The sequence below is a fragment of the Myotis daubentonii genome, chromosome 15 (assembly GCF_963259705.1).
Source record: "Myotis daubentonii chromosome 15, mMyoDau2.1, whole genome shotgun sequence".
NCBI lineage: Eukaryota > Metazoa > Chordata > Mammalia > Chiroptera > Vespertilionidae > Myotis > Myotis daubentonii.
In genome coordinates this window covers 40,694,539-40,763,871 of record NC_081854.1, presented here as the reverse complement: position 1 = coordinate 40,763,871, position 69,333 = coordinate 40,694,539, and the positions used below count along the sequence as shown (strand labels likewise).

Here is a 69,333-nt window from a genome sequence, read left to right as displayed (position 1 = left end):
AAGAGTACAAAGAGTCGTACATTGTAATCCACAGCAACCCCTGGGGAAGAAAAATCATGGAAGCCAATAGGTAAGTTAAAGTGGAACTCTAAAAATGTGTTTAACCCAAAAGAAGGCAAGAAAGGAGAGCGGAACAAGAAAAGGGGCGGGGGTGAGGGGTAGGGGGCAAACAGAAAACAAATAGTAAATGGTAGACCTAAAATTCAACCACATTCATCAAGGCAGAAATTGTCAAATGGTTATTTTTAAAAGGCAAGACCAAACTATATGCTCTGTAAGAATCTTTTTTTTTTTTTTTAAATATTTGTTTACTGATTCCAGAGAGGAAAAGAGATGGAGAGAGAGATAGAAACATAAATGATGACAGAGAATTGTAGATTGGCTGCCTCCTGCACATCCACACTGGGGATCGAGCCTGCAACCTGGGCATGTGCCCTGACTAGGAATCAAACCATGACCTCCCGGTTCATAGGTTGATGCTCAACCACTGAGCCACACCAGCCGGGCTGTAAGAATCTTTTTTAATATAAAGACACAGATGTGTGGAAACGAAAGTGGAAGGGAAAAGGACTACCTGTGACCAGTAAGCCTAAGGGCTTGGAGAGGCACTGTGGATACCAGATAAAGTAGACCTCAGGACAGTACTCCCCGAGAAAAGGGTGGTCGGGCCGATACAGGGGCCAGCGCAGAAAGGCCAACAGGTATGTGCTGAACAACAGTTTCAAAACAGACAAAGCAAAAATGGGCGATTTAAAGGAGGAAAAGCCCACAAGCACAGCTGGACATCCCAACACCTTCAGCAACGGACAGAACTGGACAGAAATTCAATACAGACAGAACCTGTGAACACACAGCTGCCACCTTCATCCAACTGATGGCACGGGTGGCCACCAGGACGCATTCCTCCCCAGTGTGCACAGCACATTCACGCAGACAGACATGCGGGCCACACGAGCCTAAATGGGTGTAAAGGTTTGGAATCCTACCGCATGTTCTCTGACCACAACAGGTTCCATTAGAAACCAGTGACAAGATGGCTGTAGTCTAGGCACCTGAGGGTGGGGTTTTTATTGTAACACGTGACTGACAATATTTTGAGACATCGACCTCCAATGCTATTTGGAATAAACACATTGCCGGCCACACAACTCAATAAAGAGCCGGCTCCTGTGCTTCCACCCTCCACAACTTCCCTTGGTTTTCGAGATCTCCGGATGACCATGTGACTGCTTATTTCCCCTTAACATGCTATAATTCCTGCTTAAAAAAAAAAGTTTTTATTGCTTTTTAGACCGGAAGGGGGAGGGAGAGAGAAACACCCATCGGCTGCCTCCTCCATGCCCCCTACTGGGGACCGAAGCCTGGGTATGCGCCCTGGGCAGGAATTGAACCGGCCACCTCTTGGTGCATGGGACGATGCCCAACCAACTGAGCCACACCGGCCAGGGCTAGTCCTGCTCATTTTAAAATCACCAGTAAAGAGTGAGCTCTCAAAACACTAGGCCTCCACCCTAACAACAGCAGAATCCCAGGGCCACAATCTCCCCCCACAAACTCGCCTGTGGCCGCAGACCTGCAGTGTACCCGCCAGAACCTCTGATTAATAAACCTTGTGTGTGTGTGTGTTTTCCTTCAAAGTTTCCCGATGTTATTGCTGAGGGCATCTTGCAATTATAATACGAACCACAAGCGCCAGTCCAGCCTCAATGTTGGTTCTGAAATATCGGGGCAGCAGCAGGAGGGGGTGGATGCAGCGGGGAGGGAAGGGGGGTGAGTGCCCCCAAGCATTTCTAGCCAATGGCATCACTCTGGATGGCACAACACAATTGGTGCAGCTGCAACCGGTCCTGCCTGGCAGCCCTGTGGGAGCCCCGGGGAGGGAGCATTGCGCGGGTCCTGCCCTGCGGCTGTGCTCCGTCACGCATCGCCTCTGCCCCGTGCTGCCTGGTGTCTGTCCCCAGATGTCACTGCACCAAGAGCAGCGTGATCAAGGCCATATGGTCTCACGCGATATTAGACCACTGATTGGAAAGGCCTTAACTGACAGGTACGTGCGGGTCCTCCGTGCTCAAGGCCAGGAGGAAAGGACCCCCACCAGTGAGGAGAATCAGAGACCTCCACCTGCAACCAGTCAAGAGGGGGTGGGGCTCGTGCCTGGACTACATGCTCCAACCCAGGGAAATAGCCTTGGGACAGGAACCAGTGGCACCAGGAAAAGAAGCGCAGCAGAGGCCCGTAGTCTCTGTGTCGCCGCCTCCCTCGCTGGTGTGGCTCTTCCTTCCCTGACTGATAGGATTATCGTGGGCCCAATCCCTGGTGCGATGTTGCTAAAAATTCATGGACTCCTCAGCCGGTGTTGCTCAGTGGTTGAGCGTTGACCCATGTCCCGGTTTGATTTCTAGTCAGGGCACATGCCTGGGTTGCAAGCTCGATCCCCAGTAGGGGGCGTGCAGGAGGCAGCCAATCAATGATTCTCCTCATTGATGTTTCTACCTCTCTCTCCCTCTCTGAAATCAATACAAATATATTTTAAAACAAAACAAAACCCATCACCTCCTTAAAGATACATCCAGGCTACTGCCTGTTTTCCTCTGAGATTCCACAGCTCTGGGCCTCCTCGGCTGTCCTGAATGGCCAGAATCAAGAAACATGCTTCATGAGGTGTCCCTGCCACAGGCAGTCGTTGAGGCCTCTAGTGACCAGGGAGAGGGAGGATAGCGCTCCGCAGTGGCTGGGTGCGTGTCCATCCTTCCCTCACGGTGATCTCAGCCAAGACTCACAGTGAATGGAAAACACCGACAAGGCCCAGCCGCTGTGCACAGTCCGCGAGGTCAACAGTGCGTATTCACCCAGTTCCACGCGTATGTGGGGTGGGGGTGCGAGTCCCCACACCAGCAGGCAATTCCGGGACACGGGCAGGGTGTCCAAACCACCCAATTCTGACCCTATCTACCTGGAGATACAGCAGGTTTCACGGTTCAAGGATCCGTCCTCCAAGGGCCGTTACAGGCCTAGGTTGCTACCTGTGCTTCTGATTGACTGTAAGTCAGAAGTTCTATGTGCCACAGCAGCTCAGACTCAGGAAACCATTTACTGACTAGACTGCCAGTTTATTATAAAGTGATACTGCCCGGGAAGAGCAGGTGGGAGAGATGCGTAGGGCAGGGTACACGGAAGGGCCCAGGACTTCCATGCCCTCCCCAGGGGCACCCCTCCCCAGGGGCACCCCGGCCTCGCCTGAGTCTCCCCATGCTCACCAACCTGGGAGCTCTGAACCCTGTCCTTTCGGATTTTGTGGAGGTTTTGTGACATGAGCACGATTGATTATTAAATCATCAGCCATTGGGCCGGCCCCACCCCTCCCTGGAGGAGGTGAGCGGTTAGGATTGAAAGTCCCAACTCTAAGGGACCCCATGAGGCTTACAACCAGGGCAGCCATGGGCAGCAGCAGTTCCTCCCTGACTATCCCCAAGGCCCCCTTTTCTCTGATGGCTTAGCCAAGCAGACCAGCCTCGGCTCATTTCCCCAGCCCTTTGTTTCACTGTCCCAACTTTAATGAACATCCTCTAAAATTCACATGGACTCATATTGTGACATTTTTTCCTTCACAAAGTAAAGAACCCACACACTGTTGGCTGGCCCCAGGCAGACCCGTCCAGGGCCAGGCCCCCTTTCCGGTAACATTATATACACAATCACACCACGTCGGCCACCTCCCATTGGGGCAAAGCCCACAGTACACTTTGGAAGTTGCCCCACAGGCCATCTAGCAAGCCTTACCTTGATAACCCCTGGCCTCGCATTCCAAGGTGATCCCTTGGCCACATCTGACTACATTTTCTGGAGTCTCTGGACCAAACTTGAGTCTACCTGGCTTTCCCTGTGGTTTTGGACTAAGCACCGACCCCTTGAGAACCAGCTCTCAGCGTTCTATTGGGCTTGCCAATGCCCCCAAATATCCCAAAATGGCATCCTGCTTACTCTGATTTGAAGCTATTTAAGACTTGAAACAATAAATTACCTAGAAGAAAACGTGGGTACTAAACTTAGAGACTTTGGTCTTAGAGAGGATTTTATGAATTTGACTTCAATGGCAAGATAATTAAAAGCAAAAAATGAATGAACAAGACTACATCAAACTAAAAAGCTTCTGCAAAGCTAAAGAAACCCTCAACAAAACGAAAAGGTAAACCAACCGAATGGGAGAAGATATTTGCCAACAACAGCTTTGACAAGAGGTTAATATCCAAAATATATCAAGAACTCATGCAACTCAACAACAACAAAAACAATTAAAAAATGGCCGAGCCAGCATGGCTCAATGGTGGAGCAGGAGGTCACTGTTCAATTCCCGGTCAGAACGCATGCCTCGGATGTGGGCTTGATCCCTAGTAAGGGGCGTGCAGGAGGCAGCCAATCAATAATTCTCTCTCATTATTGATGTTTCTATCTCTCTCTTTCTCTCTGAAATCAATAAAAATATAAAAAATAAAAAATTCTCACTCATTTTTTTTTAAAAAATGAGCAGAGGACCTGAACAGACACTTCTCTCAAAAAGACATACAGCCCTGGCCAGTGTTGCTCAATGGTTGAGCATCGACTCGTGAACCAGGAGGTCATGGTTCAATCGCGGTCAGGGCACAGGCCCGGGTTGTGGGCTCAATCCTCAGTGGGGGGTATGAAGGCACAGCCAATCAATGATTCTCTCTCATCATTGATGTGATTATCCCTTCTCCCTCTCCCATCCTCTCTGAGATCAGTTTTTTAAAAAACACATAAATATGCCGAAACCGGTTTGGCTCAGTGGATAGAGCGTCGGCCTGCGGACTGAGGGGTCCCAGGTTCGATTCCGGTCAAGGGCATGTACCTGGGTTGCGGGCACGTCCCCAGTGGGAGATGTGCAGGGGGCAGCTGATCGATGTTTCTCTCTCATCGATGTTTCTAACTCTCTATCTCCCTTCCTCTCTGTGAAAAATCAATAAAATATATTAAAAAAAAACACAGATAAATAAAAAGATGCTCACCTTCACTAGGTATTAGGGAAATGCAAATCAAAACTATACCCTTGCCCTGGCCAGTGTGGCTTAGTCGTGCACTGCCAGAGGTTCTTTCAGTGACTAACAGGCAGCTGGCAGGAGGAGGCAGGCAAAGGCGGATCTTGGGGTGACTTGGGCCTTTTGCTGACCTGTTCTTGGGTTGGGTGCTGGTGGAAGCCAGCCTTGGTGTGCAGCTTGGTCCTTCCCATGCACACCCAGGCTCAGCAGAGGCAGCCACAAACTCTGGGTCGCTTTGTAACTCCAAACAGGTTGCCCAGGGCCAGTCACAGGCAGCATCTAACATTGACCTGCACTGGAGTCCCTCCCAAAAGGTCCCAATGGTGGGCTTCAGACAACATCAGAGCAGGACCCAGTTAGCTCTGCAAGCAGCATATCCAAAGGTATATCTCTACAGGCGCCAGACGCTGCTGAGGCAAATTCCGCTTCATGTGATCAGCACCTGCACACCAGCTTGTGCACTGAGGTCAGGGTTGATCCTCATAGTCAGCCAGCCTGAGGATTCACTCCGTGCACAGATGAGTCAACAGCAACCAAGACTCAACCACAACAGGAGGGCTCACACAACTCACACAAGAGACATTCCTTAAGCACCTAGCTCAGGTGGTCAGGGTCCCTCAGGACACCTACTACATAAGTCCACCACAGCAGATCTACCTAATATACAGAAACAAACGCAGAGAGGCAGCAAAAATGGGGATACAAAGAAACATGTCCCAAATGAAAGCACAGGGGAAAAAAAAAAAAAACTCCAGTAAAAGAACTCCAGAAATGAAGGCAAGCAATCATCCAGATATAGAGTTCAAAACAATGGTTATAAGGACGCTCAAGGAATTTAGTGAGAACTCCAGCAGCATCCAAAAGGACACAAACCAGGGGTATGGGCTGGATGGAGGGGGGCAAAAGAGGAGGAAGTGGGCGACATCTGTAGTACTTTCAACAATTAAAAAATATTTTTTAAAAGGACACAAATCATAAAAAAGAATCAGTCTGAAATGAAGAATGCACTAGAAGGAATCAACAGTGGGTTAGATGAAGCAGAAGACTGAATCAGTGATTTGGAAAACAAAGTAGCAAGAAACACCCAATCAGAGCAGCAAAAAAAAAAAAAAAAAAAAAAGAATTTTTAAAAAATTAGGATAGTTTAAGGAACTCTTGGGACAACATGAAGTGTAACAACATCTGCCTCATAAAGGTACCAGAAGGCGAAGAGAGAGAGCAAGGAATTGAGAACCTATTTGAAGAAAAAATGGCTGAAAACTTCCCTAACCTGGTGAAGGAAAAACATACACAAGTCTAGGAAGCACAGAGTCCCAAACAAGAAAACCCAAAAAGGCCCACCCCAAGATACATCATAAATAAAATGGTAAAGGTTTCCCTAGCCGATTTAGCTCACTGGTTAAAGTGTCAGCCCACAGACCAAAGGGTCTTGGGTCTGATTCCTGGCCAAGAGCAAGTACCTCAGTTGCAGGTTCGACCTCAGCCCCTGTTGGGGCGTGTGCAGGAGGCAACCAATCAATGTGTCTCTCCCACATCAGTCAATTTCAATCTCTCTCTCTCTCTCTATCTCTCTATCTCTATCTCTATCTCTCTCTCTATCTCTCTCTCTATCTCTATCTCTCTCTATCTCTCTCTATCTCTCTCTATCTCTCTCTATCTCTCTCTATCTCTCTCTCTCTATCTCTCTCTACCTCTCTCTACCTCTCTCTATCTCTCTCTATCTCTCTCTATCTCTCTCTATCTCTCTCTATCTCTCTCTATCTCTCTCTATCTCTCTCTATCTCTCTCTATCTCTCTCTCGCCCTCCCTCCCTCCCTTTCTCTCCCTCCCTTCCCCTCAATGAAAAAAATATTGTCAGGTGAGGAAAAGATTAAAGACAAAAAAGAGAATCTTTTTTGTTGTTAACCCTCACCTGGGGATTTTTTCCCCATTGATTTTTAGAGAGAGTAGAGGGGTGGGAGGGAGGGAGGGAGCGAGGGAGAGAGAGAGAGAAACAATGTGAGAGAGACACATCTTTCAGTTGCCTCCTGTATGCACCCCAACTGGGACCAGGGATGGAACTCACAACCCAGGTATGTGCCCTTGACTAGGAATTGAACCTGCGACCCTTCAGGGTGTGTACTGATGCTCTATCCACTCTCTTAGACAGAACTAAAGAGAGAATCTTTAAAGCAGCAAGAGAAATACAGCTACCAAAAAAGGAGCTCCCATATGACTATCAGATGATTTTTGAACAGAAAGGATTGACATGAAATATTCAAAATGATGAAAACTACTCTATCCAGCAAGGCTATCATTTAAAATTGAAGGAGAAATAAAGATCTTCCCAGACAATAAAACCAAAGGAGTTCATTACTACCAAACCAGTATTATAAGATGTTAAAGTGACTTCTTTAAAAAGGAACATAGTTATAAAGAATAAAATGGTAATAAATATGTACCTATCAATAATTACTTTAAGAATATTTCTTGATTTTTTTTTTTTAGGGAGAGAGAGGAAGGAAGAGGCAGAGCAAGAGAGCAATGTTGATAAGAGAGAGAAACATTGACTACTGCCTCCTGCATGCCTCTCACTGGAGACCAAGCCCAAAACCTGGCCATGTGACCTTACCGGGAACCAAACCAGCAACCTTTGGGTACATGGGATGACACTCAACCAATGGAGCCACACCAGCCAGGGCCAATAATTACTTTAAATGTAAATGGCTTGTATGCTCCACTCAAAAGGCATAGGGTAGCCCTGGTTAGATGGCTCAGTTAGTTGGAACATTGTCCCATACACCTAAAGGTCACGGGTATGATTCCCCGTCAAGGCACATACCTAGGTTGTGGGTTAGATAACCGGTCGGGGTGAGTGCAGGAGGCAACCGATTGATGTTTCTCTATCACATCAATGTCTTTCTGTGTGTGTGTCTCTTTCTCTTTCTCAAATAAAAACAAACATGTCATCGGGTGAGGATTAAAAAGACAGACATAGGGTAGCTGAATGAATAAGAAAACAAGACTCACATATATGCTGTCTACAAGAGACCCACCTCAGAAGAAAAGATACACAGAGACTGAAAGTAAAGTAATAGAAAAAGATGAAAATGAAAATGGAAAAATAAAAGCTGGGGTAGTAATACTTATATCAGACATAATAGACTTTCAAAGGCTATAAAAGAGACAAAGAAGGATACTAAATAATGATAAAGAGAGCAATCCAACAAGATGGTATTACCCCTTATAAACATTTATGCATCTAACATAGGAGCGTATATATATAGCAAATCTTGATGGACATAAAGGGAGAGAGTGACGGTAATACAGTCATAATAGGGGATTTTAACATCTCATTGACATCAGTGAATAGGTCTTCCAGACAGAAAACCAAATAATCTTAAATGACACACCAGCAAGATAAATTTAATTGATAATTTCAGAGCATTTCATTCCAAAGCAGCAGAATATACACTATTTTCAAGTGCACATGGAACATTTTCTAAGATAGACCACATGTTAGGACACAAAACAAGTCTTAATAAATTTAAGAAGATTGAAATCATATCAAGCATCTTCTCTGACCACCATGGTATGAAACGAGAAGTCAATTACAAGAAAAACCTGAAAATACACAAACGTATGGAGGCTAAATAACATGGTACTAAACAATGAATGGGTTAGCAATGAGATCAAGGAGGAAACTGAAACATACTTTGAGACAAATGAAAGTGGGAACACAACAACCCAAAATCTATGGGACATAATGAAAGCAGTCCTAGGAGGGACATTCATAACATTACAGGCCTAACTCAAGAAACAAGAAAAATATCAAATAAACCATTTAACCTTACACCTACAGGAACTAGAAAAATAACAAGCAAAGCCCAAAGTGAGTAGAAGAAAGGAAATAATAAAGATGAGAGCGGAAATAAACAAAATAGAGTCTAAAAAAAAAATACAAAGGTGAAAGCAAAAGCTGGTTCTCTGTAAAGATAAGGCCTAGCTCGGTGGCTCAGTGGTTGAGCATCCACCTATGAACCAGGAGGCCATGGTCAGATTCCGGGCCCGGGGTTGGGGCCCGGGTTGCAGGCTCAATCCCCAGCAGGAAACAAGCAGGAGGCAGCCCACCAATGATTCTCTCTCTCACTGATGTTTCTATCTCTTTCTCCCTCTCCCTTTCTCTCTGAAATCAATAAAAATATATTTTTTTAAAGAAAAGATAAACAAGATGGATAAACCTTTACCCAAACTCACCGAGGGAACAAAAAGAGATGACCCAAATAAGTAAAATCAGAAATGAAAGAAAAGTAAAACTGACACCACAGAAATACAAAGAATTAAGAAAATATTACAAACAACTACCAACAAATTGGACAATCTGGAAGAAATTGATACATTCCTAAAAACATGCAATCTTCCAAAACTGAATCAAGAAGAAACAGAAATATGAAAAGACCTATTACATATAATGAAATCAAAGCAGTAATAAAATTTTTTTCAACAAATAAAAAGTCCTGGACAAGATGGCTCCACAGGTGAATTTTATCAAACATCTAAAGAAGAACTAACACTTCTCCTCAAACTATTCCACAAATTCAAGAGGGGGGAAAACTCCCAAGTTTATTTTATGAGGCCAGTATTATCCTAATTCCAAAACCAGATAAAGACACTAAAAAGAAAGAAAATTATAAGCCAATAGCCCTGATGAACTTCAATGCAAAAATCCTTAACAAAATATTGGCAAACCAAATCCAACAATACAGTAAAATGATCATACACTATCAAGTGGGATTTATTCCTGGAATGCAAGTTTGGTACAAGATCTGCAAATCAATTAATGTGATACACCACAAACAAAAAAGAAGGATAAAAATGATATGGTCATATCAATAGATGCAGAAAAAGATTTGACACTATCCAGCACCCATATATGATAAAGACTCTCAGCAAAGTGGGAACTGAGGGGACATATCTCAACATAATCAAGGCCATGTATGACAAACCCACTACTAACACCAGACTCAATGGAGGAGAAGAAAACTGAAAGCATTTCCCTTTAAGTCAGGAACAAGACAGGATAGCCACTTCCACCACTCTTATTCAACATAGTGCTGGAATCAAGACAAGAAGAAATAAAAGGCATCCAAATTGGAAAGGAAGAAATAAATTCTCATTAGTTGCAGATGACATGATACTGTATATGGAAAACCCTAAAGATTCCACCAAAAAAATTACTAGAACTAAATAAATTTCATAAATAGCGGGAAACAAAATAGCTATTCAGAAATCAGTTGCATTTTTTATATATTTTATTGATTTTTTATAGAGAGGAGGGGAAAGGGATACAGAGTCAGAAACATCGATGAGAGAGAAACATCGATCAGCTGCCTCCTGTATGCCCCCTACTGGGGATGTGCCCACAACCAAGGTACATGCCCTTGACCAGAATCGAACCTGGGACCCTTGAGTCCACAGGCCAACGCTCTATCCGCTGAGCCAAACCAGTTAGGGCTCAGTTGCATTTTTATACACCAACAATGAACTATCAGAAATGGAAACTAAGAAAAAAATCCAATTTATAATTGCATAAAAAAATACCTAGGAATAAATTTAACCAAGGAGGTGAAAGACCTGTACTCATAAAATTGTAAGACACTGAAGAAAGTGAAGCTACAACTAAATGGAAGCACATAACAGACTCATAGATAATAATAATAATAATAACAATAACATTGTTAAAACATCCATACTACTCGATGCAATCTACAGATTTAACACATTTCTTATACAAATACAAATGCTGTATTTCACAGAACTAGAAGAAATAAAAAAATCTCTATGGAACCACAAAATACCCTGACAGCAATCTTGAGAAAGGAGAACGAAGTTGAAGGTATCATACTACCTGATAGCAAACTCTATTTCAAGGCTATAGTAATCAAAACATCATGGTACTAGCATAAAAACAGGCATAGAGCAATGACACAAAATAGAGAGCCCAGAAATAAACGCATGCCTATATGGTCAATTAATATTTGTCAAAGGAAGCAAGAAATACAATGAAGTAAAGACAATCTATTCAATAAGTGGTGTTGGAAAAATTGGACAGTTACATGCCAAATAAAATCAAACTAGACCACCTTCTTATACCATATACAAGAATAAACTCTAAATGGATTAAAGACTTAAATGTAACACTGAAACCATAAAACTCCAAGAAGAAAACATAGGCAGTAAAATCTGTTATTTTTCTTAGCAATATGTTTTCTGACATATTTCCTTGGGCAAGGGGAACAAAAGAAAAAAATCAACAAATGGGACTCCATCAAACTAAAGTTTTTGCACGGCAAAGGAAACCATCAACAAAACAAAAACACAACCTACTGAATGGGTGAAGATATTTGCTAATGACACATCTGGTAAGGAGTTAATATCCAAAATTTACAAAGGAATCGTTCAGCTCAACACCACAAAACCCAAAACAACCCAATTAAAAAATGGGCAAAGGGCCTGAACAAACACTTCTCCAAAGAGGATACACAGATGGCCAATAGACATAGGAAAGGATGCTCACCACGCTTAATCAGAGAAATGCAAATTAAAACCCAATGAAACCTCACACCTGTCAGATGGCTATCATCAATAAATCAACAAACAGCAAGTGCTGGGGTGGAGGTGGAGGTGGAGGTGGAGGTGGAGAAAAGGGAACCCTCATGCCCTGCTGGTGGGGATGCAGATCGGTGCAGCCACTCTGGAGAACAGTATGGAGTTAAAGATGGAACTGACTTATGATCCAACGATTCTACTTCTGGGTATATACACATGAAGAAACCCAAAACACCAATTCAAAAGAATACAATCACCCCTACGTTCATTGCAGCGTTGATCATAATAGCGAAGATATGGAAGCAGCCCAAGTGCCCATCAATAGATGAGTGGATAAAAAGTGGCGGTACATTTATACAATGGAATATTACTTGTCCATAAAACAGAATGAAATCTTGCCCTTTGCGACAGCATGCATAGACATAGGGGGTATTATGCTAAGTGAAACAAGTCAATCAGAGAACGACAAATACCATATAATTGCACTTATATGTATGGAATCTAAAGAACAATATAAAGGAACAAACAAAACAGAAACAGACCCAACTACAGAGGACAGACTGATGGTTGCCTGAGGGGAGGGGACTGGGGAACCGGGTAAAAAAGGTGAAGGGATTAAGGAGTACAAACTGGTGCTCGCTTCGGCAGCACATATACTAAGAAGTACAAACTGGTAGTTACAAAATAATTACAGGGAAGTAAAGTACTGCATCGCCGTCCCAGCCACCACTCCCCGCCCAGCCCTGCTGGTGGGACTTCAGCTGCTCACCCAGCCCCTAGGGCCCCTACACAGGGCCTCCCCTTTGCCACAGGTTCCTGGCTGTTCCTAGCAGCCTCGTGGTTTGGTCTGGCCAGTGGCCAAGGGCGAGCTTCCTCACACAAGGCGAGCCCCTCTGGGTTGGGAGGAATTAGAGGCCCCAGTTCCTGTCCCTGTTCCTGGTGGTGCCACACACACCGACGGCTCTGCACCTGGAGCCATTTTCAACAACATCGCTGAGCCCAGAGCAGCCCTTCCTGCCAGCGCCTGAAATGGGCCAATGCCACCTCAGGGATCTCACGCCTCAACAACCCGGGTGCAGCCAAGGTCCTGAGAGACAAGTACATTCTCTGCTCCCAAACCAGGCAATGGTGACTGCAGGCAGCCCAGTCCCTGGGGAGACCGGCCGTACTGCCCGCAGCTGACTTCCGTGGCCCGTGCCCCTTCTGCTGGAGCTTCCAGCTACACCTGCTCAATCAGACACCTGCCTGGGCGCCTCGGGGTTATTCCCACCCACATCCTCCTCTCAGCACAGTGACCCGCATTGCCTCTGGGTACCAGACATTAGGGAGTCTGACTGAGGCACCCACTTACCTCTCAGGAGATTCAATTAGCAGCTCTCTGACACAATGTTCTTTGGAACTTCTATCTAGGCCCCCCGCCCCCCCCCCCCCCCCCCCCCGCAACCCAGCAGCTGGCCTCACTGAGCCAGAACCACCTTTTTTCTTTTAGAGAGAGGGGAGGGAAGTGGGGAGAGAGAGATCAGCTGCCTTATGTACGTGCCCTGACTGGAATTGAACCTGCCACCTTCTGGTGCATGGGATGATGCTCCAACCTACAACTGGCCAGGGCAGAGAGCCACATATATATACTAGAGGCCTGGTGCATGAAATTCGTGCACTCTGGGGGGGGGGGTTCCCTCAGCCCGGCCTATGCCCTCTCGCAGTCCGGGACCCCTTGGGGGAGGTCCGCTTGCCAGCTTAGGCCCGACCCCCCTGGGCAGTCAGATATCCCTCGTGCAGTCCAGGGCCCTTCGCTCCTTACCGCCTGCCTGCAGCAGAGGCGGGAGAGGTTCCTGCCATGGCCACTGTGCTCACCAGCATGAGCCTGGCTTCTGGTTAAACATTGCTCCCCCTGTGGGAGCACACTGACCACCAGGGGGCAGCTCCTGTGTTGAGCGTCTTCTCCCTGGTGGTCAGTGCAGGTCATAGCGACTAGCTGTTCCATTGTTCTGTCTATTTGCATATTAGGGTTTCATTATACAGGACAGCGGTTCTCAACCTGTGGGTCGCGACCCCTTTGGGGGTCGAACAACCCTTTCACAGGGGTCGCCTAAGACCATCGGAAAATACATATATAATTACATCGTTTACAGTAGCAAAATTACAATTATGAAGTAGCAACGAAAATAATTTTATGGTTGGGCGTCACCACAACATGAGGAACTGTATTAAAGGATCATGGCATTAGGAAGGTTGAGAACCACTGATATAGGACATATATATGTATAATTTTTTTTTTTCAGAGAGGAAGGGAGAGGGAGAGAGAGATGGAAACATTAATGATGAGAGAGACTCATTGATCGGCTGCCTCCTGCATGCCCCACACTGGGGGTCGGGCCCACAACCCTGGTATATGCCCAGATCTGGAATCAAACCATGACCTCCTGGTTCATAGGTCAACACTCAACCATGCTGGCAGGGCAATATATATATATATATATATATACACACACATATATATATATATATACACACACACATATATATATATATACACACACACACACACACATTTTTAATTTCAGAGAGGCGGGAGATGGAGAGACAGAGAAACATCGATGGGCTGCCTCCTGCTTGCCTCCTACTGGGAATCCCAGGAGCGTGCCGTGGGCACAGCACCGGCTTCCACACCCGCGTGTGGCGCGCAGGAGGCCGCCCGGCCGCAGCTGAACTCCCGCACCTGCTTTGCATCGGCGCACGGGCAGCTGGAGCTCAGCTCAGCTCAGCCTGCGAGCACAGGCCGCCTCCGGCCTGGCCATGCAATCACTCCCTTCCTCGGGACGCCCTGGCCTCCCCGTGGCTGGAACGCTGTTCTCGGGTCTCAGATGATTTGGCTCGTTGTTTGCCGGTCGGCACAGCCACAGCCGTCTCCCCGGAGCGACCGCGCTCAGCGGCGGGTTCGCACACACAGCTCAGCGGCCAGGAGCCCAGCACACAACGGCGGTGCTGGCGGCTGCGGCTGTGCGCCTGGCTTTGCTCGGCCTGGGGCCAGGCACGGCTGCGGGGCCTCAGCTGCACACCGGGGGAGGCGGGGGGAGGCGGGGGCCCTGCCGGACAGGCTCGGCCCATGCGCTCTGAAGGGGTGGCTAGTGACACTTGCCCCGATTTCTGCACACCCACCATTGCTAATGCTAACTGGCCCCGTGACTGCCTCCCCTAAAACGCGCCTGGGGGCAGGGGCTGTGCTCCCGCCATGCCTCCCTTGCCCCTCCGTGGGTCCCAGGGATGCCCCGGAGCACCCAGCAGGCCTCCCGTAGCCTGGGGTGTCAGGTGCCCAGGATCGTGTTTTGGGAATGAAAGGCCGCTGCCTCGCCTGCTGACTGTGCCCGACCGTCCCTCTAGCAGCCGCAGCTCCGTCCTCAGGAGCCTCCACGCCACGCAGGGGCCTGGCCCAGCCCGTGACCAACACCCACCGGGGCCTGGTGACCATCATCCCAGAGGACACATCAGCCGTGGGAGACCTGGCCACTCGCCTGGATGGTCAAGATGTTAAACTATTCCCAGTGTTACCCTGATCTTAGGGGAGAGGCCAGCCCTCCTCCCAGATCACTGGCCCTTCACTTTTGGACAAGAGCTGAGGGCTAGAGAGATTGAAGACGGCTGCCTGTGTCATTATTACAGGATTTGCTACTACAAGTTTTAAAAATGTTTATTGATTTCAGAGAGAGAGAGAGGGAGAGAGAGAGAGACCCCTGCATGTGCCACACCCAGGCAGGTGCCCCAACTGGGAACCAAACCAAGACCCCCTGGCTTATAGGCTGATGCCCAACCACTGAACCACACCGGCAGGCGCCGCTACAATTTTACTTAGATGTGTACTTTCTCGGTTACAACGTGCCTCCCCTGACTTCTCACATATCTGCTGCCCAGGCTGTTAAACAGGGTGGGTTGTTTGTTAGCTGCGGCGGCATCCACTTTGCAGCCGGCTACCTCCAGCAGACACGGTGCCCCATGGAGAGGGAGAGCCAGGCCGTCCCCCACCCCCATCCCCTGTGAAGTTCCCCTTGTTTTAGAGATCTCAGGTGGCTCAGACACTAACTGGCCGCTGGTTTTTCCTTCCTGCGCTTTAATCCCCACACTGATGTTTTACATTCACCGATAAAGAGTGAACTGGCAAGGGAAGAGATCAACCGAAGGACTTGTATACATGTATATAAGCCAAACCAATGGACCTGGACAACAGGGGGATGGGATCGTGAGTGTGCGGGGTGGGGGGGGGGGGGTTGGGGGTTAATGGGGGGGATGAGGACACATTTGTAATACCTTAACTAATAATAAAAAAAAATTAAAAAAAAAAAGAGTGAACTGGCAAAACCCTGGGCCCCAGTAAAAGCAGAACCCCAGGCCGTGCACTGCTCACAAGTTCCCGGTGCTGCTGCTGGGCTGGGCACCCCACTCTGAGAACCCTGCTCAGAGGGCAACCCTCCTGCCCCCTAAAGCTCGAACTCTAGTTGATGGTCAAGGACACAGGTGAGTCCGATGGAGCACAATCACCGTCAACCGAGGGGCAGCTAACCGGCTGAGGCAAGAAAAACCACACAACCCGATGCCCGTCTGAGCTGCTGCCACGCCAGGGTGCTCACTGAGGCAGCTCAGCCTGCTGCCAGCCATCCTCCACTCTGCCCCAGGGTCCCCGGCATGTTCCCCACCGGCCGGCTCTGCAGGGCGGGACCCCAGCTGCCACTCATGATGGCAACTGCCGCCACCTGGGCCCCGTTATCTCAGGTGCCCAGCACACTGCACCTCAGCTCTGTGGTGCCTCCCGCCGACCGCCCTGCCCTGGTGTAGAGGGGGCCCCTCAGCTCCTAGCCACGCTGGGCCCCTCACAGCACAGGGCTCCCTGCCTGGGTGACCGGCGCCTCCACCAGGCCGCTGTGAGTCACGCCCTGGGCCGTCTGCCTTCCACAGCTCATCCCCGCTCCCACGCCCACTTCTCTGAGCCTCAGTCACACAGCCATTCTGCATCTCTACTTTGTCTCAAGTGGCCCAGGGCTGCTTATGTGACCCTGGCAACAGCTATCCCCTCCCCTGCAGGCCTGGCCAGGGTGTTAAGCCACATCCTGGGTGAGTGCACCCAGATCAAACTCTCCCGTGTCCACATATCCACGTTAGGGTCTGCCCCTCCCCGGATGGAGCAGCCTCAGGGCACAGCCCCACGAGCTCTGCCGCCCCGGGGTGGGCAGCTCCCTGGGCAGCGGTTCTCTCTCCCTTCCCCTCAGCCCAGGCCCCGCACATGGTTGTGGCCAGAGCAGAAGGGGGCTGATGCCAGGGTGCCCGCGTCCGGCGGGGCTGTAACCTCGACACAGCAGACCTGCCTGGGTAGAGGTTTAACCTGGGGGACTTGGCTGCTCGGTGATTAGACCCTGGGCCCAGGCCCCAGCTTCCTCCTGGAGGCGGGCAGGAGGGAGAGCCCTGCTGTGCGCCCTGGGAGGTTCCTGGTAGCTTGTAACTGCCTATAAATCACCCTCTGCCTTTTCTTTTCCTGAAGACCCCGTTGTGCTTAGTTAGCAACAGACACAGCGTTTCACCGACCGTAGAGTTTCCCCCTCCATTTTCCTCCAGCTCCTGACCTGAGCGCCACCCCAGGTCCTCAGCGGTCGTGTAACAATTTCACTGTTACCTTGTGCCGGCGGCGAAGGGGTCCTGATGGCCAGCCGGCAGCCGCTGCTCCGACGCCAGAATCCCATCCTAGCACCCGCCTGCTGTGACCCACCCGGTCCCAAGGGCCACAGCTCCAGCGCCCCAGGGAGCAGGTTCTGGATGCAGATTCGGATTCAGAAAGTCTGTCGGAGAGCACTCCCGGAATCAACGCCTTGGAAGGGACGGAAGGAGAGACAGTTTGGGGTCAGAGACTGGGCCTTTAAAAGCCCCATGGACCAATCAGGGACAAGGGCTGCCCAGCAAGGAGGCATGACCCTGGTCAAGATGATTCCCTTCAGCTGAGAATATTTACAGAGAAGATGGACAGCTGAGGGCTGGGAGTTATTCCTCGGGGCTCATCACAGCTGGTCCGTGGCTGGTCCGTGGCTGGTCTGTGGCTGGTCTGTGGCTGGTCTGTGGCTGGTCTGTGGCTGGTAGGTGACAGGTGACATTCTCCGGATGTGGATTGTGGATGGCTTCCTAATCAGTTCAGGTGTTTCAGTTAATTAGGAAGCAAGTCCGTGGGCAGACAGAGAGGCGGGGCAGCCTGGACCGGGCCTGTTATGTGGGCCCCGCCCTGGGGGATGTTTGTAAACTGACACAGACTCTCGACCAAACGTGGAACTTTTTGCTAAACTGTGCTTTTCAGAATAACACCGAATTCAAAAAAGTATATTTGGAACAACTCCGGTATGTTAGACTACTTTTCCAACTGTAATTTTTATGAATTTTACATGAAGATCAAGTATTCCTGATGAGAATGTAAAGTTTAATTGAGATGTGTTGTAAGTGCAAATTACACACTGAATTTCAAAGACTTGGTATGAGAAGACGAATGTAAAATGTATCATTAATAATTTTAAAATGTTTGATTCCATGTTGAAATGATAATATGTGGATATATTGAGTTAAATAAAATATGTCAATAAAATTAAATCACCTATTTCTTTTGACTTTTTAAGTAAGCACACGAGATGATTTAAAATAACTTATTTGGGCCAGGCTGGTGTGGCTCAGTGGCTGAGGGTCGACCTATGAACTAGGAGGTCACAGTTCGATTCCTGGTCAGGGTACATGCCCAGGTTGCAAACTCGATCCCCGGTGTGGGGCGTGCAGGGGGCAGCCAATCAATGATTCTCTCTCATCATTGAAGTGTCTATCTCTCTCTCCCTCTCCCTTCCTCTATGAAATCAATAAGATATATTTTAAAAAATAAAATAACTTATTTGGCTCATATTATTTCTTTGGTACAACGCTGGGTTAGAAGAAAGTCAGAGGCCAGACCATGCGATTTTCACATTGGCCACCAGGTGGCAGCCTTCTACCAGGACTGCGGTTTTCAGCAACCTGGAGGCCGCCCCTACAAGATCAAAAAATTTTTTTTCCGAGATCAATCTTCAAGGGACTTTAGAGAGAAACATCAAGATGGGGAGACAACTGGGGGAAGACCTGGGAGACGAGAGAATGATTTGGACCGGGATTGTGTGGTCATGGCTGTGGGCTCAGCTGGGGGAGGATAAAGTAGGAAACGAGCTGTCAGAATTCTGTCTGCTTCTCCAACTCCAGCGCACTGGTGCGGTGGTGCCTGCCCCAGCCCACCTGGGACAGCTAGTGCCGGTGCCCTCCGAATAAGTGGGAGGTGCAGGTGGTCTGTGCAGTGAGGAGCCAGGAGGACAGGGAGACCACCCCACAGCAGGGCCGCTGAGCGGGGAATGGAGCCCAGCGCAGTTTCTTGGTGGGACCAGCAGTAAGTAGTTGTGTCTTTCTGGCACCTAGAGCTCGTCCACTGTTGAGCGCAAGGGACTGACACCCGCTGGGGACTTTGGCCTCACTCCATGTTGCAGGCCCTAGTCTGCGGAAATGTGCCCTCACAGGCCAAATACAGAGAATTCTGAGGACCTCAGTTAAACTCAAAAACTAAAGCTTCAATAAAAAAAATTACAATAGCTCAAAACCCTCAAATATGTTTAAATCCGTGAGTACATAATTATCCTAAATAACAAAATTAATGGGGCCACTTTTTGGGGATGATAGAGAACAAATTCATTATCTTAAACATCCATAAAGGGGAAAAATGTAAAAAAAAAAAATCTGTAAAGGAAAAAGAAGTAGGCGTAGGCCCTGCATGAACAGTCCAACTGGATAACTGAGTGAAAGGGGGGAGCCAGCTCTCTGGGGGTCTTCTGGATGGTAAAGGAGAAAACGATGTTAGAGTTAAGTCCCACCACTGCGCAAGCCCCCAGAGAACTGACAGACTCGGGCACCGACCTCACAAAAAAGAAACAGGCAGTCCTGGCACTCCCTGATGAAGGAAGCCAGGCCCACCTGATCAAGCCTCTAGATTTAACTGCGGAATCTCATCAAGCAGAGGAACAAAGTGGGGGCAATGGCGCCAACCTCTGGCGTGGGATTGACATCTCCCGAGCTCCAGAGTCTAGTGAAGCGGTTCTCAACCTGTGGGTCGCGACCCCTTTGGGGGTCGAACGACCCTTTCACAGGGGTCGCCTAAGACCATCGGAAAACACATGTATAATTACATATTGTTTTTGTGATTAATCACTAGGCTTTAATTATGTTCAATTTGTAACAATGAAAATACATCCTTACGATCCATAACAGTAGCAAAATTACAGTTATGAAGTAGCAACGAAAATAATTTTATGGTTGGGGGTCACCACAACATGAGGAACTGCATTAAAGGGTCGCGGCGTTAGGAAGGTTGAGAACCACTGGCTAGTATGTGTGCCATGTGGGGGCCCCTGGGGTCTGAAGCACGAAGGGTGAGGACCAGATGCTTGTTCCGGGGCACTGGGTGTGGAGGGGGCTAAAGGCAGAGAAGGGAGCCTGGGGCATGTCATGTGGTGGAGGGAGAGGCCTTCCTGGGTGGGGTATCTTGGTCCCAATGCCCGCCCTCAGGGCTATGGACTGCATAGCCTGCCCCGGGACTCCTGCCTTCCGGGAAGCTCCATGGACTCCAGCAAGTAGGACCCGAATTCACCCCCAGGGAGGATGAGACACAACGACAGCTTCCTGAGAAGCGGGGGTGGGGTGGGTGTTGTAGGGATACCTGCACCCTGGACCGCGAGTGGTGATGCCGCCCCCTGGTGGGTCACAGGGAAACGGCAGCCCCACACCCCTCAGCCACACAGACACGCGGAGTCAGTGTTCCTGTACAGATGCTTTTATTGGGGACACTCAGGGCTGGGAGGGCAGGGGCCGCGGGTTCAGTTGTTGGCCAGGATCTCCTCAACCCAGGGCATGAGCTCCGTGACCCGGGCGTACACGGCAGGCGTGGAGGTGGAGCAGGTGCCGCTGCCCCAGGACACGATGCCCACCAGGGTCCAGGTGCCGTCCTTCTGGCAGACCAGGGGGCCACCAGAGTCGCCCTGCAGGAGGAGGAGAGGGCTTGGGTCCAAGCCTGAGAGGTTGCGGGGCCCTAGTGCGCCCTGACCTGGCTGAGCCCGGGCAGGGGGCTGCAGAGAAAGGACAGTGTGGGCCTGGCCGGCAGGGGATGCTGAGAGCCGGTCAAACCTGCCACCTACTCCTGGAGGCCACCCTCGGTACCACGGGCTGAGGACGTCCAGCTCACGGGATTGGGGGCGGGGGGGGGGGGGTATCGGTTGCCCCGGGGAAGCCCAGAGCGAGCCCTCCCGGGGCACCGGTGAGTGCTGGCCTGGCGTTGGTGGTCACAGGGCAAGGAGGGGGGTTAAGCAGACAGATCAAGGCGAGGTCGTGGGGGGCCGAGGCCCAGGCAGCCATACCATGCAGGAGGAGACGCCGCTGGCGCCGGCGCAGACCATCACGTCGGTGATCTTGTTGCCCCAGAACTTCTTGCACTCGGCGTTGGACAGGAGGGGCAGGGCCGCCTGCTGCAGCTTCTCAGGGGTCTTGTTGGCTGGAGGGGGAGGGGGGTCAGCGCTTCTCGCCCCGCAGCCGGCCCCGTCCTGCCCGCCCCGCAGGTCCTCATCCTTAGCACCACGATGGCCGATGGCCGTGGGCACAGAGCCCCCCTCCCTCAGGCCCCACCAGCGCCTGTGGGGCGCGGCTCCTCTGGTTCCACACAAACCCCCCACGGGGTGAGGGGCGGCGGGGCCTGCAGGGACCCCCTCCACCCCCTTCCTGCTGCCTCTGTCCTGTCCCAGGACCAGCCGGAGCCGTGGCCCGAGGAGAGCGGAGGAGGCTGCAGGGGAATCAGGCAGGGCCAGCAGCCGGGGAGGGGGACCAGGCCCCACTCTCAGAACCGGAACCAGACCTGGACCTCACCCCCAGCCCAGGTGGCAGCGAGCGGGCCGCTCCCTGCTCCTGGGTCTGGGGAGAAGCGAGGCAGGCCCTGCCTGCGGGTGCCCAGGTGTTTCTCAGCATCTAACTGTTCACGTTTATTTACTAAGCCACGCCTTTACCCTGTGTGGCAGGCGGCTAATTAACAGGGTTAAGAAATGGGAGATTTATGACTAATAATTTATGACTAATGGAATTTAGAACAAAAAAAACCAAGAGCCTTATGGGTCCCGCCTGGAGACCCCCTCGCAGGCAGCCCGACCCCACGGCGCAGGAGGCCCCGCTCTCATCGTTGTACTTGGTCTTGCCCACCCCCTCACCGTTGTACTTGGTCTTGCCCACCCCCCTCACCGTTGTACTTGGTCTTGCCCACCCCCCTCACCGTTGTACTTGGTCTTGCCCCGCGCCCCCTCACCGTTGTACTTGGTCTTGCCCCGCCCCCCTCACCGTTGTACTTGGTCTTGCCCCGCGCCCCCTCACCGTTGTACTTGGTCTTGCCCACCCCCTCACCCCCTCACCGTTGTACTTGGTCTTGCCCCGCGCCCCCTCACCGTTGTACTTGGTCTTGCCCACCCCCTCACCGTTGTACTTGGTCTTGCCCACCCCCTCACCGTTGTACTTGGTCTTGCCCCGCCCCCCTCACCGTTGTACTTGGTCTTGCCCCGCGCCCCCTCACCGTTGTACTTGGTCTTGCCCACCCCCTCACCGTTGTACTTGGTCTTGCCCACCCCCTCACCGTTGTACTTGGTCTTGCCCCAGCCGGTGGTGGCGCACAGGGTGCCGGCGGGGAAGTCGTCGTCGGCGCTGGGCAGGCACACGGCGGACACGGTCTGGGAGAAGCGGGCGGGCGTGGCCAGCTTCAGCAGGGTGATGTCGTTGCGGACGGTGAGCATGTTGAACTTGGGGTTCTTGAACACCTGTGGGCGGGGCAGGCCGCGAAGGCGAGGCCCTGGGGTAACTCCGCCGTCTGCGGCTTTCAAGGAGCCACCTCCTCTCTCCCGCTCCCCCCCGCCACCCAGAGCCGGGCGGAGCCGGGACCAGAGCTCCGGGCCCCCCTCACCCCCCCCACCGCCCTCACAGCCCCCGCCCGTCCGCGGCGGCTACCTTTTCGATCTTCAGGACCTGGATGTTCTCCTCATCCGAGCCCTGGTCAAACTCTCCGGCCACGACCACGTGGGAGGTCCTGGCGGGAGATGGGGGTTAGGGTCCAGCACACGCCTGCGCCCCGCCCGGCCCCCCGGAGCCGCCCGGGCCTCACCTGACGCCGCAGTGGGCGGCAGTCACCACCCAGTCCTCGCTGATGAGGGAGCCCCCGCAGAAGTGGAAGCCGGTTTTGTCCTGGAGGAGGACGGAGGTCAGCGCCGGCCGGACAGCGGCAGCCCCGCGGGCCCCCCACCCCCGCGTGACCCTCGCTCACCTGCAGGGACACCTGCCAGGGCCAGGAGCCGGGGACGGCGTCCTCCCCATTGACGATCCTGGACAGGCCGCTCAGCACGGGGTGGATGGCGGGGACCCCGCAGCCTGGGTGCGGCGACAGGAAGGGAGTGAGGAAGGGCTGGGCCTGGACCCGTCTGCAGAAATCTGGTTCCTTCCGCACCCACCCGGCGGCACAGGCCCCACTGCGCTCCCTCCCGCCCCCGCAACCTGTGGGCTCAGGACCCCTGCAGCCTGGGACCCGGCACCTTGCAGGATGCGGGGCGGGGAGCAGAGCAGGCGCTGAGGGGGCCGCCGGCCTGGCCGCCCCTCCTTGCTGAGCCCTCAGCCTTCAAAGCTCACGGTCCTCAGTCAACCGGGGAGCAAAGCACTAACCTCAGGGGCAAAGCTCTCGGATGAGGTGTGGGGGGCGGGGGGCGGGGGGGTTGGAGTTGGAATTACAGCCCAAGTGCAGGGGGCATGGGGAGCGCTGACCCGTTTGCCACAGCTGGGCCCACACTCCAGTCTCTATTCCAGAGTTTCAGAAACTACTCATTGTACAGAATTTTTGTTTCTTAATCCTATATAATAAAAGGGTAATATGCAAATCGACCCAACCGCAGAAGGACAGGTCGCTATGAGTGCACTGACCACTGGGGAGCAGACGCTCAACGCAGGCGCTGCCCCCTGGTGGTCAGTGCACGCTCACAGGGGGAGCGCCCCTCAGCCATAAGCCGGGCTGATTGCTGGCGAGCGCAGCGGCCGCCTCCAGGGCAGCACTAAGGCTGTCAGCGGACATCCCCAAAGGCTCCCGACTGCGACAGGGTGCAGGCCGGGCTGAGGGACCCTCCGCCCTCAGTGCACCGATGTCTGCACTGGGCCTCTAGTTAATAAAACAGAACTTTGAAAGGACACATTGAGGAAACAGAAACCCAAGGACTTAAATGGTCGCAGGAGAATGAGAAGAGACAGGTGCCCAATGTGCCCATGGCACACCTGGGGCAGGACCCGCACCTTCTCCCCTGGGTGCCGGTGCCGCAACCTGTGACCCCTACGGCCCGTGGATCAGGGAGGTGGACCAGCCCCTCACTGAGGGTCGTTCCCGCCCAAACGTGTGGTCGTAATCATCTAGTCCTTGTCACAGCAAACAGGATTAGCAGCACGCGGGGATGTGCTTACGCAGCTGAGCATTTCACGGGGTTAGAATGAGCGAGCCCCCTCCGTGCGGGCAAATGTACAACATTTCGTGGGGGGAGAGGCCTGTGGTGAAACCAGCGCAGGGGGTCCTGCCGCTTATGTACGTTTTCACGAAGGTTACACTTCGTGGATTTATAAATACGTAGTAATTTGGAAAAACCCGCACAGAACTGAGACACAGCAAGTGCAGGTGCGGCTTCACCGGCCAAGGGGAGGCGGGAGGAGGCAGAGGGGGCTCTCGCTGAATCTAGTGGGTGTTTTATAAGAAATACCTCAAACAAATCTGCTAATGGGGTAACTTTTGCTAAACCCTGATGGTGCAGGGTTGTCAGAATTTTCTGGATTTTTAATGATTTCTTGGTTTGTTAAAATAGAAAATAAAAGGTTAGCAAGTGCCTGAACATGAATAAAGAATTCGGGCCCCCGCCTTGGGGGGTGTCTGTGACCACACCTTACTCTGCCCACAGCACCAGCCTGGGCGCTTCTGGGGCCTCAGCCCTCCGTGCAGTCCCGGCTGGACTTTTCCTCCCGCCGGGTGCAGGGCTTGAGGGTGCAGGGCATGAGGCCGTGAGACTCAGAAAGCCCCAGAAGCCCTCTGCTCCCTACAGCCTCGGCCTGCCTCTCCCTGTCCAGGCCTGCAGGTGCAGGGAAGGGGACTCACAGCTCCCTGTTGGCCAGGCCCCAGGATTTGCTCCGGACAGAGACCCTCTGTCCCTGGGGTCACTGGGGACTTAGGGACCTCTCCCCCCTCCTCCCAGGCCTGGCTGCCCCCATACACACACTCACCGAGGGCGGCTTCCACGAGGGCGAAGCAGGAGAGGAGCCAGAGGAAAGCCATGTTGCTCCGTGTGGGAATGTGCAGTGCCTGGGCGAGGGCTCCCTTTTATGTCGCCTGGGGCTCCTCACCCCCCTGGCCCTGCCCAGTCAGAGAAGCCGGAGAGCCACCCGCCCTGTTCTCCGGGGACCTTGGCGATAAGTGGGGGCCAAGCCCCTCTGGCAGCCAGGCTGGCTCTCAGCCGGGGACACACCAGCCCCTGGGAAAGGGGCAGCTGCCCTGCCCAGCGTCACCCATTAGACTTGGCAACATCAGGCACCCCACGGCGCTGCGGGCAAGGCCAGCATCCCCCCAGGGATCAAAGAATTCACGCAAAGAGGCCCACCTGGTCGTTGCCAGGAGGCCTCCAGCCCCGTAAACGCAGGCTGCGGGTCCTCAGCAGAGTGCTCAGTGCATCCCTCCTCAGAGATCAAGTCTTAAGACCGATATTCTGGGTTACCCAGGGCCCCCTCGAAACCAGCCCAGCCAAGCAGCTTCAGGGCGGGTGTGAGGGTGTGCGGGGGCCCAAGGAGTCACCCCACGGTGGCCGCCAGCAGGTCACAGTTGCTGGCCATCCATGTCTACCACTGGGTTCCACGAATTCTCTTCTGTGATAATTCACAATATAAGGAACTATTCCTCACATAAAGCTTTTGTCTCATAAAATGAGGCTTTGGTTCCACACCTTTAAAGGATGTGCTGAGGAACAGAAGGTAAGTGATGTAATTGTCACAGAACGAGGGAAGGACAGGCGTGTGTGTGCATCGGCCATAAGTGGAGGCGGAATGGCTTCTGTAGGCTCCTCTCCCTGGGCCAGGCACCCACAGGAACAGAGCATGCGCCACCCTTGCCCTCCGGGGTCCCAGATCCCAGGGAGAGACAGGTACTAAGATAAGAATATAATGCTTTTTGTGGCATTTACAATAGCCAAGATATGAAAGCAACCCAAGTGCCCGTCAATAGATGGTGGATAAAAGAGCTGTGGTACATATATACAATGGAATATTACTTGGCCATAACAAAGAATAAAATCTCACCATTTGTGACAGCATGGATGGACCTCGGGGGTATTACGCTAAGTGAAATATGTCAGTCAGAGAAAGACTGATACCATATGCTCTCATTTACATGTGGAATCTAAAAACCAACCAACATAGAAACAGACTCATAGATACGGAGAACAGACTGATGGTGCCAGACAGGAAGGAGGTTAGGGGGCTGGGTGACAGAGGTGAAGGGATGAAGCAGTACAGATTGAGGGGTGGCGGGAGGAGGGGACTGGAAGAGATTAACGATAGAACATGTATGCATATATGCATAACCCATGGACACAGACAAGAGCACGGGGAAGACCTGGGGCAGGGTGGGGGTTGGGTGGAGGGGGGCAAAAAGAGAGAAAAGGGGAGACATCTGTAACACTGTTGACAATTTAAAAAAGTAGAGACTGGTTACAGAATAGCCATGGGGATGTAAAGTACAGCATAGGAAATACAGTCAATAATATTATAACTATGTATGGTGCCAGGTGAGTACTGGAAATATAGTGGGGAACACCATGTAAAGTAGATGACGGTCTAACCACTAAGCCGTATGTATACCTGAAACCATCCTATATAATAAAAGGCTAATATGCAAATCAACCAGATGGCAGAACGAGTGGTTGCTGTGACACTGACTGACCAACAGGGGGCAGATGGTCAATGCAGGAGCTGGCCCCTGGTGGTCAATGTGCTCCCACAGGGGGAGTGCCGCTCAGCCAGAAGCTGAACTCACAGCTGGTGAGTGCAGCGGGGGTGGCGGAGCCTCTCCCACCTCTGCAGCAGCGCTAAGGATGTCCTACTGACAGCTTAGGCCCACAGGGAGTGGGCACAGGCCGGGCTGAGGGACCCCCACCCCGAGTGCACGAATTTTGTGCACCAGGCCTCTAGTGCAAAATAAAATTGAAAGGAAAAATCATGTCCTGATGTCCGGTAACTGGGAAGAGGGACTGGGGACACTGCTGCTGGAGACAGTCCTGTGTGGGCCTCGCTGATGAGAAGCTTTGAAAAGACAAACTTGGCGGGTGGGCTCTCCCAGCACCTCTGGGGCCTGTGGTCACGGTCCGTGGTCCCCGGGGGAGAAGGCGGTCAGGGGAGCAGGAAGTGTCACCAGTCCAGATTTGAACTTGAGTGGCTTTGAAGTTTTTGATTTGTAAATTCGGGTTTTTTCAGGGTTGTGTGCTCACTGCAGGGGGATATTAAAAGTGTTTGTTTAACCACCAGTTGAGCAGATCTCTGACCATGAAAACTGGCCACAGCTCAGCTCGGATGGGCTCCTGAGGCCTGAGCCCGCTCTGTGCTAGGGGCTGACGCGGCCAAACTTCAGGGACATAGGGAGCCGGGCAGCCGCTGCCTAACGGGGTCTGAAGCTTTTTGGTGTTTTCACTGGCTGTGTGTGGCCACCCAGGGGTGTTCTGGCTGAGTGTTGGCCTGGGGTTGAGCATCAGGAATCCGTATTTAAATTCCAGGCCAGGGTAACTTATTGAAATAGTAGCATTTGCTGGAGCTTTTTCCCCCTTCACTCATTCCAAGCAGGTAGCCAAGACTCAGGGACTTTTCCAGAGCAGAAAGCAGATGCAGCCTGTCACCGGCTCTCAGGTCTGTTGCCCATAAACCCTCAGCCGAGGAGAATGGGAGGATGTGGCCTCAGAAGACCCCGCCCGCCCCGCAAAGAGATGTGTGTGTGTCTGGTGATGTGTTTTTCACTTTGAGCAATACCTTTGGCCCCCAGACCCTGCCCCATTCCAACCAAACGGTGAGGTGAGCACAGCCTGGGAGCAAGGCAGTCTTTTGTCAGAGTGACAGCCATTGTCAGGGCCTACAGCCATCCCCTCCTTTCTCTCCACACGGGGGTCCTGTGGAGGGTCACCCCTTCCAGCTCTCAGCGGGTAGAACTCTGATTGCTAGAAGCCAGTGGAAACGGGGGGGGGGGGGGTGAGGAGAAGCCAGCCCCGGCCCACTTTGGGGTGTGGGGCTTGGCACTTCGGCAGCCCTCTTGAGACCCGGAGAAGAAAGACAGAGACCCTGGCCCGGAGCGACCCCATCGCCGAGCTGCTGAGTGGAGGCTGGAAATTGCAGCCTCCAGATCTCTGCTCGTGTGCACTCATCTGAGCAAAGCAGGTCCCTCTTATTAGCCACTGTCAGCCATGTATTTGATTGCAAAAAGCAACCTTAATGATGCAAAATAATCATAAGAAGGTGCGGGATGTCTTTCATTTCCCCTTCTGGTCTGCTCTCCCCCTTCTCCACCTTGCTGGCCTCCAGCAGGCTGACCCTCAGGAGGAGACCGCAGCACGGCTCCCGCCCCGCCCCCGCCCCTACCTTCCTGCTGGGGTCAGCGGTGGGGGGGGGCTGGGGAGGCCCCAGCAGGGCAGGGCCCGTGAGGGTAGGAGAGAGAAGTGGGTTCCCAGGTGGCTTCCCTCTATGGGGGCGCAGCTCCTTCAGGCGGCCCTGTCTGCACAGCTGCCCTTTTGGGGTTCCATCACCGCTCGCCCCTTGTCCCTTCAGCTCTAGGTGTGTCCCCATTGTGGTCAGAAGCCTGTGCACTTTACTATCCTTTGTCGGTTCCCCTAAATCCTGCCCACATCTTTGTAAACACTCCCTCTGTTGAAACTCCTCGAGGAGCCCAGTGTGACTGCCGACAGGTTTTAGGCAGGACGGTGTCTGCTGCAGCCATTGTGGCCCCGGGACCTCGGAGCGTGGGATTCTGGGATTGGGTTGCTCACCCGGGAGGAGTCAGGATGGCCTCTTTGCCAGGAAGGGTGAGACCCTGGTCACGGCACAGAGTGGCATCACAAGTTCTCAAAATGACACTGGAGGCGGCAGAGGCTGAAGTGCAGGTGGGAACAGGTATTGGAGGCAGAGGCTGTGGCACCAAGTACCTGCAGCATCAGTGGCAACCATAAATATCGGGGAGTCATACAAACGGCCAATGAGCACAAGGAAAGATGATCAAAGCCACCAGTCATTTTGAAATGCACATCGACACCGCAGCAAGGTTTCACACCCATTAGGATGGCAAAGATAAACGAAAACCAAAAAAAAAAAAGAAGAAGAAGAAAAAGAATTGGCAAAGGTGTGGAGAAATCTGAATCCTGTGCACTGTTGGCGGGAATGGAAAATGGTACAGCCACTGTGGAAGCATATGGAGGGCCCTCAAAAAATTAAGCAGATCTACCATAGGATTCTGCAATTCCACTTCTGCATGAATGCCCCACGAATTAAAAGCAGGGTCTCTAAAAGATTGTACACCTGTGTTCCTAGCACTGGGAGGGCCGAGGGCCCCGCCCCGCAGCTGAAGAGGGACACCCGCAGCTGAGCTGGCTCCCAGGCCTCCGCACGTGTGCACGGGGACGGGGGTGCAGGGCCCCGGCCAGCTGTCTGCTCCCAAAGCCACTGCCAGGGCCACAGGTTGCCTCAGGCTACCGAGGCCCCTCCCCCATTTGCCCTGCCCTTCCCCCACTCGGGCCCCTGCCATGGGGGTGAGAGGGGAGGCGGACACACTTGGATGATCTGGGCCCCTGCTCAGCAGTGCCTCCACCGGGGCTCTCCTAGGTGCACCCCTTGGTCAGCCCAGCCCAGCCTCCTGCCCTGGCTCTTGGTGAGCCTAGGAGCGCTCCCCAGGCTTTGCCCTCGCTGTTCCCTCCGGGGTCGCTGCCTGGACACATACTATGAGAACCCCATCTTGCGTGTATGGAAATAGGGTCAGAGAGGGCCTGGTGCCGATACCTGTATGTGAACACCACGCTACGATCATCAATGCGACAGAAATTGGAGCCAGCCATGACATATTGTTTTCCCTGTGCGTTTTGGGGAGCAGCATCACCCTCAATTTCTCCCCAGTTTGCCAATTGCTAGGAAAGGGCCCCGCTCCTACCCTGTTGTCCAAGCCAGAACCAGGCCTCCCTGCTCCCATGATCCCGCCTGGTCCAGCCTGCATCAGCTTTCGGGGGGGGGGGGGGGGGCGATAGCAGGGGCCTCAAGGTGGCCCTGGACCCAGGTCTGTGTGACCGGCAGGGGGCGGCTTGCCTTTCCACGCCACCCCTCAAGCAGCCCGAGGGGCCACACAGACGTCGAAGCCTCACTGAGCCTTCTTGGACATCCACCCCTGAAACTCGGGGGAGCACTCAGCCCCTGGCCACCTGTGCCCTCACCTGCACCTCTCCACTCAACCACACTGCCCAGGGGTTTTTGAAGAACTTACAGACCAACTAAATTACTTGTCCGAGGCCCTCCAGCCCGTGAAAGACTAGGCTGTGGCTTGCCCAGGTCTGGCTGCTGCCACAGGGCCCCTCCCAAGGCAGGGCTTGGGGAGGAAGCCGAGTGCAGGGGAACGAAGAACAACCATGACATCTCATTTCCTCTTGGCTGTGAGTCAAGGTCCACCTAAACCAGTGCCCCTTTGCCTTGACCCTGGCCCCACGCACAGCCGTGGCTGCAGCTGCTGCTGTCCCAGGCGGGCCTGCTCGGGCACATCCTGCCCACTTGGCACCTGCCCAGGAAAAAGACGGTCACCTCAAGGTCCCCAGATAACAGCCCGGTCACAGGGATAAAAGGGGGAGCCTCCCAGGCCCCTGCCCTGCACCTCCCTGACAGTGACACCATGGCCTTCCTCTGGCTCCTCTCTTGCTTCGCCCTCCTGGGCACAGCCTTCGGTGAGCGCTGGGGCCGGCAGCGGCCGGGAAGGCTGTCCCCCAACCCTGGGCCCACTCCCAGTTCAATCACGCAAGGTGGTGAGCCCGAGCGTCTCCGCCCGAGCCTCAGCAGCCCCACCTCTAGAGCGGAGACGGTGGGAAGATTGGATCAGACCAGCCAGTGCGGCCCTGGGGAGGAGGCCTCACACCTGTGCAGGGGAACAGGGAGGACAAATCCAGAGGGACGGAAAGCTCTGGAGAGTTGGTGATTCCCAAACCGACTCAGAGAGTGAGCAGGAAGACAGCCCCTACCAGCCCTTTCGGGCCCTTTTAAATTCTTGTCTGCGGAGGGCTTACTATGTTCCCAGAACAACTTCGTGCTTTACCTGTTGACTCATCTCATATCCGTAAACCAGCTCTGCGAGGTTAGCAACGATATGGTCCCATTTTGTTGATGGGAACATAGACTCAGCAGCTAAGCGAGGCAATGATGGGGCTGCCCAGGCATTAGCCCTGCACCACCACACACTCAACCTGCCGGGCTTGTCTGGGCTGAAGCCCAGGGCGCCTTGAGCTCTCCCTGGGAATTCTTGGGGCGGTGGGACCTGGGTGGGGGGCCCAGAAGTGACCTTGGCCTCTGCCCCTCACCTCATACGTTCACCTCAGGCTGCGGGGTCCCCGCCATCCACCCCGTGCTGAGCGGCCTGTCCAGGATTGTCAATGGGGAGGACGCCGTCCCCGGCTCCTGGCCCTGGCAGGTGTCCCTGCAGGTGAGTGAGGGTCACGCGGGGGTGGGGGGCCCGCGGGGCTGCCGCTGTCTGGCCGGTGCTGACCTCCGTCCTCCTCCAGGACAAAACTGGCTTCCACTTCTGCGGGGGCTCCCTCATCAGCGAGGACTGGGTGGTGACTGCTGCCCACTGCGGGGTCAGGTGAGGCCTGGGGTCCCCAGGAAACCCATTGGGTGGGAGGAGGGCCTTCTGAGCTTCATTCCTCAGTTTCCTAATTGGAAATGTGTAGAAAACTCAAGTCTTGCTGGCCTCCCAGGGGTCACTGGGAAGGAAACACTCACAGGCTGTAGCACAGCTGTCCCAGGGCAGCTGTTGACATTCGGAGCTCCTGTCTCTGATCAGCACCACACACACACACACACACACACACACGCACGCACGCACGCACGCACGCACGCACTCACACTCACCACCTCATAGCAGGAACCCCCTCCTTTCTCTTCAGAACCTCCCACCTGGTTGTGGCCGGGGAGTTCGACCAGGGCTCAGACGCTGAGGACACCCAGGTGCTGAAGATCGCCAAGGTAAGGTGGCCCAGGCAGGGCAGGCTAACGGGGCTGGGCCAACATCCTGAGAAAGCCCTGGGCTGCGGGGAAGTAAAGGAAGCCAAGTTCCTCCCGTCACCCAATACTCCATCCAGATGGGCAAAAGCAGAAAGCAGGGGGTGAGGTTCCATGCAGGGAGGTCGGCACCTCCGTCCTGGGCCCATGAAAGAAGCCGCCGAGCTCAAGTGGCCCGTGGTCAGAGGGGACGGAGGCGATGAGGGTGACCCAGCCCTGGGTTGGTTTCTGCTCAGACCCCAACTGTGGCTGTCCGCCCCATCTCAGGTGTTCAAGAACCCCAAGTTCAGCATGTTCACCGTCAACAACGACATCACCCTGCTGAAGCTGGCCACGCCCGCCCGCTTCTCCCAGACCGTGTCCGCCGTGTGCCTGCCCGATGAGGCCGACGACTTCCCTGCCGGCACCCTGTGCGCCACCACCGGCTGGGGCAAGACCAAGTACAACAGTGAGTGACCCGGTGGGCGGGCGGGCGGCAGGTGGAGGCTGCGGGCAGGGGGGCTGCTGGTGCTGACCTCCACCGGCCCCTCCAGATGCCAACACCCCCGACAAGCTGCAGCAGGCGGCCCTGCCCCTCCTGTCCAACGCCAGCTGCAAGAAGTTCTGGGGCAACAAGATCACCGACCTCATGGTCTGCGCCGGCGCCAGCGGCGTCTCCTCCTGCATGGTATGGCTGCCTGGGCTCGCTCTGCACCCTTCCCTCCCCGCCTTGTAGCAGGAACCCCCTCCTTTCTCTTCAGAACCTCCCACCTGGTTGTGGCTGGGGTGGGTTCAGGCAAGAGCCCAGGCCAGGGGCGTGGGCAGAGGGAAGTGGGGAGCAGGCAGGCTCCTTCCTGGGTGCTCCTAGCCGAGGCTGGGAAGGACCTCCTGGCGGGCCACCACTGACTCGGTGAGGCTTGGGGCCACCACAGTGCAAGATTCCATGGATGTCGAGTTCTGAGCAAACAGCACCTCCTGGAGCTGTGCAGGGTGCCGCCAGGGCAAGGAACGGGCGCCCAGGGCTCCAGAAGCAGCCCTTGCTCCTCACCGTGGCCCCACAGCCCTTGCTTTCCTCCTATCAAACCAGCGTTGTGAGCCTCCCATCACAGAACCTCACCCTGGGGTGCCCCGACTTCCAGGGCATGAGCTAAAAGAGCTGCTCAGGTTCCCATAATCCTTCCAGGAGACAGGTGCTGGGTCTAGGGCTGCCAGGCCCTGGACTGGGCTCTGGGAACCATCCAGGGGCCTCTGGGCCAGGTGACCCTGGCTGCCAGACCCAAGCCCTCTCCTCCTCCTGCAGGGCGACTCTGGAGGCCCCCTGGTCTGCCAGAAGGATGGAGCCTGGACCCTGGTGGGCATCGTGTCCTGGGGCAGCGGCACCTGCTCCACCTCCAGCCCTGGTGTGTACGCCCGGGTCACAGAGCTCATGCCCTGGGTGCGGCAGATCCTGGCCGAGAACTGAGGCCCTGGCCCTGCCAACCCTGCTCCCACAAAGCTCAATAAACCCGTAAAAACATGTTGATGGCATCCGTCTCTTGTGTCAGGGCCTGTAAGGCCTCACTCTGCTCCTGAACTTGGGCCTTCACTCCACCTGGTGCAGGGGGTCCCGGGAGGGTCCCTCCTTCGACACCTCCCCAGAGTGGCCAGGCAGAGGACGGCCTACTGTTGGTCCCACACCTGTGGCTCCAGGAACCCTCCCGGGAGCTGCCCCCTGGCTGCCTCTCCCAGGCCTACTGCAGCCAGTGGTGGGGACCCACCACACCCAGTGGTTGACGAGGGAACCATTGCCCTTTCCCGGCAGCTCTGTCCTATTGAAGAGCCGCCAGTCAGTGCCCAGCCGGTGTGCTCAGTGGTCGAACATTGACCTATGAACCAGGTTGCAGACTCGATCCCCAGGAGGGGGTGTGCAGGAGGCAGCCCATCAATGATTCTCTCTCATCATTGATTTTCTATCTCTCCCTCTCCCTTTCTCTCTGAAATTAATAAAAACATTAATAACAAACAAAAAAACCAGCCAGGAGAGCCGTGGCCTAGGCAGAGCAGGCCTGACTCTCAGAACCTCCGAACCAGACCCGGACATCTGCCTCCCAGCCCAGACTTCATGGCGGGCTGGACGCACCCCCAGCTCCCAAGGCCTGGCCTCCATTAGCAAACCTGGCCCCACCTTGCAGGGGACACTGGCCTTGTCTCCGTGGCCCAGCCGTTTCCTGTGGCCTTGGCTTTCTTCTGCTGGGACCCTCCCCCTCCCCAAAGGACGTCCACAGCCTCACCACAGGTCTCCTCAACCCACTCCTACCCTGGGCATCACCGTGAGCACACCCCCACCTTCCCTCTAAGGGTCCTCCTGCCTCTCACACTTCAGGAGGCTGCTTTTCATTTTTAAAATTTTATTTAAATGTAGACTGTTAGTCAAATGATTGGAAAATCAATAATGAAAAATAGTTTTTTAGGGGTTTCTCTTGGTGCTGAGGAGCACATCTCAGTGGCACTGACCCCTGGGGGGACGCAGCACCCTCATGGGGCTGAGGTCAGCCCCCAGGGGTCTCCAAGGCCGTGTGGGCCAAGGGGCCTGCACGCTTGTGGCCTGGCTGCCGAGCTGGGACCTCCCCAGGCCTGCAGCGCCCTCAGGGAAGACCCCAGCCTGCTCCCTGGCCCGGGCTCTGGGGGCCTAGCTCTGCTTGGGCTCCTGAGCCCACACCCTGCCCTGTCATAAATATGTACAAATCCCTGACAGGCTGGGCACCAGGCCTGGGGAAGCTGAGGATGCCTGTCCCTAGGCCTGCAGCACTGAGACTCTCGGGGAGGTGCTCGGGGCAGCTCGGACCATCACTGCCCTCGTCCCCCAACCTCCATCCCTCAGGTCACTGTCCTCAGGCAGCTGCCAGCTGGCCCAGGACCCGGCGGAACTGCTGAGTGCTATGGCCCAGCTCCTTGACCCTATCCACCATGTCCTGGGCGGCGGTGGGCGATGGGTACTGCAGGGCAGCAGCCTTGGTGGTGGCCACGATGCCACGCAGGAGGTCGCAGAGCAGGTTGCTGTAGTGAGTCACCTGGCTGCGGACGTCAGCTGCCTTGGCCTGCCGCGACAGCGTGTCCCCGATGAACACCAGCTTATGGGCGCTGAGGATGACAAACTTGCTGTGCGCCACAAAGATCTTGGGTGGCTGGTTGGTGGCCACGGCGGTGAAGAAGGCGTCCACCGCGTTGGTGAGCGTGGTCAGGTTCGCCTCGCACTGCTCCAGGTAGAAGAGCAGCAGCTGCCGGTCCGAGGGCCCCAGGCTGCCTGTCCGCCCTGGGGCCAGGGACTGGGCCGACGTCCAGTTGGTCAGGTCGTGGTCGATGGGCCGGGACACCTCTTGCTCCAGCCGCTCAAACTGCTTCAGCTGGGGAAAGGGAAGGCAGAGTGAGACCGCAGCCACCGAGCATGAGGGCTCAAAGGGCGGCGCTCGGAGTCCGCAGCAGCGGGGACAGGCCTCCTGTCCTATTGGCAGAGCATGTTCTAGAGCAGTGGTTCTCAACCTTGGCTGCACATTGGAATCACCTGGGAATCTTTTTAAAATCCTGATTTCTGGGCCTCATCCTCCGGAAGTTCTGTTTCTTTGTTACTAATGTTGTGGCCTCACCCCATAACAAAGAATCAGAATTTCCGGAGGATGAGACCCAGAAATCAGGATTTTAAAGATTCCCAGGTGATTCCAATGTGCAGCCAAGGTTGAGAACCACTGATCTAGAGATTCTCCAAATAACTTTTGTCAATCTCCTTTATGATTCCATTTCTATCACATTTTAAAAATGGCACGAGAGACATGGAGAACTGAGTGGCTGTGAGGACGAGGGACATCACTCTTGTCTGGGTGCTGCTCTCTAATCAGTCAGAACATAATCGTGGGGAAACTCTTTGCAACTCCCTGTGAATTTATAAATATTTCAAAATGAAAAGTCAAAAAAAAAAATAATGTTCTTAACATATACAACATAAAAAGACTTAATTAATGCACCAAGCAGAGAACCTTATGGGTGATATTTCTGCGTTTATTTTGTGCTAGTCTTATGTTTTAATTTTTATTATCTTCATAATCAGAATAAAACTCCCTTAGTTTTTGTAAACTGTCTTTTTCAAGTGATCCAAAATATGAAGGAGATTCTATATTTGCAGATAAATGATTTATAAAGAAAACTGGGTACAATTTAAATGTTCGACAATAATGCTATATGACCTTAGAAAATAACTTATGAGGAATGTTTAATGCCATGGAAAAACGGGTGAGATAAAGGCAGATGTAACTGCTCACAATGTACCATGTTAAACACTCCTCCGGGTAACCGGCTTCTTTTCCTGCTTTCTTATACTTTTCTCTCTGTGTTCACTAAAAACGTCCACCATGCTTACTCTGCTAGTGTCAACCCAGCAAACGCAGGGGGACAGGAAGCAGGGGAGCGGGGCTGGGAGCTAGGGCCCGGGCTCAGCTCGGCAGGCTGGCTCTGACAGACGAGCAGCTTTTGCTGAAGCAGCGGGCGTCCCGCGTCCTCACCTGCTGCAGCTCCAGCTGGCCCTTCCCCTGCCGCATGATGTTGCCCTTTTCCAGCAGCTCCTTCTGAGTCTTCTCAAACTCTTCCTTCCCCTGGAGGGGAGACACAAGGACTGGGCTGAGCCAGGACCCCCCAGACCAGGAGGGGGCGCGGTGAGAAGAGTGGCCACCAGGTGGCGCTGCACACTGCACCAGGCTCGCCCGGAGGCCTCGGGGCCCAAGGTGGGTCAGCTTCCAGAGGAAGCAGCCCTCCTGGGCCTCCTCCATCTCTGGCCAGCACAGGGAGGGGTGGGCATACTCCATGTGGCCAAGGCCAGCCTCCCTGCCCTCGTTCCGGGGCCAGAAGTCACATTCATGCCCATCCCCTAGGCCAGTGGTCGGCAAACTGCGGCTCGCGAGCCACATGCGGCTCTTTAGACCCTTGAGTGTGGCCACGAAGTTTCAATCGCACTGTACATGCGTGCCCGCACGTGGTATTTTGTGGAAGAGCCACACTCAAGGGGCCAAAGAGCCGCATGTGGCTCGCGAGCCGCAGTTTGCCGACCACTGCTCCAGGCATACAGAGCCTGTGCCCACCTGCTCCTGACCTGTGCTGACCCCGTGCCAGATCTCAGCCTGGAATGCTGAGACCACCTGGCTGGCACCCCAGTCTCTGCTCAGAAGACCACCTTCCCATCACCTTGCTTGTTCCCCCTTGCCTGGAAGTGTCTATGTCTTTGCTTATATTTCAGGACCCACCTCCCCAAACAGAACAGCCACCTCTGCCCTGGTCACCTGCAGGACCCTGATGACAAGGATGCATTGGCCCAAAGGCCTGAGGTGGGGAGAGGAATGGGCTTCTGGGGGCCCTCTGGCCTAGAAGCTCAAAGTGAGAGGAGGACAAGGGACCCACCGAGGCCCTCATGGGGCCAAATCCTCCTTTGGCCACAAAAGCCCTCAGTGAGGGTGATAAGGGTCCCACGACAGGGTTGGAAAAATCAGAGCTCAAAGAGGACTGGGGAACTGGGCAGGGTGGGCACCCACCTGCAGGTGGACATAGTCGTAATCCTCCATCCAGCCCCCCTCACTGTTCTCGTACTGCCCATCCGGTGAGTCCTGGGAGGTGAACTTGGGGGGTGAGGGCAGGGGCCGGGACTGGATGCTGCTGGACTTGTCGGTGGGGATGGGATGCAGGCAGCCACCCCCCTCGGACCCTGAGACAGGGGCCTTGGTCCGTCTGAAGAGCAGTGAGGCATTGCCATGCAAGAAGGAAGCCAGCTGCTTGGCATCCTCGGGCACAGCCCGTGAGCAGGCCACCAGGCGGTCCAGGTCTTCAGAAGTGGCCCCAGGGCCTCCTCGGCTACTGTCAAAGGTCTGGCCATGGGCCACCAATGTCTGGTACACGTCCTCCATCTTCTGCAGTTGCCGGCTAAGCTTGGCATTCAGTGTACGGTCAGAAGTGTGGGCAGAGTTGCCCACGGCGCTGCGGGCAAACTCCAGCAGCTCATGGACGGCCCCCTGGACAGCGGCCACAGCAGCCCGCAGGTCCTGTGCTGGGGGCTCCTGAGGCTCCGTGGTGCTGCGCCAGCCCCCACACCGGCCAGCACTGCTTGCCACGTCCAAGAGGTGGGTGACGGTGGCGCTCACACCCTGCTGTAGCCGGGTCAGGGCCTCCACAGCCACCTCCAGCTCCAGGGGCTCGCGGCCCGGCACCGGCGCCTCCAGGGAGGAGGCCGACTGGCTGCTGCGAGTGCTGCCTGTGCTGGAGGCAGACAGGCGCTTGGCATCAGCTGGGGCCTCTCGCTCAGCAGAGGGGGGCACCACGTACACACCATCGTCGGCCACGCTGCTGTCAGCCACCTCGGGAGGAAGAACCCGCTCACGGGGCACGTCGTAGAGGGTGCTGGGGCCAGGCCGCCGCAAGCCAGGGGGCACGTCATAGATGTCGGGAGCAGGGGGCGGCACGTCGTACACATCCTCAGCGGGTGATGAGTCTGGGGGGGGTGCAGCGAGGACCAACGGGTGGCGGGTTGGGTCAAAGGGCTTGGCCTTGGCGAAGGCAGGGGGCACGTCATAGGTTTCTTCACGCAGTAGTGGGCCATCAGGGACGTCCTTGCTCACGGACGGAGGAACATCATACACCTGAGGGGCCAAAGGGTGGTCAAGGCTGCCTGCCCATCTGCCCACCTGGACCCAGCTCCAGACCGGTGCACATTCACCACCATTCTAGCCACAGGTATGGTTAAGAGCCCAACTCTGGGGCCAGACCTGAGCTCAGCATCCTGGCTCCACTGTGTGACCGAAGGCAGGTGACTGCTCACCTCTGAGACGGGAGATCTCCCCACAGGCTTGTTGTGAGGATTATATGGGTTAATTCACTGTGTGACTTCAAACACTCAGTGGGCGATCAGATATCACAACCCTACCACAACCACTGCCACCACCACCATCACCATTCACTACCACCACCACCACCACCGCCATCACCATCACCACCACCACCACCGTCATCACCATCACCATCACCATTCACTACCATCACCACCGCCATCACTATCATCACCACCACCACCGCCATCACCATCACCACCAATACCACCACCACCACCACCACCACCACCATTTACCACCACCACCACCACCGTCATCACCATCACCACCGCCATCACCATCACCACCACCACCACCGCCGCCGCCTGTGTATTCCCTGCCCTGTGGCAGGTACTTGGCTGAGCTATCTGTGTATTACAGTCAGGGTGACAACACCTTGGCTTGTGCCTGATGCCCCCGCATTATTATTGGACCCCCTTTTGCTCTCGGAAGTGTCGGGTTTGGGTGATAGGCCCGTCACGTGGCCCTTTTACAGCCAAAGACGCTGAGGCTCAGCAGCACCCATCGGAGAGTGAGTGAGGGCAAAGCTGGGGTCTGGAGTCAGGTCTCTTGATGCCCCGACCCCAGTTCACACTCACAGTCATACCCAGACCCGAGCTCAGTCAGGACGAGCCAGTGAGGCCCCAGCACCCCGACTGCTCACCGCGTGGTGGCTGGATGGCGGCAGGCTCTTCTCCACACTGGGGGGCACGTCGTACACGTCCAGCGATGGGTCCCAGCCATTGGGACCCTTGACAGCCATGGGAGGTGTGTCATATACCTGGGGTAGAAAAGGTGCAGTGATACAGGTGCCAGGGCCCCCTGAGGGGATGGAAAGAGCAGAAACTCCAGAGCCACCCACCCTGGCCCGGGCGGGGAAAGCCACTCCTCCCTCAGCAGGGCCAGCCAGGTCACCCCACCCAGGCAGGCAGGCACCTACCTCCTGGCCGTACTGGCTGGGAAGCCCTCGCACGGGGGGCACGTCGTAGATGTCCTGGGGCCCCGGGCCCAGCAAGTGGCGCGGGATGTCGTACTCGTCCTGCTCTGGCTGGGAGGCCTCGAACACATAGCCCTGCCCCACGCGGGTGGGCACCACCACCTGGGGGCAGACGGCCGACTGTCACCACCAGCCCTGGAAGCCAGCCTCCAGGGTCCACTCTCGGGTCCTCAGGGAGACTCCACTCCCTGTGAGTTGGCTGAGACACACAAAGGTGAGGGGCAGGGGTCCCCCAAGAGTGGGCTCAGAGGCCACTCAGAGACAAGGGCATTCTCATCCCCTTGCATTCTCTGCCCTTTCTTCAATGACGTGCTACGCCAGGAAACCAGGAAAAGGAAGTGGCCTCTACACCTGGATGACCAGGTTTCAGAAGAGGGGGCCTATGGGCTGGGGGAGGATGGGCCATCGTTGAGCGGGGTGCCTTTGCCGCAGGACACTTCCCAGCTGCACGCTCCTAGGAAAGTCTGCCCACGAGGGGCTGTCCTGACTGCGGGATCCAGTACAAATGGAAGTGTGGTGCCAGGCTGGGCCCAGAGAGGTGGCCTGCAAGAGATCCCAATAGTCAAAGCCTGGGGCCTCCTAGGAGGTGGTGGCCCGGCAGAGCAGCAAGCAGCCCCCAGCCCTCTACTCCCCCCACAGCACATCTTGGGGAGAGACTCCTGAGGACAGGCCCAGTAGGGACTCCCAGACCTCAGGGCCAGTTCTCAAGCAGATGGAGTGAGAGTAGCCAAGACTCCCACTCCCCACCCACAAGGCCCCGAGACCACCACTCACCCGAACAGGTAACATCGGCCCAGAGAGGAGGCCAGCCCCTTCCCCTCCCCGCTGCCTGACCCTGGGCCCCGGATCTGGAGCCGCAGACTGCCCACAGCCCTTCATGTCAGCACCCAGCCTGGCAGGCAGTGCTGGGCACACAGCCTTCTTCCCACAGGCACCCTGGGCCTGTGGGAGGGTCAGCTGTGTGGGAGGGTCAGCCTGAGGGACAGGCTGGCAGGTCTCGTAGGCCAGCTCAGGGCACGCCTCCTCAAGGCTGCTAGCCCTGATCTTCTCCTGACAGAAAGGCCTTTTGTTCCCTAATCAAAGGGGATGCCTGGGATGGGGTGACTCGGGCCCTCCCCACACACATCCCTGGGCAGTAGAGCTGAGGCAGGGCCAGCCCGCAGGCTCACGGCCCCCAGAATCCTGTGTCCACGCTGTGCCCAGCCCCCACGCATGGGCAGCCGCCAGTAGAACAGTGTCTCCCCCAGAAGTGCAGGCACCAGCACTCTTCTCATCAGCCCAGGGCCTGGCAGAGCCTCCAGCTCACGCATCCCCTGCCTGCCTCCCTCCTGGACAGGCTCCCGTTAGCTGCTGGGGCGTGCCTCCATGGGGTTTCCCCGCCCACTGCCCCCCACCCCGGCGTGTCTGGAAGTGGAGCTGGCGGCCCTCCCCAGACTCATCTCCCTCCTTGAGCCCCAGACTTGAGTCTCCTCCAGTGCTATTTTTAGACACTGGAACCTGCCAACAGCAGGGCAGGCAGGCGGGCGGGAGCTGGCGGGACGTGGCAGGTTGGCGGGGCCTGGAGGCGAAGCCTGAGGTGTCTCGAGGCCCTGCTGGCCTCCAAAAGGCAGGTAGGGACCGGGCCTCATGAAGAGGGGTGTGCACCTCCCCCTTTGCACCCCCACCTAGTCTCCGCAGATGACACAGGGCAGGCAGCGCAGGCAGAAGGGCTCTGGGGTCCAGACCCAGGCGCTGGGCAGCTTGCCACGCCTGCGGCTGAGCTGGTGACAGTAAGCAGCCATATTGGCCAGCTTAAGTTTTTCTGGGAGAAAAAAATAGTAAGGCAGCCGCCAGTGGGGAAAAGCTCATTAGGGAAACCAGCTCTCCAGAGAGCTGCTGAGCCACCTAATCACAGGCCCCCTGCTCTGCACCTGGGCCCCATTAGCAGGACCTGAGGCCCCCAGGGTGGGGTCACAGCCTGAGTCTGGGAGAAAACACAGACCCCAACCCAAGACCACGTGCTCTCACACACATCTCAACAGTGCAAGACAGACACACGCATACCCACTGCCAGATGCACACCGAAAGACAGACAACCGGGCAGGGCATCTGCAGGGCAGGAGTGAGACATGACACTAACGGGTTCAAAGACTCAGTGAGATGGGCTGGGTCACCTGCCCAGGCAGCTTGGCTGCCAGTCTCTCCCATCTGCAAACGGGTCATTGGCTCACGTGACCCAGGCTGACTGGCCTGGCAAACCCCCACTCCACCTGCATCTGGAAGCTCGGTTTCCTCCTCTGAGAAATGGAGCAATACTGGAATGCTGTGGGACAGAGTAGATGCCCACCTAACCTCTCATCGAGAGTGAGGGACAAACCTAGCATGGCACCCCCATGGCCTGGCACCAAGAGCCTGGGGGGATAAAGCTCCCATAAGGAACAGAACTGAACTCAGCTGTGTCTCCCCAGCGCCTGACCCAGAGCCACAGCTGTTCCCTTAGGCACAGCTGCGGCCCCTGACCCAGAGGCAGTCCCCCACAAAAACACCCCTCCCCCTGGGGGCCCTACCTACTTCTGCCCTCAGCCTCCTAAAGCCACGCCCCTGCCCAAATGGTGCTGACACCCTGGTGTGGCCCTGACCTCTCTCAAGCCACTCAGTCCCCCAACCAAAGTCAGCAGGGCTCCTCCAAGGCCCAGCCAACCTCTCCCCTGGGCCAGGAGCCTGTTTCCCAGACTTGTGAGGGGGAGGACGAGACTTATGAAAGCACAGCCCTGAAATGTGGACACAAATACGCGCGCACCAAGATGTCCACGCCTGGCTGTGTGTCAGAGACGTGTCATCATTAACTGCCTAGAGCCCACCCACGGAGGGGCGACAGAGCAAATCCAGGGCAGTAGTCACAATCATGTTTAGGGACTCAACAAAATGCTTCGATATCTATCTGATATTGGATTTACTACCTCAAAATGCAAAAGTATGTGTACAAAATCTGTGAAAGATGTATAGAGTATGCTAGACAAAACATGCCAAAATCTCCCAGTGATTACCTCGACTGGACATCTCCTGTCTAGACCTTTTCATACATTACGCATTTTTTATGACAAACAAGCTTCACTTTCATGATCATAAAATAAAAGCAGATGTAATCCAGGCTGCCCAGGTCAGGAACAATGAGGTTTCTTGAGGGAGGGCCACTGGGCCTCAGCCAGGTGAGCCCAGAGCAGACTGACAGCAAGTCTCACCAATGGGAGGGAAACCGAGGCAATGACCAACACCTGGTCTCACTGCTGCTGCCTGGCCCACAGGCCTCCTGCCTGCCTGCTCACAGATGCACCAGGGCAGGCCTGCCTGCAAAGACGAGGGAAGGGGGAAGGTATGCCTCCCTGGGGTGTGTGCAGAGCATGGAGAAGAGAGAGAGAGAGAGAGAGAGAGAGAGAGAGAGAGAGAGAGAGAGAGAGAGAGAGAGAGAGAGAGAATGTGTGTGTGTGTGTGTGTGTAGGGGGAAGAACTAGGGCCTGTCCCAAGGCTCACCAGCTGGGAACTGCTCTGTTACTACTTCCTGCTAAAGCTACCTGGGAGCAGCCTAGTCTAGGTCATCCCAGTCCAGCACCGCTCATCTCTGGCCAGAGAGCTGAAGGACCAGGAAGTGGGAGCCGGTGACCCAGGGTTCCCTGGTAGCCAGTGTCCATGGAGCCCCTTCGGCACCTGCCAGCCAATGACCCCAGGAAGGTCTCCTGACTGCTGAGCTCCATCCCGTGGGCAGGGGCAGGTCTCCCCCCTCACCCTGGGCTGGCTGAGGACAGGGGCTCAGTGCTGTGGAGTGAGCGTCCACTCGGCTGCTACCTCTCCAAACACAGGAGGCCCTGGGCCCAGGGAAGCTGATCCAGCAGAGCCTGCTTGCTATGCCCACTACCCATCCTCTCCCCAGGGCCTCCATCCTCTCCCCAGGGCCTCCGAGTCACACCCGCTGTGGTCTCCCGCTGAGGAGGGACAAGCTGAGGAGCTGGAGCTGGACAGACTGTAAGAACTTCCCTGCTGGTGAGGGCTCCACACCAGTTTCTCAGGGTCCTCCTGGGTGAGCTGTAAAGGGTGAACAACCATGGAGGAGACAGGAGAGCGGGGTGTGGCCACTTTGTCCCCCAAGTCCGTGGGACTTCCATATCCAGGCCTCAGGAAACTGCACTCCCCAATTCTTGAAGGGATGTGTGCATGAGAAGACACAGGCCAAAGGTGAGAAAATGTTGCTCCTGATTCAGCCCAAAGCAGCCAGTGGGGTCTGGCCTCCCTCTTCAGTGCTGTCTCCTTCTTTCAGGCAGACAGACTGGGGAGGGTGTGAGGCCTTGTCCCCTGGCCCAACATCCCACTGGCAACAGCTCACAAGAGGCTTGAACCAGATTCTCTCTCAGGACAACCCTGTACTGGCAATCCCATAGGCCAGTGGTCGGCAAACTCATTGGTCAACAGAGCCAAAATATCAACAGTACAACGATTGAAATTTCTTTTGAGAGCCAAATTTTTTAAACTTAAACTATGTAGGTAGGTACATTGTTATTAACTTAATTAGGGTACTCCTAAGGCTTAGGAAGAGCCACACTCAAGGGGCCAAAGAGCCGCATGTGGCTCGCGAGCTGCAGTTTGCCGACTACGGCCATAGGCAATATTCTCCCACTGTGCAGGAGTTACAAACAGGTCACTCGTAGGTGCCTGCAGGCCCACTAACATGCCCCAAAAGAGAAGGGTTGGGCGACTATGGAGCCAGGACGGCCAGAAGATGTGCTCTACCCCCGCCCAAGGGACTGACATCCCCGCCCCAGAACCTCCAGGCACAAGGTGACTGGCCTCTCCCCTTTGTCCCTTCTTCCTTTCCTGCTCGCCAGGATGTAGCCATGCTGGTTAGAGCTCACGAGGCACTACCCTGGCCCACGAGACTCAAGCCCTACATCGACAATGTCAGAGCTACAAGATGGAAGGAGCCATGGCCCCTGATAGGCACAGAGGTGTGTGTCAGGCCTGCGCTGCTCACTTCCCAACTGAGAGAAAAAAAAACCTCTCCTTTTGTTCAATTCATTCTTTAGGGTTTTCAGCCACACTCCCCTAACTGCTGCACTGTACTCCATGCTGGATTTCTCCCCCTTTAAGTGCCACCCTACACTCCCAACCCTCCTGCCCTTTCCTGGGTCCCCTGCCCCTGCCTGGGCCCCTCAATGCTCCCATACCCTCCACTCTCTGGGCAGAATGACTTACTAAAATATGGGTTGAGCAGGTCACTTCCACTCAAAACCCTCTATCTTCAGGAAAGCATCTGGGTCTTAGGTGGCACCAGGCCCCTGGGAGTCTGTCCCCAGCCTATTGCTCCTGCATCACCAGCCAAGCCCTAACTGCCAACCCAGAATATGGAGACTTTTCCACACCTCCAGGCCTCTGACAGGCTTCGTCCTCCCACTGGGGTTTGTCTCAGCTATCTCCTCTCTGGGCTGGCCCAGCCTGTTCACTCCCATCAGCAGCAGCAGAATGAACACATTCCCCAAACAATCACCTCCCACCTTAGCCCCAGATCAAATACACAGCCACTGCTGGAGCCCCAGAGAACCCAAGGGTGTTTAGCTGTGCCCTGCTGTGCCCAGAAACCGGGGTCTGGGCGAAACCCACCCGGAGGTCTGCCCAGCCATGCCAGGATGGCCTTACCTTTGGCGGTGGCTTCGTCCCTTCCCAGTTGCGTGCATCCATGGATGGGGGAACCTGGTAGATGTCAAGCCCCATCCCAGCAGAAGGTGGCACCTGGTAAATGTCCTGGGTGGAGTTGCCAGGCCCTGGAGGCACCTGGTAAAGGTCTGGGGCTGGGCTGGGGAAGGGGTGATGGGGCACCTGCTTCGAGAATGTGGCTGTCTGCTTGGCCGGGGGAGACTGGAACTGTGGACTGGGCCCAGGGGCTTGGTAGAGCCCCTGTTGGGTCTTGCTGGGGGTGGGCACCAGGTAGATACTGTCAGACTGTGGTGGGTAAGCGACAGGCAGCATAGGCGTGTACTGGGCAGCTGGGTTGTGGAGGCCAGGCTGGGGCGGGGTCAAGGGGGCAGGTGGGCCGGGGCCGGGCCCTGCAGGCTTCTTGTCGTGCATGCCCACGAGGATCTTGAGGCGGTTCCCGGGCACGATGCCTTGGCGCCCGTGCAGCGAGCAGAGCCACCAACCGTCCAGGCCCTGTGTGTCCCGCTCCAGCACCGTCATGATATCCCCCTTGCGGAAGGAGAGCTCATCTGGGGACTCGGCCACGTTGTCATAGAGGGCTTTGGCCAGCACATTCTGGGGAGAGAGGACACAGGTGGGCATGAGGATGTACATGGAGGGCTCAGTGGCTTGCCCAGCACCCACATATCTCCAGGTCAAGGGAAGCGTCTGGTTTTGGCACTGGGAAAGGAACGAAGTAAAGTTTGGCACAATCCCGGTGCCTCTGACCCCATGAACCCCAGCAGAAAGGCCCAGCTAATCCTGGCATTTTTTTCCAAATGGGCCTGGATAGTACCTCAAAATCCTCTCAACCGCAGCCACCACCTACACGCCAGGGATGGCACTCAAGATACTATTAAAAACCATTCCCAAAGTCATACTGCAACCTGGACAACAGTGGGAGAGCAGCGATAATGACAATAATGGCCACCACGTTCTGGTAAGAAAACAGGATGTACACCCTCCCTGCTCCAACTCAATAGTCCTGCTGCCCCACCAGTGCAATCAGCCAAGAGGGAAAAAACAAACACAGTGGAGAGGGGACACAGGGACAAAACTGTCATCATCTGTGTAAAAATCCCCACACACTAGAAGACTGTACCTGATGAGAATGAAAAGCCATAGAACAGATTTCACAGGATTAACAACAAAAGCTACAAGTTATCCAGGAATTGATCAAGCAAAGCCTGCAGGAGACCTAAGAGGCAGAAATGTTTACATTCTGTCAAAGGGCTCAAGAACTAACGTAAGGAGAAACATACACCAAGTTCACGAGGGGATGACTAAGCGCTATAAAAAAGCCAAACAGTCCAAGCTTACTAATGAATTATGATTACAATCACAGTGCCAGCAGAAACTTTTTAAAAATATATATATTTTTATTGATTTCAGAGAGGAAGGGAGAGGGACAGAGAGACAGAAACATCAATGATGAGAGAGAATCATTGATCGGCTGTCCTCCGCACACCTCCCCCTCCCCCACTGGGGATCCAGCCAGCAACCCCGGCATGTGCCCTTGACCGGAATCGAACCCAGGACCCTTCGGCCCACAGGCTGATGCTCTATCCACTGGGCCAAACCACCGAGGTCAGCAGAAACATTTTTTGTTGAGGCATCTAACCAAAGAAAAAGAATTCTTCTAGAATTAAAGGGAGGAAAAGAGGTCTACAAATAGGCAGATTAATTCTGAAAATAAAACACCAAGGGCACTGCCTTCCCAGCTGTGAGAGCCTGCCACAGCTCCAAACCAGGGAGCGGCCTGGGGGCCGGAGGGCTGGGACAGGACTCAGGAAAGAGGAGGCTGCTCCGTAAATGATATTAGGAGGAAAACTCCATGTGAACACTTGCCTCATGTTATAAATAAAGGGCAAGCAGAGACCTAAACGTGAAATGTGTAACTCTAGAACTAGTAAAAAAAAAAATTGTGGGAGAATATCTTTGTGATCTTGAGATGGGGGAAAAAAATAAAACAAAACCTCAAAAACAAAGACCCCAAAGGCACAAAATGTAAGGTGACAAAACCCAAAACAGACGGGGTGACAGGTCACCAAATGACAAGAGTGATTAACTGGAGGCGCTCCTACAAATCAGTAAGAAAAAAGATAAGAACACTCACAGAAAACCAACAATATATGAGGAGTGACTTTTCCAAAGGGGAAAACTGAATGGCCAAGACCCCCCAAAGAACGTTCAGGGTTCCAGCCAGCAAATCGGGACGCATCTGCATCTCTGCTGTGTGTCAGCAGGTGCCCAGGCGTCTGGTGAGGCCTGTCGGCCACACCCTCCTGAGGTAAGAGTAAGTCCTTTACTGTAAATGTCATAAACATCTACAAAACAACCCCATGTATTTTTCACAGATTCTTATCCAGGGAGATTCCAGACATATTACGTTAGCATGGGTGCTTCTGGAAGAGGGACAGGAATGAGACAGACATCAGGAATAAATGAGAAAAATAAAGCAAAACAAGGAACGGCAGCACCCTCCAACCATACTCTTTGCTGCTGTAATTCTCCTGTTAATTTGCACAGCCACCAAACACTGCTTCAGGGTTCCGCCAGTCAGCAAACCTTCCCAGAGCAGGAACATGCACTCCAGGGAGGGGCCCTGGGGGAATACTGTCGGGTCAGAGGCAGGCGGACCATAGCACTAGTGATACTGAGTGGCAGACCCAGAACCTCACTAGAGGCAGAGAATCTGGGGGTCAGGAGGCCCTGAGTTTTTAGCCCTTGGCCCCTGATGCCGCTGCTCCCTTGCACAGGTGCCAGGCTCAGGCTGGTCCCAGAGATATCACAGAAGGTCCCCCCACCCCTCCCCTGCTCCCCTACCCCCACTCCCTGCTGGAGGGCCAAGGTCATTTCCAAGGAGCTAAGGAGGTGCCTGGGGGAGAGAAGGCCAGGGTTGCGTTGGCTCTAGGGCAGCAGAGAGCTTGGCAGGTGCAGCACAGGCCAGGCCTCACACACAGGGGAAGCCAGGTCTGTGGAAAGGCCAGCATCAGGCCAGCTGGGCTCCAGCTTCACCAGTGAGGCCTCAGCTCTGGTTGCCCTACTCTGAGCCTCCTGGGATCTGAGGACACACAGCCTGGTCTAGACCCCTGTGACTTGGGAATGAAACCTGGGTGTGGCCACCCATTAACTGTGTGACCTTCCCCACCTGGGCCCAGTCTCCTCCCCAGGACTCCATCTGCAAGGAGTCAAGCAGGAGCAGAAATTCCAGGCAGAAGGAAGAGCCACACCCCCGCAGGCAGGAACAGGAAGTGGGAGCCCGGGCCCTGGGGCAGAGGAGAGTGAGGGTGAGGCCCCAGCCAAGTCCAGGGGGAGCCCCTCTCCTCACTCCATACCAGCATCTGGGGTCAGCAAGGGCCCTTCTGAGCTCCGTCTCCACTGCTGCCACACAGGATTAGGGACGAGGCCTGAGCATCACCAAGGTGACCACTGGGAAGGCCTGGGCCCCAGGACTGGATGCTCAGACCCCAGGAGCCCACTCCCTCAGAGCAGCTCATACGTTCCCGCCCCAGAAAGGGCCAGCGGCAGGAAAACTGGGAGCCAAGAGTGGCAAGACCCAGGGGAAAAGCCAGCCAAGGCAGGCAGCTCAGAGCTCAGGGAGGGCAGAGCCAGAGGAGTCAGCCAGCACCAAGATGAGCACCAGGGCAGAGGCCCCTGGAACTGCTGACGGCTGCAAGGTCCACACAGAGATTACAAATGCACGGAAGTGTAAATTATGCCTCAATAAACCATCACTCCAACTTAAATAATAGGGAGAGGGAAGAATAACAATGTTAATATCTGAGATGACTGGGAGATGTTTTCTCTTCCTGATTTTCAGAATTTTTCAATTTGTATTTAATGAGTATTTCTTGGCGCTGGGGTTAAAACAACACATATCCTGAAAAAGAAAACAGTGGACTACCTCCTAGGCTCCAAAGCAGGATAGGACAGAGGAGGCTGAAACAGGTCCAGAGGCCAGAACCCAGGGAGAAGGAGGCAGGGGCGAGGGCTGCCCTGCAGCCCACTGGGGCTCCAAGGCCCCATCCCCATGCTGCCTTTAAGAAAAGTAAGTTTCCCAAATATGGTCTGCAGCCTGCTTCAGGGAATCACATCCCTTCAGAGGGCGGGACACACAGTCCCCCTCCCCCAGTGACCCCAGAACACAGAGCCACCCCACTGGGTCCCCCCAGCCCCTGCCCTGGTGACCACAGGAAGTGCCAGCAGAGTGAGTCACAGGAAAATTCCCCTCTGGCCCAGTCAGAGGGGGCGGGGTACAGACAGAGGGGACGGCCCCTAAGAGGCCCCTCACCTCTAAGGAGAAGGGCAGCTCAGGGAAGGCTGGCAGATGGGCCTCCGCCAGGTCCCACAGGTAGGGCTGGGCACTCAGGGAAGCTGAAGGGCTCTGCTCAGGGCAAGGTCCAGTGGGGGAGGGAGAAGGGAAAGCAGAGAGTCCATCAGGGCCCAAGAAACTACTGGGGACCTCCTGTGCAAGGGTGGCCAGCCCCCACCCCTCAGAGTGAGGTCCCCAACTGCGGCTGTAACTGTATGTTCTGGGGCGGCTGGAGCCAGGCTAGGAAGCACCTCTTGGGCTGGGCACGTGGCACTGGGTGCCTGGCACCAGGAGCTCCTTGCCTACGTCAGCTGGTGCCTCTGCCCAGAGCCCCAGAGGCAGCCTTCTGTAGCCTGGGCACTGCTGGCGCTGGAGCAATCCAGCTGGCCAACGACTCGCCCCTTTGGGTTTCTAAACCTCCCCAGCAGCTCCTGACACAAGCTCCTCCTTCCTTCTCTCTCAGTCACTCAGACCAGACCTGGGTGACCTCAGGAAGTCCCGTAGTCTCTCTGAGCACTCAGATCCCTGTTCGGGGTGACATAGGCCTAGTCCTAGCTTGATCAGGTCTTTATCCACATGGGCTTTACATTCCAGTGGGGCAGGGGGCAAGAGTACGGTGCCCAAAATAATGTAGGACAAGGCTACTGCATCTAGGGTAATCAGAGAGGGCCTCCCCAAGGAGGTGACACTTCAGATGACTCATGAAGAATGAAAACTAGGCAACCGTGAAACCAGCTGGGGAAGAGCATACTGGCAGCGGAGGGGCATGAGCCAAGGTACTGGAGCTGGGAGAGGCCAGAGGGGAAAGGGTTGTGGCCCTGGAGTGGCAGGCAGGCCAGGGCCAGGCACACTGTAGGATGAGTTGGGATGGTGCATGGAGAGCTTAGTAAATGCTATCCACATGGTGGCATCCCACCCACGGCAGGACAAGCCTCGCCCGAGCTCTGGGCGTGTTCCCCAGGACCCAGGGTCTTGCCCAGCTTGTTCTTACAAGGAGCCGGCTCCCGCAGAGCCTAGCTTTCCAGCCTCCCCTGCTTCTGGGACAATCAGGTGCTTCACCCCCGAGCTCACAAGAGGACACAGCTGTGATCTCTTGGAGGGGCATCCTGCCAGAGCACTATCACAGTCCTGGCAGACACTGCTGGCCATCTGTCTGCCCTGCCCTGCGTCTCTGGCCACCTCGCTCCTGCCTCTAGGAAACCTCTCCCTGTGTCCTCCTTCTTCAGGACATGACTAGGGTGTAGCCCCTTCAGGAAGGGTCCTGTGCCCCTCATTGGGCACCTGCTCACGGTCACCCCCACCTGGAAGTATTAATACATCCTGTTATTGCCCACTTCATGCCCCCTAACCTGGACACCCTCAGCATGGACTCCCCTCCCCTGCAAGAGCACCAGGCCGAGGATGGGTGGGCTCCGGCAGAAATCCTCCTGGCATGGAGTGCCTGGCCCTTCCTGGGAGCAGTGTGGCTTCACCTGAGAAAGCCAGGAAAGCCCTCTGGAGCTCGCTTACCCAAGAGGGAGGAAGCAGAGGAGAACCCCAGCCAGGTTGGTCCTCTGCTGAGCCTTGGATGCTGGTAGTCAAGAGTCTGCGTGAACTGCAGCTACCTGATGGGTATTCATGTCTCCCCCAGGGCTCCACCAGCTGCCTCCGGGACCTTAGATGCGCTCTGGGTAGCCCCAAGCCCCAAACCCGGTGCTTGGAGTGGTGGAGAGACACAATTGATGGGTTCCCAGTGACTACAACAATGATGGCCAGTGCTGATTCTGGCAGAGGCAGGGCTCTTTTGTACACTTCAATCGCCTCTTTTAACCCTATGAGACACTATGATTAATTACCCCCGCCTTACAGACAGGGAAACTGAAACACAGAACAGTTACTCGACTTGCCAGGCTCAGTCAGGGAGCAACAGAAGCGGATCTGGGCTGTGACAATGTGGCGCTGGTGGCTCCTAGGGTAATGCTCAGGTTCATGGGAGCCAAGAGTGGAAATTTCACAGGCCTTTTACTCCCTCCTATTCCCCACCTCCAAAACACACAGACACACACTCTCCAGCCCCCAGTGCAGAGCCTTGCACACAGCAGTCACTTGAGAAACACTAGTTCCCTTCATACCCAGAACCATCTCAACGTGAGCCAAGTTTATTTCTGGGATATTCTGTTTGCTTGTCTCAAGGAGTCTCAATGGCCAATGGACACAGGCCCAGTGCGTGTACCGACTGCAGTCTGCGCCCACTGGTCAGTGCCTGACCATCCCCTTGTCCTGCTCCTGTAGCCCCAGGCTGTAACCGAGCTCTGAGAGCAGTGCCTCTTCCCTTCCCAGACATCCCCACGCTCACATCCTTGGTGGAACTCTGGGACCAGCAGCGTTAGCTTCACTCCCCTAATACTCCCAGGGACAACCGAGTGGCCAGAATCTGGGTTCAAGTCCTCAGTGCTCTGCCAGCAGGGAACAAATGTGGGTGCGCCCCCGTTCTAGAGCCATCCCAAGGGGAGCATGGTTCCTGCCCTGCCTACCTCAGGGGCCTGAGGCTCAGCTCTATGCCTAACACTCAGCAGCCAGAGGACAGGTCTGTAGAATGAAGGATAAAAATCCACTGTCAGCAGCTCCCAGTAACAAGCCACGCCTGGCCTCGGCTGCAGTGGCAATAGCAGATGCCTTTGTGTCTAGGGCCAGCTCTGGCCGGAAGCAGGACCCTCCCCCAACCCTTGCTAGGGTGTCCCAGGCACTATCTCTAGGAGGCTGGGCAGAGGAGAGGTGAAAAGGGGAGGCCCTCCTTGCTGCAGGTCATGGCCTCTGCAGCCCCCAACATACCATGGATGGTGGGAACAGGCAGGACTCAGGCCAAAGCACCAAGAAGCCTGTGGGGAGGTATAAGGGCATAGCCAGCATACACCCTCTAGCCCATTCCAACTGCTGGCAGCTTGGGAACGGTCCTCAGCCCCCTTAGAATCAGTGGCTCAGTGATTGTGCATTGACCTGTGAACCAGGAGGTCATGGTTCCATTCCTGGTCAGGGCATATGCCCGGGATTTGGGCTTGATCCCTAGTGGGGGGCGAGCAGGAGGCAGTCGATCAATGATTCTCTCTCATCATTGTTGTTTCTATTTCTCTCTCCCTCTCCCTTCTTCTCTGAAATCAATAGAAACATATTAAAAAAAAAAAGAATCCTCACCACTGCCACCTCTCCCAGAGACTCAACCCAGGCTGGCAGACCCTAGACCAGCCGTGGGCAAACTACGGCCCGCAGGCCGGATCCGGCCCGTTTGAAATGAATAAAACTATTGAAAGAAAAGACCGTACCCTTTTATGTAATGATGTTTACTTTGAATTTATATTAGTTCACACAAACACTCCATCCATGCTTTTGTTCCGGCCCTCCAGTCCAGTTTAAGAACCCATTGTGGCCCTCGAGTCAAAAAGTTTGCCCACCCCTGCCCTAGACCTATACACTTAACACCCTGCTGCTCTTTCCCAGTCACTGGGGCCTGATGGGAGGAATCACAGGTCTCTCAGCAGAGGGCTCAACAAGAGGCTGACCTTTACTCCAAGGGCAGCACCAGAGTAGGGTAACTACTCCCAACCCCAGATTTGTCATCATGGAAGGCAGAGGCAGAAGGGACAGCACGGATTTCACTCCTTACAAGGCCCTGGATTCTCCACCTTGACATTTAAAACCCTGAGGATCCCTAGACAGTTTGACTCAGTGGATAGACTAGAGTGTCAGCCTGCAGACTGAATGGTCTGGTGTTTGATTCCAGTCAAGGACACGCCCAGGTTGAGACTTGATCCCCAGTAGGGGGCGTGCAGGAGACAGTCAATCAATGATTCCCTGTCATGAATGATGTTTCTATCTCTCTCTCCCTCTCCATTCCTCTCTGAAATCAGTAAAAATATATTTTTTAAAAAATTAAAATAAAAAAAATAAAACCTCGAAGCTCTGCCGCCTCCAGTTCTGAAAGAGAACTTTCAGCAGCCCTTCAAGCAGCACCTCTGCCTGAGCTGAAATGGAGGGGGACACGATGGCACCAGAAGTGTGGTATTCTAGCTTAAAAACAGCACCAAACGCCTGATTTCTAGGATACACAGTGGAGATGGGAGGGGAGATGGAGCCCTGCCCCTCCATCCTTTGTTCTCCTTTCACTCCAGGTCAGTACTTCACCCTGCTCCTCACCTAGAGAGGGGAGGGAGTTAGGGCCCAGCCCCACCTCCTTGAAGGGAGAGCACCCTGCAGCCCCTTATTGGGGCCTAGATCCCTATCCTCCACCCCACCCTCCAAGTCTCCTGGGTACACACCTGGCTGGTTCTTGTTGTGGGCTCCTAGGAGGCAGGGATGGAAGTTCTCTGAGTCCAGGAGAAAAGGGTTGTGGGACCTCCTAAAAACACTGGGCCTTGGTCCATGTTGCTCAGTGGTTAGAGCATTAGCCCACATACTGAAGGGTCACAGGTTTAATTCCAGGTCAAGGGTATATACCTGGGTTACAGGTTCAATTCCCACCTGGTCTTTGTACTGTTGTCATGCTCTGCTGGGGCCGCCAACTTGGTGGGGTTCCCCTGGCCCAGGGCTGTGCCTTTGTGGCCCCTTCCTAGGACCCAATGTTTTCTTTTTGGTTAACCTTTTTTGTTTGTAATCCTCACTCAAGGATATTTTTCCATTGATTTTTATTTTATTTAATTTATATATACTTTTTTTATTGATTTCAGAGAGGAAAGGAGAGGGAAAGATAAAAACATCAATGATGAGAATCATTGATCAGCTGCCTCCTGTATGCCCTCCACTAGGGATCAAGCCCACAACCCGGGCATGTGCCCTGACCAGGAATTGAACAGTGACCTCCTGGTTCATAGCCACCATTGATTTTTAAAAAGAGTGGAAGTGAGGGAGAGAGAGAAAATGATACAGGGAGGGAGAGGGGGAGAGAGAGACATCCATGTGTCTCGCTCACATCAACTGGTTGCCTCCCACCTGTGCCCAACACACTCCTGCTCCTGCAGCACCAAGCACACACCTGCTCTTCTAGGTCTGTCAGCCCTGTCTCCCTGACCCCCAACATCAGTTCTCCACCTGGGAAAGGAAATGGGCACTGAGGGCATGCCTCCCACCCGGGGGGGATGAGGAACATCTCCCCGCCTGGCTGAAGCCTGCATGCAGGGAAGCCCGGAGAGTGCCTTCCAGCGAGACCCTTCCTCATGGTAGGGGTGTGGGAAAGGTAACTCCGTGTTCTCAAGACGGATGAAGCCCCAACATCTCCCCTAGCTCTAATCCGCCCACTCTCCCCGCCCATCTCCAGCCCTCAGCAAATCTGTTTCTCGGACTCCCTCAAACTGCAAGGAGAGGCTGAAAGCCTGGACTACTGACACTCAAAAAGCAGTCCGCCCTACGCCCTCAACCACGGAGGCTGGCACCCCCGGGTGGCAGTGCAGCCCACCACTAGGATCCGGTTTTTGCAATCAGGTAGGTAAAGGTCAGGAAGCGCCTGTCCCCAGTCCCGGAATCCAGCGCGGGCGGGCAGGCCGGGGTGAATCATTAACCGGCCCCAGCCTGGCGCTCCTGGCGGCACCCGACATCTCCGCAGACACCACGCACTTGCTAGCCCAAATCTCGATCCCTAACCTGGGGGAGGGACACTCCAAAACACACAGATGGACTGATGGACGGACGGACCCCCACCACCTCCTGGTCAAGCCTCCTGGAAGATCACGGTCTGAGGGACCTCGGCCCCCTCCTCATAGTCGAGGAAACTGAAGCCATGGTTCCAAGGCCCAAGGTCACCCAGAAGGCGGTGGCCGGCAGGGGGGTGGGGGTGGTGGGGGGGGGAGAGCGGGCCTCCCGCCAGCAACTTTCCCGGATCCAGGAACTTTCCTGCCGGCCAGCAGCCCCAGAGTCCAGGCCAGGGCTCCTTCCAACGCCCCCAGAGCGCGCAGGCTCTGGGATCCCCATTCATCGTCTCCAGGCGCTCGGGCCATGGTGTGAGGTGGGTCCGGACTTCGGAACACAGCCTGGTTGCGCCCCCGCGGAAGCTCCAGTGGCCGGCAGTTCCCAGGACTCGCAGATTCGGCAGGAAATGCCGCTCGCTTAACTCTCCCATCTGGGCCTGCCCCAGACAGGGCAGTCTCCTCTAAGAGTACGCGGACTCCAGCCGGACAGGGCGTGAGTACCCCACCCCGGCCGCCACACTCACCAGGTAATTCATTGTGTCCAGCTGGCCTGCCTGGGGCCCCAGCTCCCCGCAGGGACGCACACCGAGCTGCCCGCGCCACACGCCCCGCCCTGAACGTGCCACAGGCGCCCAGGTCCAGGTCCGGCCCAGGTCCAGGTCCGGCTGCCGCTGCCACCACGCCTGCTGCCGCTGCCGCCACCCAGAGCGGGGTCCCCTCTCGCTCCGCCCGCTGCGGGCCAGCCTAGCCCGGCTCCCGGCATTCCCAGCCGTGCACGCCCATTGGCCGCTGTGGCTCCCCATGCAAATGAACTGCCTGCCCACAGGGCGCGGGCACGAGCGGGAGTGCACGGGCACGCGCGCCGCCCAGTGAACCAACCCCCACCCTCTACCAGCGCCACGCTAAGCTCTAAGTGCTGCCGGCCAAATGCCAGGCTTTAAGCCTAGTACACCGATATTTCCTTTTCTCCATCCAAATGCACGTCCCCAACCTATACCTTTGGAGAGAATGCGTCCCTCCTCAAAGGCTTTAGTCTCAAAGCCAATGCCGCCTCTTCTGGGCAGACTACTGATTGCCCTTTTTCTCTTCTTGCTCCCCCCCCCCCTTTCTCCTTGTACTTCTGCAGCTTTTGAGGTTCCAGCCTCAAGTTGACTTATGCCTTCCCCGTGTACCAACCCGGGGGGCATCCCACGATGTCCTTCATGCCCTCATGCTCGGAGGTAATCTGAATCTGGAGGTAAAGGGGAGGGGGTCGCCCCAGCTGGCAGAAACTAATAACCACCATGGCAGGGACTCAGGTCATGCCTACCATGTAAGAGCCCAAGGAAATGAAGACTTAAGACAGGAAGGTTGGTAACTGAGAGGGTGTGGAGCCTGAGCTCATCCGGTTCTACCAGACTGTTCGAGGCTCCAGTCCATTCATGGACAAGGAGCTCACCATCTCTCACCTTCTCCACTTAACTGAATCCAGCCTCCCTGAAGCATGCTCCCCCTCCCCCAAGGTCTCAGGCCTGCCCTAGGAGCTCTGACCTCATCCCAATCCCTTTGTCAGCCCTGTCCAGGCCTAACACACTAGCCCAACAGCTCATCTGTTTCAGCAACATGGTAGGGGTCTGCAGGTAATGAGAGAGAAGGAAGAGCCACTACCATCACCAGTGGGAAACTAAGTGGAAAGCATCTTGGTTCTCCTGAGTCCCTACTCCCTAGGCTGCAGGTCACTGACTGTCACCTCACACAGCAGATCCAGGGTGTGCCCGTCCCTGAGCTTGGTTCAGGCTTGCACAGTGGCCTACAGGGAGATCTAGGATGGACCCTACTCCAGAACCGGTCAGTTTGGTGTCTTATTCCTGGATCCTCAGACAGGCAACATCCTGGGCCACTTACTAAGTATGCAGACACCATCAGGCAGCTCGCAGTGCCAGGGAAACAGTGGGGCAGACTCAGCTTTGCCCTGCAGAGAACCCTGAGGCATGGCCTATAAAATATATATAAAGACAATATATATCCACAGCTATCCCTCCACCCGACACACACACCTGACACCCAGGCCAGGTGTACCACTATGGGCAAGCCCTTTCCTATATGTAAAATGAAGAGGCTGAACTAAGGCAGCCCAAGTCTGGCTGGTCATGGGTCCCCTGCAGAGCTTGTTAAAAAACATATTCCCAGGTCACCCCTCCAGAAAAAACATGTGGGGGAACCTGAGCATCTGCATTTCCTCAAAGCTTCTTGGGGAACCACCAGACAGAACTCACAGCCTAAGGGGTGGGTAAGGAACAGTGGGATTTGGACACAATGGGACCCAGAGTCCTCCAGGAGCAAAACAAATGGGTACCACCCTATGCCCTCCCCAAGAAAGGCCCCCTCGCCACCCTCAAAACAGCCCACTTCCCCACAGAAGAAGAGCCAGCTCTCAGAGAAACACTGCCTAGAGCAGTGGTCGCCAACCAGTGGGTCTGTGAGGTCCAAAAGGTTGGCGACAGCTGGCCTAGGGCATCCTCTCCTGTGTATTCCCAATGGCTATGTCCCAAAGTCAGACAAGAAGCTGTGGCCTCCCCTAAGCCCTGACCCCATTCCCAGGTTCCAAGGGAGCAGATCGAAGCCAACTGGGTCATGCATTAACATTTGTCTGGAGGGAGTCCTTAGGTTTATCCCAGGTCACCAATCCTGTGGGGTGAGAGGTGGGGAGCAGGCCTCACAGCCAGGCCTGTCCTGCAGGCAGGAGGTCTCTGCAGGGATAGGCTGGGACACCAAAGTCCTGGCCCGCAGCTCTGTCCTAGATGGCTTAGGGAGAGAGGAGGTGGCTGGCTGGGAACAAGGGAACAGGAAAAAGAGACCCTCTAGTCTCTGGGGCTGGATTAAAGCAGCTCCGGGGGCGGGGTTGCTGGGGGGGGGGGTAGGTGGGGGAAGGGAACCCAGCTCAGGCTCAGGCATTTCAAAAATTTGCTCCTTTTCCACTTAAACTCCCTCCCCCCAGCCTGTGCCTCCCAGAATGGCATTTCCGCTTTGGAATCAAGGCCCTAGGATCCGTGCCGACTGTACAAGACGGAGGGGAAGAGGAATGCCCCTTCCCAGGCCTATGTGGGAGGGACATGGAGGACAGGACCCACTGGGCAGGCTATGATTGGGGTGTATCGTGTATAGGGGAGCAGACCCTCCTGGGCTGACAGCCTCCGTGGGGCCCTGAGCCAAGGTTCTATGATCACATGCTCATTTCATGCCCACAGCAATTCTGCAAAACAGGCTTCACAACTGGCCCCATTTTCCAGATGAAGAGGTTAAGACCCAGTTTACAGCCCCTTTGCCCCAGACCCTACCTAAGTGGGAAGAAGAACTTGGGACCCAGCTCCCATTCTCTGGGTTTTCCGGGTCTTATTCTGCAGGTCAGACCCACTGCACTATGAACAATTCTTGCTTTAGGCTCAACAATGTCTGTTGCAGCATTTATAACTGTAAACAAAGGGGTGGGGCATCACCTAAATGACCAACTATAGGGGACAGGTGAGGCAACCACAGCCTCAATGGAATATTGTGCAGCTACAGGATGGCCTCTTTCAAAGACCCAAAGCAAACAAGACCATGTTTATGACAATGGGAAGTGAAGAGCATGGACTCAAATGGCTTGCACGGTGATGCAGCAGCCCTTCCCCTCCTAAAGCTTTGGTCTTCCCAGCAGCACCGAAGGGAGGCTGGATGGATCAGCGGATGGCTGACTCTCAGAGCAACAGCAGGAAAGGATTTCCTGAGACCGGAGGTGAGTGCTGCCAGCCCCAGGGACAGGAAGAAATGATATATCTGGAGGGCCACGAGTATCGAATTCAGCCTTCCCTCTGGGCTGGCCACTCACCTTGGCAAGCTCAAAACCAGCCTTCGAGCTGGAGCCAGCTCTGCCTGGGTGAGGGTGTCAAGGGACCCCTGTTGGTGGCCTGAAGAAGAGATGAGCCCAGTTGCATCAAGAACTGCCTTCTAAACACACAGCCCAGACACGGTCCTCACTGCCACGCTGAGGGCCAGGACAGAGCTACCACTACCCAGAGGTTCAGAGAGGGGTAGGGCCTGGCCCAGGTCCTACTGCCAGGAAGCGGCAAAACTACACCCATAACCTACCTACCCAGGCGTGTCCCCATGGAAAAACACCCAGGTGATCCCAGACAGAGCAGAGTAAGCACTTTTAGGGCGGGTGTTAGAGCTGTCAGTTATAAGAGCTTTCCTATCCTCCACTGACCTTTGAGGGTGGAGTAACCAACCAGGCAGTTCATTTGTCATTACAGTGGTGATTCTGACTGTGGGGAGGTGGGCGGGCCCCACAGCCTGGAGCCAAATCTCTCCCCAGTTACCTCCACTGGGGCAGGGAGGCTCTGGTCCTCAGCCTGCCATTCCCTTCTGCATCCCCCAGGCCAGTCCCAGAGATGTGGGTGCAGGGGCAGGGCCAGGACAAAAGGTGTGAGGATGGAGTGATCAGGTGCAGGGACAAAGTGAGGGATGGGGAGGGGGCCTCGGTTTGGGCAGAAGACAGACTGGCTTCCCAGATCCAGGCCTGGGTTCCAGAAAATCCAATGCCCTCACCTTCCTGCACTTTCTTCCCTCCACACTCTGGCTGTTTCAAGGAACTGGAAGAAGCAGCATTCTCTCCTAATTCTGTTAACTGCTTTTCTAATTTGAAAATTAAAGCTCAGCAGGGGAACCTATAGGGAAGTGCCTGCTTCAGAAAGGGGCCCAGGGTCTCTCTGCCCAACTCAGGGTGCTGACTCTGGTACTCTCAGTCCCCCTTTCTCCTCTGCAGCCCCCTCTTCCACTCTCTAGGTGGGGGACCTTCCTGGGTGCTGTCAGGCAGGTGGGAGCTCTCCTAATGAGAAGGTTGGGGCCTGGGTGCACTTGCCCTTCTCCTTGGCACTGGGACACATGCCTGGCGTCCTCCCCTCAATACTGCCTGGAGGGTGAATCAGGCTGGCAGAAGAAACAGGGGTGGGGAAGACAGAGGCTGGGTTCTGGCTGAAGGAAAGGAGGGTGGGAGCAGGTGGGACACAGAGATAAGCCCGTCCTCAGGGAGAAAGCTTAGCTGCTGGTGGCCGCTGGGCTTGGGGTGACAGCCTGGGCAGGCAGGGACAGGGTGTGGTCAAGAAGCCGGCCCCAGCCCTCCATCTGCTCTTGCTTCTCCCCATAGCAACCAGCCCAGCACATCAGGGCAGTCAGAGGCGGGTGACTTCACATGCCATCTGCTGTCTCCTCACCCCCGAGCCTGCTTGTGTAGGAGCAGAGGTACCCACACCCACAGAGACCCACAGAGATGTGCAGAGGGTGGAACAGTGCTGCCCAGCCACACAGCTGGGATAGGGGGTCAGGGAGCCAGTATTGTCACAGGAGGGGACTCTGAGGACTCGGGGAGCACTGGGGTGAGCATATAGGAAGGAATGGATACAGAGTTAAGGCTGCCACTGGGAAGGCACTGTTTTGTTCTCCCTTCTCAGGCCACACTGTGGAGCATCCCACCTGAGCCTGCTCCACCTACAGAGAAAGGCTCCGTTTGCCCCAGGAGACATTAAAGATCCCAGACCCTCAGCCCATCAAGCAGCTTTCAGAGCCTCGGTTTGTGAGTTTGTTAAGTGTAACCCAGTGATTCCCAACTGGAGCCACACGCCTCAAGGTGGGGGGCAATTTGAGAATAAATTATTAACAGTGAATTTTTTTCATTTCTTATGGTTCTAGGGGCCTCATATACAGTATATAAATATATATTGTGACATATTTATGCATTTCAGTTCTCTGTTATGTTTTTTGAAACTTTATTTGCTATTTTTTCATCACTTCATATTATTATTTTTTAACAATTTCTTAATGATTTCTTCCTCAGTACTTCAACTGTCCTTTTGTTCTTTTATTTTTCTCTTTCATGGATGCCATGTTCTTTGGAAGCTTGTTTAGATCAAGTTAATGGTCTTTTAGGCTTCCTCCACATGAACAGGAGTTCACTTTTTGAATAACAAGAATTAGTATAGTCACAAGGGGGACATCAGGATTTTAGAGATGCTTAGGTGGAGTGTGGCCACAAAAAGATTGGGAACCACTGGTTAACCATCGCCAGCAGCCCTGCCGATCACCAGGCCACCAGACTGAGGCATGTGCATGGTGCACAGTGGCACCCTGGTGTCAGCAGCACAGCCCCCCCCTGCCCATCACATACCAGACCCATCCTGCCAGGCACCAGGGGGCAGGGGTGTTCTCCACTCAGCCCTTCTCTCCCAGCCCCTGCTCGGACGCCCTGAGCTTCCCCTAATCCAGCGGTTTTCAACCTGTGGGTCTCGACCCCTTTGGGGGTCGAACAACCCTTTCACAGGGGTCGCCTAAGACCATCGGAAAAACACATATATAATTACATATTGTTTTTGTGATTAATCACTATGCTTTAATTATGTTCAATTTGTAACAATGAAAATACATCCTGCATATCAGATATTGACATTACGATTCATAACGGTAGCAAAATGACAGTTATGAAGTAGCAATGAAAATAATTTTATGGTTGGGGGTCACCACAACATGAGGAACTGTATTAAAGGGTCGCGGCATTAGGAAGGTTGAGAACCACTGCCCTAGTCCCTGAACTATAAGAATAAAACCACAAGGGAGGCTCTGAGATAGAATCTTTCTGCTGAGCCCTGTTGCCCCAGATCCACAGCCGATGCAGGGGGTGGTGGGCAGGGTCTCCCGCGGGTGTGTGGGGGTGGGGGTGGCTGGGTGCAGGCTCTGTCACATCATTAGTGTGCTGGTCATTCCTCTCACTAGCATATTGCTGCCTGGACACGCATCCAGGCCTCTGGTTTGGGGGGTGTGGAGGGGGGGGGGGAGGCATTAAAAAGGGAGCAGGGGTCTGGAGGAGAAGAGCAGAGAGCAGAGGGATGGCAGTGAGGACTATTTTATACAAAGTGCCTGGGGCAGCGGGGAGGGCCTCTCTGAGGAGGTGGCATTTGAGTAGATATGTAAATCTTTTGCTAAGGCTTATTAAGCAGAAAAAAAGTAACAGTAAAGATTTGTAAAAATAGCACAGGCATGCCAACTCCCTCAGTGTGAAGAGCAGAGTCTGAAGTGTTAGGGACACAGGGAATGGCTCCCAAGCAATCCTCCCACCCCCCACCTGGGCTTCTTGAGTGGTGGGGTCTCTACGGGGCTGGGCCTCCCAGAGTTGAAGCAGAAGCAGCCAGGAGTATCTACCTGTTGGGGTATCCTGGCAGGCAGCCAGGGATAAAGAGGAGTAGGGACAGGGTGTGGTCAAGAAGCCGGGGGAGGGATTCAGTCAGCTCCAGGGAGGCCTCCATCCTCTCCTACCTCCTGCTCTCCTAGAAGCCTCTTCCCACCAGGGTCTCTGGAGTGGAAATGGGCCCAGGAGGAACACAGGTAACTCAAAAACCTAAGGTGCTTCCCCCCACAGGCAATCTGGGACGAGGGTTTCCAAACTCAGACACCTGAGGAGGGCTGTGAACAGAAAGGTGTTCACACCACTTTCTGAACAAGCACAGAGCAGGGGATCCAGGATTTGGTGGCACAGACAAACTCCCTGGCCATGCCTCAAGGCACACATAAGTGGATATCAGGTTTTGTAAAATACTGACAACACTAGTGTTTCAGGACTTAAAAATACACAGCATACAAAAATTAGAGGCAGATATTGATCAGCAAGAGAATGGACAAATATATAAATTCATATTCATAAATGGAACACAACTGGGATAGGTGCATCAGGGAGCCAGCAACAAAAAGAGAACTTCTACACAACACGTGGATGAAAATCTCAAAACCACTATGCTGAATGAGAGAAGCCAGACCCCAAAGAGTACATACTATATGCTTCCACTTATATAAAGTTCAAGAACAGGTGAATCTAAGCCATGATGAGAGAAGTCAGAATATTGGCCACCTTACAGGGGACGGGGGACACTTGACTATAAAGTAATACTTACAGCCCTGGCTGGTGTGGCTCAGTTAGTTGGAGCATCGTTGAATACTCCAAAAGGTTGCGGGTTCAATTCCCAGCCAGGGCACATGCCTAAGTTTCGGCTCTGATCCGATGGGATATGTACGATGTTTCTCTCTCTCTCCCCCTTCCTCTCTCTAAAATCAGTAAGCATATCCTCAGGGGAGAATTTTAAAAAAGGGATACTTGCAAACTTTCTGAGATGATGGAGACATTACCTTGATTTGATTGTTACATGGGTTCTACATTAGTCAAAACTCATCCAACTGTATAGCTAACATCTGTCCATTTCACTACATGGAAAATCTACCTTGGTAGAAGAGTTTCAACTGGTAAAAATAAAACAAAGCACAGAGGAAAAAATACATAGAATTAAGGATACCAAAAATAGGTAATGCAACCCTGAACCCATCCGACTGCCAGGGAGCTTAAAGGTAAATTTGTATGCCTATCTTCCCCATACACTACATAGCTTCTGGATCTTTTGATGACCCCAGACTATTTGTGTCCTTCACTATAATCTGCTTCAAATCCTTCTTGGAACTTAGTGGGGTTTAAATAATATAAAATGACTGAAAAGCCTTCTCAGCCTCTAATCTCCCTTAGAGAAGGGATTAATCTTAGAGCCAAACCTTGTGACCATCTCTCCTGCCAGAGTGGGCATCCACTGCCACCTCTCCTGAGGTCCCCAACATGTCTCCAGCTCTTTTTCCTTTTCTTAAAGAGAGGAGACACTGGCCCAGCACAGTGACTAAGAGTAAGCTGAAGAAACGTTGGGTGTGAGGAGGACGCAGGCAAAGCAAGCAGCTGTAAGGAAGCCAGGTCTAGGCTGGGGAGGACAAGGAGCACAGAGAGGAGAGGGAAATCGACAGGTGCAGGTGCAGCGGATCTTAGGGAGCACAAACTTATGCCCAGGGTGGGAAGTGGGGGTCAGTAGGTGCCACCATCACAGCCTGGCGGCCCACCTGTCTCACTTACAGGCATGAGCCCCTCCATTAAGGTACTGGAACCCACTTCACCGGTGCTCTCCTTCCCACCAACGGCCCTCTTACTGCAGGTTGCTGCAGACCACATCTGAGGCCAGGCCTGCACTCTGAGCCTACTCCTGGAGCACTCAGGGCAGGCCATCCACCGGCAGTTCACTCTGTCGGTGGGGTGAGATCAAGCAAGGCCCACCCATGGCTTATCCAAGGCTTAAAAGGAAGGGGTCCTGCAGGCAGGCGGGGGCAGGGGAGAGGCCAAGGTCATCCCACCAATAAGGCCTTGGTGGGAACCACACCAACCATCAGAAAGGGGCACTGGAGGCAGACTGGGGCAGGCCATGGAGAATCGTGCTGGAGCCAGAAGTGGGTCTTGGTCACTGCACCAGCCAGCAGTGGCAGGATAAAGATGATAACCTCAACAATAGTAGCTGCTATGACTGATTAGCCTCTTAGTAAGTGCTTTCTGCAACCCTTGCCAAGTTCTCACAAAACCACAGGAGCTCAGCGCAGTTCACATTTCCATAATACAGAGGAGACAACAGGCTCAGAAACTCACTCGAGGTATAGATGACACAGCACCATTCGTTCCAGAGCTCTTGCTCTCAAGCCACTGAGTATCCTCCCCAACTAGAGCAACCTCTCTGGGAACCCCACTCAGCCTTCCCAACAAGGCTCCGGGACAGCAGCTGAAATGCCAGCTCTCTGCACAAGGACACAGCCACCTGTCTGTGGGGCCTCCTCAGTGCTCCCAGGGCCACATCCTTGGCAGGCAGTCAGGGCAAGCTGGGGCAGAGGCAGAGAGAGAGGAGCCGAGCAGGCCTGGATCCTACACCAAGGAAGCCTGCTGTCTGGTGAGGGAACCCGATAGCAACCAAACAACCCCAACAATAAAGGCATAATCACAGATGGGGATCCCAGAGGGCTTCCCAGGGCAATGCCTTCAGCTTGAGCACTCAAGAGTGAGCAGGGCGACCTGGTGAGCAAGGCTGCGCTGGAGATCACTCGCTGCAGAGGGAGGGCCGCGCAGAGCCAAGGCCAAGTAGGGAGAGGGGATGTGGCAGGAAGGGCATGCCTTGTGCTCTGGAGACTGAATGAGGACTTTGGACCGGGACACTGCCTCTTCCCACCGTCCTCTTCTGAGCCATCCTACCAGGCTCCAGTTGTCCACAGCCTGGCTGCCAGGCCGGTGCCTCCTCACTCCCGGCCAGCTCCCCAGTCACAGCACTGGCTGGCACAGAGCCAGGCACGAGGGGCCCCGGGATCACCGGTGGAGGTTCAGCCAGGTGCCAGCCCGGCCCACTGATCTCCATCAACCACTACTGGGGCTGCACAGGGCTAGACCCACCCTGCTGCACAGCCCTGGGCAAGCTGCCTCGTCTCCCAGGGGTGCCGAAGGGGTTACACGAACTCATGCTTGGAAAGCCACAAGCAGAGGGTCGGTCTCTCAGCAGACTTGGCCTCTGTGGACAGCTCAACACGCCACAACCCCCACAATTAGAGAGGCCTTGCAGGATGATGCTCACTTTCTAGCGCTGGATCCTGCCAAACTTTGTTCCCACCCTGGCTCTTTCTCTCAGTGGCCATGCGACCTTGGCAAGACACAGGTCCCGCCTGAGCCTGTGAAGCCCTGAGCCCAGCACCTGGCACACAGGTCACTCTCCACATGTCAGCACCTTCACTCCTTGAAAGAATCCAAAAGGAACAGAGGAGGGGCTGGAATGGCTGAGCCCATTTCACAGGCAAAAAACAAGAGTCAGGAACAGACAGCAGGGAATTTCTCTACAAGCTGGAAGTTGGCCTCTCGCCAGACAGTGCCAGGGGGCAGTCAACACCTTGTCACTCCTAAACCCTGATCATGCCAGTGCCTGCCAGAGGGTCTGAGGTGGGTGGCACAGTCGTCTTCCTTACAAATGCTTCCTGCCTCCCTAGAGGCAAGAGACCAGCCTGGGGCACCCAGTGGCTATGCTAAAGAGGAAGGCAGATGTCACAGCCCAAGCCTGAAGTGTCTCCAGGTGGAACTCAGAGTCCAGGAAGGAGCACTGCACAGGGAGTCAGAAGGACCCTGTGTGCCTTTCCCTCTCTGGGATCCAGACCCTGTGCGGGTCAAATGACAGTGAGACCAGCTGACCCCTGGAGGGTCCTCCTGCTCTAACACTCAGTAAGTCACTCCTGGCTCAACCAGCCCATCCCAGCCTCTTCTCTCGCCCTCATCACCTCCCGTTTCATTCTGAAGCATCTTGTAATTTCCGTGGGCCAAAGTGCCTGCGTCAGCCATCCAGGAAAAGACTGCCCAAATGAACGGGTGTACTTAAAACCCAAATGTGTCCATGAGTACCACATGGGAAGTCACCATTCTGGGTTCCAAGAGCAGGGCTTGAGCAAGCTGCTTGCCTGGAAGCCTTCAAGGGGCCTCACCACTTAACCAGCACATGAAAGCAATTTTCCGAACATTTCATGGCTGCTCCGAAAATGAATTCCTCCTCCCAGCCCCACCAGCTTACACATTTCCCAAGGTCCCAGCAGAGAGCCAGGGTGATCTGACAGCCCTGCCACACAGGGGACGGAGGGTGAGACCCCTGCCAACCCCTGCAGAGTCCCTGGGGGCTGTGGCTGCGGACAGGTGGGTGGGAAGTGACTTGGAGCTGGCAACAGTGTGGACAGGCCAAGCAGACCTTGGCTGCAGGTCTTCACAGCAGTGGCCACAGCAGTGCCGGTCTATCCAAGTCATAGCCAGGCCCTGGCCTTGCTGCCATCCCTCTCTTGTTACAGATGGGTCCGCCGAGGTACCCAGCCCAGGAAGGCTGCCCAAACTCCTGTAAGGCAAGGGGTCTGGGTGCCATCCTCTGCTGTGACTGGACAACTAAACCAAATCAAGGGCAGACCTCCCACATGGAGGCCCATCCAGGCTCTGAGTGACCCGAGTCCCCTTTCCTAAGACCTAGGCCCTCAAACAGGCTCAGGTGGTCTGCCTAGTCCCCCCGGCCAGCGCCCACAGGGTCAGGGCAGGGCTCCAGAAAAGACCCAGAGCCTTGCAGGAAAGCAGAGCAGGAGGGAAGGGCATGGCAGGCATTTTCCATCTTTCTTTCTTTTGATGAGGCAATTATGCTCTGAACCAGAATAAATAGGGGGTGGGGGTGTTCACATCAGCACTGCCTGGAAGCCCTAATTTCTTCATCTGCAACTCTGCATTACCACGTCTGGAGGCGGGCAGGAGTTGGGATCTTTAATTCCATAATAACAATGCTTTGCACTTACACAGCATCTCTCCTCCAGTAATCTCTATGGTGGTTAATTATGAGGCCACTTGCCCGGCCAGGAAGCCCCAACTGTCTGCTCCACCATAAGGATGGGGTCCCCCAGGTGAGGAGCAGTTCCAGAAACAAGGCCAGGTGAACTGGCATTCCGGCCCATTGCCCCAGCTGTCAGAGGGAAAAGCCCTGACTCAGGGAAACAATGGCTGGAGGCCACAGCTTTCCAGCCTGCAGAGAGCACCCGTTCTGTGGAGGACTCTGGGTGTTGGCCCCACCTCAGCCCGTCCATCTGTAAAGCAGGCTGGGGCCTGCACCTGGGCGGGGTGCCTGGGGGTGGCTAGCATCACTTGCCACCTTCAGAAGGGGGGGGGTCCAGATGCTTCCAGATGCGCTGGCCTGAGTGTGGAGCTTCGGCCTGGAGGCTGCCCAAGCTCGTCTGCTGGGCCAGGAAGAGGGAGTGTCAGGAGAGAAGAGGAGCCCCAAGGTGGGGAGAAAGGAAGGGAACTGGCCCTGTGCCCTTGGGGGTTCGGCGGCAGAAGAGAACTTCCCAGGAAAGTGAGCGCATCAGGCGATGGGGGAGAAGGGGGGAGGGGCTGGCACAGAACCCCACCCAGCCAAGCCGTCCTGGGGGACGGTGTCTCGGGAGAGGTCCAGGCCGGCGCCGGGCCTGGCCATCCCGGGAGGTCCCCGGAGCACAGCAGGGCAGCCAACCACAGACCCCCCCTCACCGGCCCCACGGTCCTGGCCTCCTGGTGCGAGTCCTGGAGGGCAGCAAGGGCCCCTCCTGACCAGGCTGTCTCAGGGGTCCCCGGGGGCCAACAAAGACCCTGCTAACCCGGCCGCCTGGGTCTCTCTCGAGGGCACTGCACGTACCCACGGGCTGGCACTCCAGGAGGAGGATGGAAAGAAAGGCAGGGACAGAGAGGCCGGCTTGGGGAGCCGCCCCAAGGTGCCCCCACACCCCGTCCCGAGAAAGCCCGAGTCGGAGCCGCCCCCATCCGGGAGCCGCCGCGCATTAGGCCCGCCGCGGGCGGCGCGAGGTCGCAGGCCGGTCCGGCCGGCGCGGGGTCCGGTACTCACCGGCACGGACATCTTGGCCGCCCTCCCGGGCCGGGGGAGACAGCGGGGCCGGGGGCAGCGGCGCCGGCAGGCTGCGGGTCCGGTCCGCCTGCCGCTCACAGCGCCGGCGCGGGGTCCCGCTCTCTGGGCGCCCGTGGGTCCTGCGCGCTCCCGGCGGCCGGACTGTCCGGCGGCTCCAGCCCACGCAGCGCATGCGCCTCGCGTGCCACACCCCTCCTCCCGGCTCCTCCGCCAGGGCCGTGTTAAAGGCAAGGACCACAGACCCAGGCATTTTTTCTGTCGGCCCAACGAGGCTCAGAGGCTCGGTCACCACCCTTTACCCACCTTTCACTTCGCGAGTCATTTCCAATCGCACCATCTCCTGTTTGCCCACCCGGTTCTGGAGATCAGAACCCTCACCCCCCACGTTGCCCAGCCCAGGGTACTGGGCGCCTGCCCGGTGGTCTGGCCGGGCTCCCAGGCCTTGTGTATGTCAGCAGAGCAGG

At 54.9% G+C, this 69,333-nt stretch overlaps 3 protein-coding genes across 7 annotated transcripts; 1 reads left to right on the top strand and 2 right to left on the bottom strand.

Moving 5' to 3' along the window:
* Positions 1-20,486: 20,486 nt before the first annotated feature.
* On the bottom strand, positions 20,487-25,130 carry LOC132217327 (chymotrypsinogen B). The gene is made up of 7 exons (XM_059667431.1): positions 24,996-25,130; positions 23,017-23,120; positions 22,858-22,937; positions 22,704-22,782; positions 22,336-22,516; positions 21,083-21,216; positions 20,487-20,707 (listed from the first exon to the last, which is right to left on the bottom strand). Exons 1-7 carry the CDS (start codon positions 25,045-25,047, stop codon positions 20,546-20,548), a joined length of 792 nt encoding a protein of 263 aa, XP_059523414.1. The 5' UTR covers positions 25,048-25,130; the 3' UTR covers positions 20,487-20,545.
* A 5,456-nt stretch (positions 25,131-30,586) lies between these two features.
* LOC132217326 (chymotrypsinogen 2) lies at positions 30,587-33,539 on the top strand. The gene is made up of 7 exons (XM_059667429.1): positions 30,587-30,715; positions 31,361-31,464; positions 31,544-31,623; positions 31,928-32,006; positions 32,310-32,490; positions 32,576-32,709; positions 33,322-33,539. The coding sequence occupies exons 1-7, from the start codon at positions 30,664-30,666 to the stop codon at positions 33,481-33,483; spliced, it is 792 nt and encodes a 263-aa protein (XP_059523412.1). The 5' UTR covers positions 30,587-30,663; the 3' UTR covers positions 33,484-33,539.
* Positions 33,540-34,391: 852 nt separating this feature from the next.
* BCAR1 (BCAR1 scaffold protein, Cas family member) lies at positions 34,392-69,035 on the bottom strand. 5 transcript variants are annotated; one of them, XM_059667427.1, is made up of 7 exons: positions 68,849-69,035; positions 45,561-46,172; positions 39,840-39,998; positions 39,564-39,680; positions 37,574-38,671; positions 36,554-36,643; positions 34,392-35,404 (listed from the first exon to the last, which is right to left on the bottom strand). In XM_059667427.1, exons 1-7 carry the CDS (start codon positions 68,858-68,860, stop codon positions 34,892-34,894), a joined length of 2,601 nt encoding a protein of 866 aa, XP_059523410.1. In that variant the 5' UTR covers positions 68,861-69,035; the 3' UTR covers positions 34,392-34,891. The 5 variants fall into 5 exon arrangements, with proteins under 5 accessions (XP_059523410.1, XP_059523407.1, XP_059523411.1 ...); XM_059667424.1 differs by lacking the exon at positions 68,849-69,035 and adding an exon at positions 56,090-56,297; XM_059667428.1 differs by lacking the exon at positions 45,561-46,172 and having other exon boundaries at positions 68,849-69,034.
* Positions 69,036-69,333: the final 298 nt, after the last annotated feature.

What these genes read in the sequence shown, in the direction of transcription:
- LOC132217326 (XM_059667429.1), top strand. Translation starts at nt 30,664, where the DNA reads ATGGCCTTCCTCTGGCTCCTCTCTTGCTTCGCCCTCCTGGGCACAGCC. An exon ending in CCTGGCAGGTGTCCCTGCAG is followed by an intron (nt 31,465 to 31,543) that starts GTGAGTGAGGGT and finishes GTCCTCCTCCAG; the next exon opens with GACAAAACTGGCTTCCACTT. An exon ending in GGGCAAGACCAAGTACAACA is followed by an intron (nt 32,491 to 32,575) that starts GTGAGTGACCCG and finishes CGGCCCCTCCAG; the next exon opens with ATGCCAACACCCCCGACAAG.
- LOC132217327 (XM_059667431.1), bottom strand. Translation starts at nt 25,047, where the DNA reads ATGGCTTTCCTCTGGCTCCTCTCCTGCTTCGCCCTCGTGGAAGCCGCC. An exon ending in CCTGGCAGGTGTCCCTGCAG is followed by an intron (nt 22,938 to 23,016) that starts GTGAGCGAGGGT and finishes GTCCTCCTCCAG; the next exon opens with GACAAAACCGGCTTCCACTT. An exon ending in AGGTCCTGAAGATCGAAAAG is followed by an intron (nt 22,517 to 22,703) that starts GTAGCCGCCGCG and finishes CCCCGCCCACAG; the next exon opens with GTGTTCAAGAACCCCAAGTT.
- BCAR1 (XM_059667427.1), bottom strand. An exon ending in ACGACTATGTCCACCTGCAG is followed by an intron (nt 36,644 to 37,573) that starts GTGGGTGCCCAC and finishes TCTCCCCTCCAG; the next exon opens with GGGAAGGAAGAGTTTGAGAA. An exon ending in GCCAGCTGGAGCTGCAGCAG is followed by an intron (nt 35,405 to 36,553) that starts GTGAGGACGCGG and finishes CCCTTTCCCCAG; the next exon opens with CTGAAGCAGTTTGAGCGGCT.